Raw genomic sequence first — 60,023 nt, 5'->3', positions numbered from 1 at the left:
AGGAAACACAAAAACTACTGTTTACAAGAAAAAACACCTCTTTGGGTACAGAGTTTAAAACCATCCATGGAGCAATTGGAGCAAAGCAATTGACTTTGGCGCGTTAAAATACAAAGGCAAAAACATAAAATATGATAGTTATTTTTATGATATGAGTATGATTTTTAATGCTTAAGTGAAGGTATTTAAAATCGGCCACTGAACCGTCATGAACTTACCAAATGAATACCTATCCTAACTGATAGGAAACACAAAAACTACTGTTTACAAAAAAAATTGCCTCTTTGGGTACAGCGTTTAAAACCATCCATGGAGCAATTGGAGCAATTGGAGCAAAGCAATTTACTTTAGCGCCTTAAAATACAAAGGCAGAAACATGGAATATGATAGTTATTTTTATGATATGAGTATGATTTTCAATAGTTAAGTGAAGGTATTTAAAATCGGCCACTGAACCGTCATGAACTTACCAAATGAATACCTATCCTAACTGATAGGAAACACAAAAACTACTGTTTACAAAAAAAAAAAAAAACACCTCTCTGGGTACAGAGTTTAAAACCATCCATGGAGCAATTGGAGCAAAGCAATTGACTTTGGCGCGTTAAAATACAAAGGCAGAAATATGGAATACGATAGTTATTTTTATGATATGAGTATGATTTTCAATACTTAAGCGAAGGTATTTCAAATCGGCCACTGACCCGTCATGAACTTACCAAATGAATACCTATCCTAACTGATAGGAAACACAAAAACTACTGTTTACAGAAAAAAACACCTCTTTGGGTAAAGAGTTTAAAACCATCCATGGAGCAATTGGAGCAAAGCAATTGACTTTGGCGCGTTAAAATACAAAGGCAGAAACATTGAATATGATAGTTATTTTTATGATATGAGAATGATTTTCAATACTTAAGTGAAGGAGTTTAAAACCATCCATGGAGCAATTGGAGCAAAGCAATTGACTTTGGCGCGTTAAAATACAAAGGCAGAAACATGGAATATGATAGTTATTTTTATGATATGAGTATGATTTTCAATACTTAAGTGAAGGTATTTAAAATCGGCCACTGAACCGTCATGAACTTACCAAATGAATACCTATCCTAACTGATAGGAAATACAAAAACTACTGTTTACAAAAAAAAAACACCTCTTTGGGTACAGAGTTTAAAACCATCCATGGAGCAATTGGAGCAAAGCAATTGACTTTGGCGCGTTAAAATACAAAAGCAGAAAAATGGAATATGATAGTTATTTTTATGATATGAGTATTATTTTCAATACTTAAGTGAAGGTATTTAAAATCGGCCACTGAACCGTCATGAACCTACCAAATGAATACCTATCCTAACTGATAGGAAACACAAAAACTACTGTTTACAAAAAAAAAACACCTCTTTGGGTACAGAGTTTAAAACCATCCATGGAGCAATTGGAGCAAAGCAATTGACTTTGGCGCGTTAAAATACAAAGGCAGAAACATGGAATATGATAGTTATTTTTATGATACGAGTATGATTTTCAATACTTAAGTGAAGGTATTTAAAATCGGCCACTGAACCGTCATGAACTTACCAAATGAATACCTATCCTAACTGATAGGAAACACAAAAACTACTGTTTACAAAAAAAAAAAAAAAACACCTCTCTGGGTACAGAGTTTAAAACCATCCATGGAGCAATTGGAGCAAAGCAATTGACTTTGGCGCGTTAAAATACAAAGGCAGAAATATGGAATACGATAGTTATTTTTATGATATGAGTATGATTTTCAATACTTAAGCGAAGGCATTTAAAATCGGCCACTGACCCGTCATGAACTTACCAAATGAATACCTATCCTAACTGATAGGAAACACAAAAACTACTGTTTACAGAAAAAAACACCTCTTTGGGTAAAGAGTTTAAAACCATCCATGGAGCAATTGGAGCAAAGCAATTGACTTTGGCGCGTTAAAATACAAAGGCAGAAACATTGAATATGATAGTTATTTTTATGATATGAGAATGATTTTCAATACTTAAGTGAAGGAGTTTAAAACCATCCATGGAGCAATTGGAGCAAAGCAATTGACTTTGGCGCGTTAAAATACAAAGGCAGAAACATGGAATATGATAGTTATTTTTATGATATGAGTATGATTTTCAACACTTAAGTGAAGGTATTTAAAATCGGCCAGTGAACCGTCATGAACTTACCAAATGAATACATATCCTAACTGATAGAAAACACGAAATCTACTGTTTACAAAAAACACCTCTTTGGGTACACAGTATACAACCACCCTGACACAGTTAGAGCGTTAAAATATGACCCTGGCGAGTTAAAATAAAAAAGCGAAAACATGAAATAAGGTAGTCATTCTTTTAGTATGATTTTACAACTACAGAAGAGAGAATAATGAGGACTTTTTTCCCAAGACAGTGAACCAACAAAACCCATTTGAATATTTCGGCCCTATATCTAAGGTTCGTCTTCAGCAAAGAAAGCAATAAACAATAAAACACTTACAATAAAAGTTCTTGGTTAAAAATTCATTTTTTAAAATAGCCTAGGCTTCAGTACTTCTTAACGAAAAGCTCAGCCAAGACTGTGTGATAAAAGCTAACATTTTACAAGCTAAAAAGGTTCACTAATTGAACTAACTGTACCTATTAAAAATTGGAATAATTTCTTATTGCGATATTTACCTTCTCTGCAGCTAATCTTGTAGTTCTTTTGGGATTGGACTTGTTTTTATTCGTTCCTATTTTTGTTTTATTTTGAATTAAATAATTAATTTTGTGTACATAGGGTTGACTGTGTGTTCACCCAAGTCTCTATATAGGGATGTATTATTATTTAAGTTTGTTTGATTTCGATTGCCTCCCGGACAGTTTGTTTGATTCCTAGGTCATTACTAGTATAAGTTTTGTCATGAATGTTTACTGTTAAACAGGAGCTTAATCAAAAAAATTTAATCGGTATAAAAAAAAGAGAATTAGTTATAGCTATAATATAACCAGAAGTTTTCTTGCGATTTCTTATCGGTTTTAAATCTTTAAGTTCTCATTTTAAGTTTCAACTTAGCTCTTTAATTCCAGTAGATATATATTTTTTTAATATATTTCTTTTGCCATGCTCGTTTTTAATACAAAAAACGCTAACAACGGGGATCTATCATGGTTCCCATAATGTTCCAAATTAATATATAGGTAAACTAGCTGTTGCGCCACACCAATGGCGCTTCGCGCCACACCAATACCTAGTTGGTGGGGGTGCTTCGCGCCCCCAAGCCTCCCCCGCGCGCGTAAGTCATTACACGCCATTTTAGTTGTGTCCCTGTGTCCCACCTGTGAATATAGATATATATATATATATATATATATATATATATGTTTTTAACTACGTAAAACTTGCGAAAATACAACATTCTTCGCTGTCCCATTGTCTGTGCATATAAATAGATTGTCAGGTTTAATGAGTCTTGAACATGCAACATATAATTGTCCATGGGAAAAACAATCCGTATTCAGATGTATACCGCATTTTTCTAATGATTGCCCTTGAGCTTTGTTGATGGTGATTGCTAATCTAATATTCCCTGTGTCCCCGTCGTCATTTATATACCTCCCTTATATTATCTCTTTCAGCCCAAAGCCTGTTTTCACGTTGTTCTTGTGATTCCTCGGCATGATTTTTTTCGGTAATTTCTCTTTGAGCCGCAAGCCTGTTTTCATGTTCCTCTTGTGATTCCTCGGCACGATTTCTTTTGGTAATTTCTCTTTGAGCCGCAAGCCTGTTTTCACGTTGCTCTTGTGATTCCTCGGCACGATTTTTTTGGTAATTTCTCTTTGAGCCGCAAGCCTGTTTTCACGTTGTTCTTGTGATTCCTCGGCATGCTTTCTTTTGTTACTTTCTCTTTTAGCCACAAACCTTTTAGCATTATCTCTGAGCCGCTTCCTCGACTGTTTCTTCTGCCATTGTAGGATTTATACTAAAATTTCTCGCACGATTTGATTCGTTGCCTGTTTCTTCTGCTATTGTAGGATTGATACTAAATATTCTCTTTGAATCGCAAGCCGTATATAGGCTACTTATAATGATGTCATATACAAAGCCTTATATACGTATAATGACGTCAACTTATAATGACGTCATATACAACCATACAAAATACATACATGACGTCATAATGCTCAATCCTTATAATGACGTCAGTCGTCAAACATACATACAACTTATATATATATATATATATATTGATAGATTAAGGCCTTTGAAACTTCTGATTTTGCACCATAGGTCCCTGAGCCTTATCATCAAGAAGATAGGTGAGCCTAGTTAATGACAAAAGTGCAAAAATGTTCAATACTTCCTGTTTCGCAACGTTTGCTCGGATGATTTTTTTTTTTCTGATTCATTTACTCCCTATAATTGATCAGTTCAAGATTATATTTTCTTGTTTTAAAACTTTTAACAGCCGATATGAATACATCCTTTACATCTGCAGCAAACTGACCTGATCATCTGAACAAACTAATTATTCAATAAACAGGGCAACAACTTCTTCAAACACCTTCACACCTGACACTGATCACAAATATGATCTAGGTACGCCTGATAACTGACATCTTTATTTTACATATTAGGATTGACGCATGGAACTTCTATGTGGTCTGAACTCACCATATAGGGATCCACTAGTTAAAGCAAGTCCAAACAGAATGTTGCTACACCGTGCTCCAATTTATGGATAAATGTGATATGGGCAATGTATTATTATTAAAAAAATTTTTATACACTTCTTAAAAGATATTCTTAAAATCTTTTCTTTTTCTATTCTTCTACATATAGAGGCTCAGAAATAAAAAATTGATGGAATTAAACAATAATAATTATTGAAAAAAATACTTTTGACCTTGTTTTATTAGAAATTCGTTGACATTCCCATCTCTTTTTCCCTTTCCTTATCAGTTACAAGATATGCTACGATTTCTGGGAGCAATGTGAACCAAATAGCACTTGTGTGAGATTAACTGTAAAAAATGATACAAGCTAAAAGAATAATATGCTAGCATTTGAAACTTTGTTTTATTACTTTTCGGCATAATATAAGCTATTCTATGTAATGTATAATATATACTTAAAAATTGGATTGGCTCCGAAAGATTTGAAATGGGTAATATATGTAAGGGGGAATTTTATGCCTCCTGGAGAACGTTAACATTTAGGGAGAATTAGATTGAGGGACGGTCCTTACAGTTACCCTACGCGTAGAGAGATGGATGAGTCTACGTCATTTTTTAGGGGAATATAGGGAGTTGCGCTTGGAAATATTTGTTAGGGAGATCAAATGTTAGGGAGATCAAATGTAGGGAAATTGTTAGGGAGATGAATTTTGGAAATTTTTAGAAGTAGGTGTTACTTAAATATAAATAATATTGAAAAGTTCGTCCAGGTAGATGATTTTCTTAAATAATTAGTGTCTTTTCAGTCTATGTTTTGCTGCTGTATTTTTTTCGCTTGTTTTGAGTGTTTTACCACGGCCCAATTGGGCTTTCTTGTGAAATCTATCTATCTATCTATCTATGAAGACCCTTTTGTAATATACAATATAAATTTAACACCACTTTTTTTTGACAAAAAAAAATGAAAAAATTCAAAGGAAACAAAATAAGAATTTTTACTGGTAAAACAAAAAATTTTCAAGTATTAACCGTTATTTTTTTCGCTTGCTTTTCACTTTCGCTATTTTTTTCTGCTTTTCTTTGCTTTCTTTATTTTTTTCGATTTCGTTATTTTTTTTGCTTTGTTTTTCGCCTGTATTTTTTCGCTTGTTTTGAGTATGTCACCATGACCAAACTGAGCTTTCGTGTGAATAAATCTATCTGTCTATCTATCTACCTATATATTCAAATGATCAATAACATATATGATTGTTTTCAGTTGAAGCCATACTTATTGTGTGAAAGAGACAGTGACGGCAACAACCGGAAGAGATTTAGCAATGAAAAAATCAAATATGACGCTAGTTTAAGCTATTGACATCTATCTATCTATCTATATTACATAACATATAATCAGTGGTATTCCAGACCCACCCAACAGTCTAATTTTGAATGTCTGATTTAATTTTCGTCAGAAAATTTTTGATGCAGAAGATAATTTATTATTGAAAAATTTACAAAAATGTGTTTTTTTTACTTTTTAGGCCATTTCTTCTAATTTAAAGGTATTGTTTAAAAACATTACTATTGTTTCTTATTTATTTTGAAAATATAAAAGCTAGGAAATACAAAATTAAAGAACTCAAAGAGCAAAAATTACTAGAGATAGCGCTTACATCATTCGCTTGCAATGCACTCACTGGCTTCACATCTTTTTGTAATTTCGCTTTTACAAGCAGTTGAGAGAAATTCCACAATTGCTGGGAGTGACCAAATACAAGTTGTGTAAGAAAAACTATAAAAAAAGACTTAAAAAATGAAAAGCTGTCATTTAACGCTTCTTCTTGTTTTTCTTTTTAAGTGAAAAATTAATATATAGCCGCTGATATTCAAAATTCGTCTCATCATCACCCTAGCTCTGAAACCCTGATTCAATTTTCATCATAAAATTTTTATCCAAGGCAGTAGCCCCATTTTCCATTGCGTAATCATTTCAGATAAAGGTTTACAGCCCCAGCCAACTCTAGGTCTGGGATCTGATTAGAGTTGACTTGTCTAGATACTGAGGACCCCTGGGGTGTCCCACCCACCTTTTAAGGTTGAGACTGCCAATAAAATATGGGGCTTTTAGTTAGGGGTAAATACCCATATGCAGCGGCAGGAGGTCAGCAGACAGGGTCTGCCTTATTTCGGACGAACTCCATTCGCCTCCAAATTCACTTTCCTGGCAGAAAACCAAGGTCATGCCCATCGACTTCCAACGTCCCTCTCTTCTATTTGGTCAACATTTGGAATAACCTGATACATGTGGTTGAAGATTTCACTTACCTTGCATTTCCTCTGTCGAGGGATGGCCCGATCACAAAAGAGCTTACACCTCGAATAGCCCGAGCGTCATCAGTTTTTGAGAGGTTGAGAACCATGAAAGTCAACTGTAAGTTACCACTCTAAAATATGTATTTACAACGCGTCAATGAGCATTGAAGGAGCGGAGACTTGGTCAGTCACAAAATATGTCTTCAAGACCGCAGATGACGCTCAGACTAAACATCCTCGAAAAATCGAGGTTGTCAACTGGACTGACTTTTTCAGAAACCAGATCTTTGCGTTAGGTGCTTCGCAAACTGCTTTCTTAATACAACTTACCCAGTGCACTAATCACTGGTACATCCATCCCTTCCATATGCAACACGACACCTCAGTACGGGTTGTGTTTGACTTCAATCCCACCCTGCACGGATAGAAACCACCAAGAGGGCCCCCTCCCCTAGTTTGAGAGACAAGTTCATCGAATTTCTCCTCGAAGCCCAAATCCAAGTAATAGATGCCGCGAGCCTGGCAAGCGATCGGCCAAATTGGAGGCACATGATCCCATCATTTTTAACGCCAAAATGTCTGACAAAAGCCTAAAGTCAAGTAAGTCATAAAATTTTCGGTGAAAAATAGACCTCAATGACCTTCTAAACCAACATTTCACGTTTAATTTGACCAATACTGAAGAAGATTTCAATTTCATTTCCAATAACGACTCTTTGAACTTTTTCTGTTCTCCTTAAAGCATAAATCTTTACTGAAAAGCAACCCTTTTTTTTAACCCTTTTTATGCCAAAGTACGCTTTTGACTAAAAACCCAATAAGCGTTCACAAGGGCAACATAAAAATCGAACTGAAAAGAAAAATTAAAGAGGGGAAAACATTAGTCATTTCCTTACCTTCACCTCTGCCCCTTGCTACATACTTGATTATCACCAGAATTAAGAAAATATTATACAAAAATTTTAAACAGCAGCAAATAACGAACAATATACCAAAAACTAATAAATGAATAAATAAATTAACGTCTTAAAAGACTTAATCTGTTTTCTCCTTTTCGTCTTCTCCTGATTGACCATACTCGTTGACTCTAGCTTTATCAACAGGATATAGCCTGTAAAACAAAATTGATAATTTTCCAATCATTTAATTAACAAGGACAGAGATATACACTAAAAATCTAAATTTCTTCTTAAAAGATATATATATATATATATATATATATATATATATATATATATATATATATATATATATATATATACGGAAGCTTTCAACGACCACATGCACACCCCTTCCTTAACCCCCTTCCAATTTCATTCGGACCAGCAAGGAACAGAAAAAAGGGGAGTATAGCCTTGACAGAAACATATTTTTAAAAATTCAGAATTGCAAACATTCAGAAACAGATTATATGTCAAAATTAAACAAAAAATTATATTTTTAAAAACTTTTACAGGGTTGCCAGTGTATCTGAGATCGAAGCAAACTAAATATTCTGCCATACTCTAATCGTGCAGCATCAATTCAAAAGATCAAACCTTTATTAGACTATAAATGAAAGCATTAGGGTGGTCAGAACATCAATAAGATTTTTGAATATTTGGTAATTCGTAGGTACCTTAACACTTTTTTTAGTCTAAAAAATCCCAATTTTTCCATTATATAAAAGGGTCTTCTAATGACAAATATTCTCTTTCAGTCCTTTTTGCAAATTAGACTTTAAAATTAAAAAAATTCAAGAGAGTTATTCAGCTATCAACAAAGCGGAATAATCAAAACTTTGTCGTCTATGGGCTGCTGCAATTCATTTGCAGCACTTTTAGACATAAAGACCCTACAAATGTCGCTTTTTGTCTAAAAAATGTCGAAAATCTGTTCAAAAATATCGCTTTCGACCAAACACCAGACATAGTTCAAATAATCATGTAGGTTTTTCGTTCCGACTTTAACAAATTCCGTCAGATTTGTTAAACATATATTATACCAACTTATTATTATACCAACTCACAAATAAAATGGAACAGAGAAAAATCTTACACATTTTAAAAGCTGTAAAAAAAACCTTTGGCGGTGGAAAAAAGAGTTTTTACTAGTTAACCCCACTAAAACATTTGAAAATTAAAAGTTTTTTAAATAAAAACGGATTTCGGAAAAAAGAGACTGGTGAAAATATTACTGGTATTTTAAAAATGTTACTGGTGGAAACATACACTTCGTCGACAGCCATAGAACTTTCGTGAAACTCTGAATTTTTGAAGTCTGATCAGAAATAGAACCGAAATTAATGCTTATCATTATGAAGACCCTTTTATAAGATACAATGTAAACTAGAAATCAATTTTTTTTAGACAAAAAAAAAATAAAACACTCTAAAAAGAAACAAAATAAGAATTTTTTGCAGGCAAAAAAGAATTTTCAAGCATTAGCCGTTAGTTGCCAACTAACAATTGTAAATATAGATAATCCTGTATTCATATAAAGTATTATAAATATAAATTTATGTATATAAATTATTATAAGATTATATATATATAAATATAATATATATATAAGACAGGTAAGACAGGCCTTTATTATTGATATAAGACAGATGCAGGTAAATAAACTCGTTAACAGGGTAGACATAGTAACTAACAAGTGACATATTGAAACCCCATAGGAAGGTTATACCCAGATATGAACAAATGAAAGTATAGAGATACAGCTTTATATTGATCTGCTACTTATATACAGAGGCATTTTTTAGTGAGGGGGGACGGGCAATTGCCCCAGGGAAACTTAAGGGGCACAATACTTCAAATAAACAATTTAGCAGTTATAATCATTTTGTAATATTTGAAATTTTATTTTTATGAAAATAAAGAAGATGATGCAGTTAATAAATGAAAATAACAAAAATATAATTAATTAATTAATAAAAAATAATAGTTATTAATTCAGTAATAATGACCTAAATAACTAAATTAAACTATAATAATTAAATGATAAAAAGGTTTAAATAATAAGTTTAAAAAACTTTAAAAAAATATTAATTAATTAACCAATTGAAAATAATTTGCATAATAAATGAAAATTTTCTTAAAATTTGGCCCGAAAATGTTGTTGGAGTCGGGAAGGGGGAAGGCTAATCAAGATTTTTTTCCATGAGCAAGAGAGGCTAGAACTGCCACTGCTTATGTACTAAAAATAGAAAATACTGCTGTTTTTAGATATTATACCTATTTTCTCTATATTTTCATTTGTTGAATTCTATCAATGCAAAGGCAGTGTGGTCTAAGAAATTCATTTAAGGTATTACATTTACATTTAAGGTATTTACATTTACACAAATTACAGGGCATGTATTTCTACTGGTCTTAATTCACGACTAGAAAAGACTACAGCTTTCTTACCTTTGTTCATTCCCTTACCAGCAAATTTAAGACAATCAGAAGTAACCAAGCCTTCTTCATCCAACCAATTATTAACCCGGTAATGATGCCATACTAAGAAGAATTAGAGGCATTTCCTCAACCCTGCACTGGTTCATGGCCTTCCTTATTTTCTTGGACCTTCCTCAATCCTCTTTCTTTACAATACAATTTGACTTTTTAGTCAAAATTCTTTAAGAAAGACTGTTCAAACATAGACCCACTGAATTTGAATGAGAACCATTTTTAAAGAGCTTTAAGACCTTAGCGTAAAGAGTGAGGGTTTATGAATGGGCAGCCCAAGTCATATATGGAAGAATTTCTGTTCGTTTTAAGTTCTAATGTCGCTTCTTACTTTCAGTACAAAAAACTTACTTTTTTATTTAATAGGAAAAATGATAAAAAACTTAAATGATATAGAACGGCATTCTCCTTCATTGTTTACGCGCCATTCGCCTTATTCGTCATTCGCCTTATTCGTCATTCGCCTTATACCCGTGAAAGATATTTAACACCGTTATTGCGCAACACCAGTTAGGAGAAACCATCATTCAGGATACTGGATTAAACCCCGAGATTAGTAATTACTTTTTAATTATATTGGATTATACATAAGATTTTACCAGAAACGTCACTCAGGATATTAGATTATACCCTGAGATCAGTTCTTACAATTGAATTATATTGGATTATACCCTGGATTATACCAGAGACGTCATTCAGGGTGTTGAATTATACAGCTTAAGCAGCTTATACAGAAATAATAGAGCACGAATTTCGCTTTGTCTTAATTTTCGTATAAGACGATAAGAAGAGACACATCTTTATCACCTTTATTAGTATGCTCCATTAGTAATGCTCCAGCCTAAGAAAAAGTGACGATTTTCGAGAATTTGTGACTCCTAACTTTTTGACCTTGAGGAATAGGGAGTGAAATCGAGAATATTCTTAACCGTATCTCCTCAAAGTAAATCTTCCACAGCACCACCTGAACCAAATATATTCACCTCCACATTGGCGACTATCTCTGAGAAAGTTACTTGTGTTTGAAAAACACAATACTACATGAATGTAACTCACAGGGACCAACAATTTAAAAAGCCGTTGGGAAAAAAAACTGTAAAGGGGCAAACCCTTGTCATTTAAAGCAAAGTGATACCGTAAAAAATCACCCTGGCTTATCCAATGTAAAAAATTTTTTAGTTCATGTGGCAAAACTATAAGAATTCATTGGCCAATTTTGCCATAACCTGTAAAGCTTGGACGAGAGATCCGAATATAAACAATAAAATACAAAAGCCGACCTTTCCTGACAATCTTAGGAAACCATTTAAACCCCACATCAAAACCATTTGACTTCCCCCGTCTTTTACCCAAGATGGAGATATTGAGATTTAATAAAACTTGCATCATCAGAAAGTGTGAGTTTTGTTTCTTTGATCAAACAGAGCAGAATTTTCTTTTTAAGGTTCACGAAAGGGTAGTCCCTAAAAGTATTCTTTACCCACTGAGGAAAAATGTACAAACAGTTCTTAGTAATTAAGATTTGAGCAAATCTACCACTTAGGAAGTTCCCTGTGGTGCCACTCACTTTGATTGATAAACTCACCAACAAAAGGGTTTAAAATTCCACTTTGTTTTCAGTCAGATTTCCCAGTCAAAGCACAAATTTTCTTTAGATTTCGATGATAGCTAGTGCACTGTGAAAGTTCACTAATGGACTCTGTCTTTGAGGCGGTAAACCAACACTGAAGCTCACACTTTCTAAGGTTTATGATAACTATTACATAAGTTTATGATACTAGTATAATTAAATAATTAAAATAATTTTTGAGAAATTTGGAAAAGCCCTCCAAAATCTTCAAAATGGCGGTAAACTCTAACACAAGTCAAAACACGGTCAAAAACACGAGACCGGAGGTCTGAGTCCCCATCTCCAAAAACAAGAAAAATCACTTTTTTCCGCGAGTTTTCTTTAGTAAATTTATAACGACCAGAAGAGTACTGATAAATGTTCACGAAAGCAGCCTAGAACGAAACTGTGGAGCAACTTTAGATATTCATGGACTTGATTTTTTTTTTTTAAAACGTTACTTACCATCTTTGGTAAAGGTAGACTACGAAGACAACATCATCTCTAAAACAGGCCAGTCGATGTGAGGTTGGCATAGTTATAATGAACGAAAATATATCGTCGATAAAAGTATTGAAGGCCTAGAAGAAGAAACAAATGTTACTTTAAAAAATTCAAGGCTTTTTATTAAAAAAATAATAAAAAGTAATAATAAAACAAATATCCTAAATTATGACTATACAAAGGCTCGAAATTCACACAGCCAAACTTACAATTAGCATTATTCTCCCTAAGGGAGTGAACAAGAATTCATTCCATTTCAAAAACTTGATTTTAAGTATCTAAATAAAGCGGGGGGGGTAAGTTGGACCAGGTACAGTGGTGAGGTGTTAATCTATGTGTAGATATGTTGCGAGAAACAAAAAATCAAGAAGTGACATAATCATAAAGCTCATATCAGTTATGAGATCATAGATTCCTGAAGCTATATCTGAGGAGAAAACACAAGGGGGGAGTACCCTTATTTACTACCCCAAAAAGGCCAGTCATTCCTATGAGAGGCACTTTTAAGATGAAAAGAAAAGGAGATTCAAAGCAAAAATTTGAAACAATGATTGCATGTAGTTAGTTGGTAAAGTAGAATTGAAGTTCTACATTAAAAAAAGAAAAAAAAACATGTTTCGTTATTCTTGCATACTGAATTGATATAGCGGAAGCTAGGTATTTTAGCCAAATAAATAAAGCAACAAAAACAAGAGCCAAGAACTAAATATGGCACTTTTGAGAGCCAAGAGCTTCTTCCCGCGAAGTTTCATTACGATCTCTCCCCTCTAAGCGTTTTCCAAAATTTCAGGTTTCCCCTCCAACTCCCCCAAATATCACCGGATCTGGTCGGGATTTAAAATAAGAGCTCTGAGACACGTACTCTTCTAAATATCAAATTTCATTAAGATCCGATCACCCATCCGTAACTTAAAAATACCTCATTTTTTCTAATTTTTCCGAATTATCCGTCCCTCCACTCCCCCACCCCCCAAGATGGTCGAATCGGGGAATTTCTAATTTATTCTGTTTTGGTCTCTGATACACCTGCCAAATTTCATCGTCCTAGCTGATCTAGCAAAACTCAACTAGCAAAACCGGGACAGACAGACAGACCGATAAAATTTGCGAACGCTATGTGTCACCTGGTAAACACCAAGTGCCATAAAAACGGCGTAACGTATGCAATATGAAAAATAAGACAGTTCATTAGAATTGGAATCCCCAAAAAAAGAAGAAAAATTATGGCCTGGTATTGTACTCTTTCGTCAATCTTTTATCCTGAATTCAATTGCTATTACAGCACGCTAAGCAGCCATTCAAACTGAAAAGGTAAAGTAAGGTAAATGTACATATAATGGTGTTTTACTATCCTTAATTCCTTATTTAATAAGAAACAACCATATTAAATTTCTTTAAATTTGTGGTCCCAACAGAACTCATTATACTTTACCAAATAGTATATATAATATTGACAAAACAGATCTGAAAATCACTAGTCGATCACTAACAGTTTTTCCACGAATCACAAATTTAATTGTGGCGGTTTTATAAAGGATTTTTCTAAGTAGTTTATCGATTGTAGATTCATAAGAATTTTTGCGCAAAAAAAAAAATAAATAAAGAAAAAATTGCATGTTCAGACAATCAAGGACTTTAATTTTTCAGAAGATTTTGAAAGATATTTTGATGAAGTTCCTGGTGACATCAGATAGAAAGAAAGAAAGAAAAGTTTATTTGAGCCCTATGGCCATGCACAACATGATTTAATGATACAACACTGCATAGAACACACACTCAATATAAAAAAATACTTATTTTCATTCACTCGGGCTCGACTGAGCCTCTCCCGCCTTTTCCACATATCGTACCATTTCGCATATGGTTCCAGGCTTCCAAGATCTCAGGATATCAGAAGGTAGCACCAACCGATGGTCCCCCCAAATTTCATCCCTAAGACTTTTAAGCTCCTGGAACTCCATGAGGAACATCAAATGATATGAATGATATGAAACACCAAATATTTGACCTAATCTCTAATGATGAAGAGGGCATTGAGTAGCTTCCATATACGTCTATTAGAAGCAAAAATAACTCAAGAATGTAAACTTTTTGAATTTCAGTGTTTTAACGATGCGAACGAATCTCAATTCTTAGCCAAATTTAGCATAATATACTTTCAATATATCTATTATTCAATGATTATTTGGGGTAAGATTGTACAATGGAATTGGATTCTAAAAGAAAAATTGAATTCTAAAAGAATTTGAGTCCTCATTGAAAAAATATGATTTCAGAAAATAATCGGTAAAATTTGGCATTACCTTGGTAATGCATCTGACTACCCTCCTCCCTCTCCCCTATAAAAAATACTCTAAGAATACCCCGATGATAATGGTACAGGCTGTTGAACTTACACCTCTAATCTGTTTTCATGGGAACAGAAACAGGAAACCCCACTTACAGGAAAAAACAAGCAGAATAACAAAAAAACATCTTATTATCTTATACATGAAAGCTTTCCACGGTAGGTGAGCCATGGATTTGAGCTTATAATTGACAAATAGCTGAGGCAACATAAATAGGAAACCAAAAGCATAAACACCATTGACAAGATTTTTAAGTAAACAAATCTTATTACCTTATACATGAAAGCTTTCCACGGCAGGTGAGCCACGGACTTGAGTTTATAATTGACAAATAGCTGAGGCAACATAAACAGGAAACCAAAAGCATAAACACCATTGACAAGACTTTCAAGTGTCCAAGAGTACCAACTAAAAAATCAAACCAAATATTAATCCATTACTACCCAAAAACCTTGCCCAACTATAGGTATATATATATATATATATATATATATATATATATATATATATATATATATATATATATATATATATATATATATATATATATATATATATATATATAGGGTATATATAGGATATATCCCAACTATAGAGATAAAAAAGACATCAGCTTTTACACAAACAGTAGCGTTTCATAGCATATGGAATTCTATTTACAATTCTTTTTTAGAGGTTTTTTACTTTTTTCTCAAATATTTCAGATAATCCTTAGATTGTTTATATTTTTTACAAGTTATTAAATTTTATAAATTTATGTGTTTACATATATTTATATTCTGCTTGTATTTTATTATATGTTCTTTTATTTATGTTTTTTGTAGAAGTTATATACACATTTCTTTTTTTAATTAAAATATAAAATATAATTTTTATTCATGTAATAAAAATTTTATTTTAATAAAAAATTATTTGTTGGTATATTTCTATTCATATAAATATTTATTTTACTTAAACAAATATCTATCATAATATTTATTCATATAAATAATTTTGCATATTTATATGATTGAAACATATATATATATATATATATATATATATATATATATATATATATATATATATATATATATATATATATATATATATATATATATATATATATCTTACAAACTTGTAGAAATTATACCTATATATATGCATAAAATATATTTTTGTGCACCAGACAAGAATTTTAAAATTTTGTGTAAATGGCTTTCCAAAACGTAATATCATGTTCATCCATCAGAACAGCGAACCATACTTTCTGTAAAAAGCGCGGAGGTTAGAATTTTAACCGTTTACCGTGATAGACTCAAATTGCGCACTCTTTTGTGAGGAGTGGGGGAAAATATTTTGCTCCCCTCCAAGAGAGACACAATTATACATCCCATTGTTCCCTAACAACTCCCAAAAAAGGCAGCTTTTAATCAAAGTTTCAACACAATCCCCCTCCGGTAAGACAAAACAGGGTGTGCCATCTTATAATAATCTAAACACACTAGACGCGAATTGTGAAAGTACTCCTTAGAAATGTTTACTTAAGCTAAACGTTGTATAACTTCACGTGATTGACCAAGAATTACAGATATAAAACATTTTGATAAAGTGACACTTGTATTCTTTTCCTTCTTCCTTTTAATTCTCGCATAAGGGAACTTTTTACCAAAGATAAAACTGGTATAGCAATTTAGTAGCTACCAACTTACAATTCTTAATGTTGGTCATTCAGAAGCCAAAAAGACTAATTTTATAAAAGACAAGCCATAAACAAAGTATGATAAATTTCCATTCCAGAACATGGTTCAAACTATCTCAGAGAGAAGGGTGGACTAGATATTTTTGTTTGCTTGTTGTTTGATTATTTCATATTTTTTATTATCTAATGTTTTAGTATTTTTTTATTTCTAATTGTATCATTTCTTCCTGTGATTACAGAGTTTTCGTTATAGAGAACACTTCAGTTCGGCACTAAACAAATTGACCTCGAAAAGCCATTATTTAATATTCACATACATTTTTTTTATTTCTATAATTGCAGGGTTATTTCCTTCCATATTTCCATAAATCTCTTTATGATTTAAATTAATATTCAAAAATAAGCAAAGGATATACTATTTATAAAATTTACATAATACTTCCTTCATTTATTTCATTACTTTTCATTAACAGCTTGAATTCCCAGGCTTATTCAGCTAAACCTTCACAAGAATATAACCCAAAGATACCACAACCCCAAGCCCAGAAACAAAAAATTTTGCTGCATTTTTTATATTCATTGTAATAAACTCTCAAAAAAATTATTCTTTTTTTGTTCTTGAGCCTAACAAAAAAAGTTTTCTATATTATATCTTCCACTCCCATTTTCCAAAGCTTAAATCCCCCCCCCCTCCTGTTGATTGTTCAAAAAAGGGCAATTTTTCAGCGAAAATGGACCACAAATTTAAATCAGTGTATAAAGTGTTTGCAAAAATTTTAAGATTTTAGATTGCAGTTAAATAGGTGCCCGCAACTTATCACCCAAACGCAATACTCCAAACGCCAATTTAAAAAAGCTCCACTTGCACAAACTTGATACATTGAATTATAAATTATTTTTGGCATTCTGTACCACTGGACAATTTCTAGCTTGGGGATGTCAAACCCAATCCTTTAGTAATTCATATTCATAAAAATACTTTTGTGGTAAAAAAATCAGTAAGTGTTGAATACAGCTTCAAGCAGGCATCAGATCAAGACTGATCAGATCAAGATCAGATCAATATGATAAGCATGCCTCAAACCTAAATAAGTTATAATATGAAAACAGTGCAAGGTTTTGAAAACTCAGATACTTGATATCTTGGGGTGTGGCTGATACATTTTTTCCATCAGGGTTGAAAACTATATTATACCCTGTCATGGTCATAAAGTAACATCCCGAGTTCCAAACTTTTGTTTGAAACCAACAATTGCTCAAGGGACAACCTAGCGATCCTTCTAAACAGCTTTCAGCATTATAACAGCCCTATAACAGTATTATTATATAACAGCAATAACAGCTATTATATTATAACAGCCCTTATAACAGCATTAGAATATGGCAGCAATAACATCTGTAACAGCTGTTATAATATAACAGCCCTTATAACAGCAATAACAGCTGTTATATTATAACAGCATTATAATATAACAGTAATAACCGATGTTATATTATAGAATCATTATAATATAACAGCAATAACAGCTGTTATATTGTAGAATCATTATAATATAACAGCATTAACAGCTGTTATATTATAACAGCCCTTATAACAGCATTATAATATAACAGCAATAACAGCTGTTATATTAAAACAACCATTGTTATACCATTATTGTTATATTTGTTATACCATTATGTTATAACCATTATTGTTATATTATAATATAACAACCATTATAATATAGCAGCAATAACAGCTGTAACAGCTGTTATATTATAACAGCCCTTATAACAGCATTATAATATAACACCAATAACAGCTGTTATATTATAACAGCCATTATAACAGCATTATAGTATAACAGCAATAACAGCTGTTATATTACAGAATCATTATAATATAACAGCAATAACAGCTGTTATATTATAATAACCATTATAACAGCATTATAACTAAAACAGCAATATAACAGCTAAACAGCAATATAGCAGCCCAAGCAGTCAAAGTAAGAAAGGCCTATTAAGGCTACAATTTTTCTTCAAGTATAGCTATAGGAGATTCACTAACCGGCTTTGTGGAGTCCCAAGAGACCCAAGGCCGACACAGCTGTTAAACTCCTCCTTCTTATAAAAGAATCCAAAGCTTCATTTTTATCTCCCTACCAAGATAAGAGATAATCCCAAGATATCTTGGGATTATCTTATCCAAGATAAGAGATAAGATAATATTTATTTTCAAAAGATTATCACAAGCCCTATAGAGCCGAATTCGCTTTATATATCAGTAAAAGTTAATAAAAAAAATTTCCAATCAGTACATTAAGTCAAACACTTAAAATTAAAAAGAAATTAAAAAGGCAAAATCATCAAAAGATAAAGTTCAATTGACAATCAAATTACCAAAAACATTACAATAAATCAAAAATAAAAACGGCAATAGACAAAAAGGGGAATTTGGCAAGCACATAATCACGAATTATTATTAAGGTGTTCCAGAATAAAGGGGGTAAAACATTTACAAAACCTCTCTGTAACAGCATGGATCGGAGAGTAAGTTGGGATTGCTAAGGAGGCTAACCGGGGGAGTCGGAGTCTAATGGGATTGTGAAATTCAGGGAGTAAGTCCTCAGTACGCGGATTGGAAATGACTGATTTAGCGAAAAGCAGGCAAGAGGTTAAAGCTTCCTATAAATATTCCCTTATGACCCCCATTTAGGGACAACCTGCTTTACGTTTGGCCCTGGTGAATAGCCAAAGACCAAAATCCTTGGCAATCCGCCATACTTCATCTGTGATCTTGGCTAAAGACTCGGTTAACCTTTCTTTAACTAAGAAAGCTCCAGAACGTGGATTCGAACTAAGCTTATAGTACACCTTATTATCCGATTTGGAAAATATTTTGGAATAATATTTGTTAAACATTTTGGAATAATTTGGAAATATTTTGGAAAAATATTTTGGAGTTTGAATTATTCCAAAATATTCTGGAATGATACTTGTTAAACATTTCGAAATAATATTTTGGAAACATATTTTGGGAAATATTTGGGAAACATTTTGGAATAATATTTTGGAATTCCAAAATATTTTGGAACAATATTTGGAATTCCAAAATATTTTGGAATAATATTTGTTAAACATTTTGGAATGATATTTTGGAATTCCAAAATGGTTGAACAGTTTGGAAAAATGTCTAAGAATAATTTGGAAATATCTTGGAATAATATTTTGGAATTCTAAAATATTTTGGAATAATATTTGTTAAACATTTTGGAATAAGATTTTGGAAAAATATTTTGGAATAATATTTGTTTAACATTTTGGAATTCCAAAATATTTTGGAATAATATTTCTTAAACATTTAATAAATATAACTCAGCCTTTCGACACTTTCAGAATCATACTTGGCAACTTCCTTTACGATAGCTTCCAATATTCTAGTCTGAATTAGCAGACTTTTCTTTTTATTTCGCCAAAAGTTTTTTCAACTAAAAACACCCTGCGACTTAGCTATTCCACTTTCTACATTCGCACTGCACATGCTATCTTTACTATTTAACAATACTCAGACAAGTAAAATTATCCAATTGATAAATTGGCTCTTTGCCTAACATCGCCTCCTCACTTTTATATATCAAATCATTAATATATATTTTATATATATATAACAATAAAATATATAAATAATAAATATATAAAATATATTAATATATAATATATATTAATATATTAAATATAATATATATAAAATATATAAATTATAAAATATATATTGATATATTTTATATATCAATCATTTTATAATCAAAACAACTTAGTCTTCTTAGAATTAATTTTCAGACCCATTCTTGCACCCTGAACTATCAAAACCTATCAAAAAGTAATTTTATCTAGAATACTCGAATGGTTTGCATAATCTACTGAAAACAGTCTGAGTTTCCCAATGACAAAAAAGAAATGGTGAAAATATGTTATAAATATTAATTTATTTTTAATTAGATATTAATTTAATACTAGCCAAAGACCATGCCTAACTATAGGGATAAAAAAGACAGAAGCCTTTACACAAACCGTAGCGATATATAGTATATACAATTCTATTTACAATTCTTTTTTTAGAGGTTTTTCACTTTTTCCTCAAATACTTCAGATAACCCAAAGATTGTTTATAGTTTATACAAGTTATTAAATTTTACAAATTTATGTGTTTATAGATATTTTTATTCTGTTTATATTTTATTCTATATTCTTTTATTTATATTTTTTATAGAAACTACATAAAAATTTAATTTTTTAATTAAAATATCAAATATAATTTTTATTCATATAATAAAAATTTTATTTTTTAAAAAAAAAGTGTTTTTTTATATTTCTATTTATACAAATATTTATTTTACTTATACAAATATTTATCATAATATTTATTTATATTAATAATTTCGTATATTCATATGAATGTAAATATATATTTATATATTATATCTTACAAGCTATATCTAGTTATAAACGAAAAAAAAATAATACAAAATAAGTTATTTACAATTTCAAGAGCAAGTGGGGACTGAATTAAAAAAAAAAAAAAAAAAAAAAAAAAAAAAAAAAAAAAAAAAAAAAAAAAAAAAAACTGTCGGAAATTGTAAGTTGCAGCAGATGACTTGACACTTAATCAAAATAGGGAAATGATGGCAAAAGGAGGTGTAGGATATTCAAAAATTCGGTCATCTATATTCGGCTCTTTCTGTTTCCCCAACAAGAGTAATCTTACCTTTTATGTGGCATATAGACTAGCGAGTAGATGGCGCCACCAATAACAAGAGGGCACAACACAACTGAGAGCTTTGTTAGAAAGTCAGCATCATATTGGTCTGATTCCTTTTCTTCTTTCGTAAAACTTCCTACAGTAATTCGTGGCAGTATGCACCCAGAAAAACGAAGCTCAATCTTAAATACTTTCATCACTTTCCAAAACTAAAAAAAAAAAATAACAAATCGTAATCGTCTTACATAAGACTATTCAGAAGATAGGGGAGTAGTAGGCCAATGAAAAAGGGTACTTTGGTACTGTAGCTCGAAATAACGGTAAACATGCATATATTATTTCAGGAGAGAGGGAGAAGCTAAAATCATAATATAACCTTATGAGAAAATGCCGAAGATATCACCAGTCAGGGCAAAAGATACAACCTTAACTCCAGTATTATTGCCGAAGATTTTAATACCGTTACTTAGAAAAAAAAAATAAGAAATTATAATAAATCTATAAAACAAAACACTGATGAATGATATCTGCACCGCAGGCATTAAAACAATTTACTCGCCAGTTCGGACCTTCATCGTTTCCTTGACTCCTGACTCAACGCCACAATGTTACTAAAAGTGGAGACTCAAGGGAGTCAAATAGAGTCAAAAAGAGTCAAAGGGAGTCAAATGGAGAGTAAAGGAATGACGGCATTTAATCACACCAAGTTTGTTACATTTCCTTCTCATATCCGGGTATGTTCAGCAAATTCTCAAGTTTTGAGCTGAAATAGTTTAGCTATTTGTTCCATGTGCAGACAAAAAGTAACGTTAAGTTCTAACAGAAGGCAGTGATTGTAGTGATTACGGATCATACGTAGTGATTATGATTACGGATCGTAGTGACCGTACTTGATGATACTTATGCTGCATGAAAAGCTAAGAGATGCAGTATGGAAAGAGGATTTAAACAGGGTTGTGTCTTATACCCGTTAAAGTCATAAACTAGAAGGACGTTGTCCTAAGGCATACGACCAAAGTCATGAGCGAACATGGTAACAACAGAAAGTAAAACTCTCTTAAACTTACTTTATGTAATGATTTGAGTGTCTTAGATAAGAAAGAATCGATTTCTGAGGATTTTAAGAATTCAGCGCGCAAGAATAAGTTTAACGACTAATATTAAGACTAAGCAGCTTAGACTACGACAAAACAAGGGTAGGTGACGTTTTTAATTTAGCGTTAGTTCTAGCAAAAGGCAGCAAATTCTATTAAACAATAAAAAACAGGCAACGTAGGACTCGAAATGCCAGCTCGTATATCGGATTCAAGCCATGAAATCTTCTTAGGTAGCATTCGAGAACCTTTAAATACCTAGCCAAGAAAAAAAATTGATGATAAATATTCACTAGTGCAGAAGCACAACATATTGTCTTTGTAGATAGACAAAAATAAACATAATTCGTTAAGTTTTTATAGTTAAAATCTATTGCTGTTGATGATTCAAGCTTTTCAAGTGCTGTCCCTTACATCTGCTCACATATGTTACTCACATATCACATTTCCACTTGTTAGTTTGGATCTGTTTCCTGTTCACTAGTTCCTAATTTATTTATTCGGATTGTAAATTTATTTTTTATTTATTTATTTATTCCCTAATTTATTTCCTTATTTATTTATTTCCTAATTTATTTTTGAATGGCTGTGTGATTCTTTATATGTAAAAATTCGGTTTTTCGTAATTTTATTCGACCAGTAACGCATTGAATGTAATTTCTTTTTAATATCTTTTATGGCCTCCAATTACCATAGACTGATGGTAACCAAATTAATAGCACAAATTGATTAAACTACCGGCAAATTAAATGAATTAACCAAATAAATTTTAATTAATTAATTTAATCTAATTATTTGATTGGGGTAATTAATAATATAAAATCTGTTGATTAAATTTTTTTAATTGAACTGAACTAATATACCAAATTTATTTAATTTATTAATTTAACAAATTTAATTAATTAAATACAGGCAGAGACTGATGATAATAAGTTTGACTTTTAATCTGGACAGGTTTCCTGATCCTTTACTCGGTACCATCTTTAGTTTGCCCAATTCTATGATATTATCAATCCTTATTTTTTACGTGTTCCGTTTCCTTATCCTTTGATTCTGTACCATCTGCAGTTTCTCAACCTTTTTGCTAACTTCTATGGTGCAATCAATCCTTATTTTTTACGTCATCTGTTTCCTGATCTTTGCATTCGGTACCATTTGTAGTTTGCCAAATTCTAAGATGTCGTCAATCTTTATTTTTGACGTCATCCGTTTCTTGATCCTTTGATTCGGTACCATCTGTAGTTTCTCAACCTCTTTGCCAACTTCTATAATGCAATCAATCCTTATTCTTACCGTCATCAGCTTCCTGATCGTACTCTAATTGAGAATTATTACGAAAACAACATTTCAACTTATATTAAGGTTAATTTAAAAACTAATTACCTCTTAATATCAGTTTTAAATTTAATTTGTTTTCAGACCTTTTATTCTAAAAACGGGAACGCATTCAAATCGGGGAGCAAAGAAGGTTAGGCAGAGCAAAACCCTCTTCGCTAAATGATCGGTTGATTTAAAATGACCAAATTAAGTTTAATATTCATTAAGTAATTACAAATAAATACTAATAATATTTTTAAACTGTTAGTTGTGTTAAACCCAATTAGCTCACCCAACCATTTTAATTACATATCTTTACCTAATGTAAATTTACCTTGACTTGATCAAAAATAAACTAACCAGTTAATAAGAATATCTGCGCCATAAAGGCTCAAAAGGGCAAAAAAAACTAGCTCCTAGACTTTTTACTAGGTGAAACTGACTTTTACTATGCCATCTTTAGAACAAGCATTAACTCCAAAAAATATGAATATTAGACGGTAGCACCGACCTTTTTTGTAACGCGTAAAAGTTGAAAGGGCAAAAAAACACGTAATTTCATGCATTAGCTTCTAGAATTGTGTTGCGAGAGCAACACTTTGGTTTTGTCCCGGTTTTTTTTTTTTTTTTTTTTTTTTTCCTATGCCGCCGATCTCAGCTTATTCCTGGAAACTGGTAAGGGTCTAACCTGTGCGGTTTTTACGGAAAGTGTGGACCTCAGGCCGGATTGATGAATATGACATTACATTTTGGAAAGCTCCGTAGAACTCTTGCCTGGGGCCAAAAAGGATGGTTTTTGCTTGTCCTCGAGCCAGAGCCTATGGTGTGCGAAGTGAAGTGGAGCAGGCAAGCAGGCAGGCACCACTTTCAAATTGAAGATGGACTAAAATCTATAAGTGTTAAATATATGCGGTAGTTCCCCGGCCCCACAGCCAATATATCTTCTTTGAGTGATAAATAGAAAAATTTACAGAAACAAAAAAGTGCGATTTTCCCACGGGTCCGAAAGTGCTGCCATCTATTGTTTCTAGCCATTTCTGTTCGTGATTTTAGCTGACTTTACCATTCTTTTTTTTTCTACTTGGGATTGCAATAGAGAAATGTTATCAGATATACCTCTTAAACTTTAAAAGTTCTCTCATTGCTAAAGAAATTAGAGCTTATCCTTTGCTCCTTTCTAAGTGGTGGTGTTAGAAAGTTGGCCTCCGGCAAAAAAGTCAACTTTTGAACTAAGACAGATAGAATTTTTTTTTTCAATGACAATCGATACACCTTGATGAGCTGATCAAAGTATATGTCATCCATTTTTTGTTACAAAAATTCCTTCATGACATACACCAGTTTGAAAGTTTCAAGGGGTTGACAACTTCAGTGGTAAGCTACACACTTGAACCAAAAATAGGCCGATACCAATTGTGAGATATGTAGGGGACTTCCAAGCAACAGTCGATTATTAGCTTATAATCATCTTTGGCAATGAGGGGTTTGCAACTTTTGCTGATTGGTGTACCTATTATCTGTTTCTGGTGTAATTGATGGTAAGAACAACTTGGTTCCCGATTGTCAGACATGTAGGGGAGTTGTAAGTAATAATCGGCTGTTAGGCTACAATGACTTCAGCGACAAGGGGTTTGCAACTTTTGCTAGTTGGTGTACCCATTATTTGTTTCCGGTGAACTTGGATGTATATCACGGGAGAGGGACTTGTAAGTAAGAATCGGTTGCTAGAGGAGGTTCATCAGAGGCTAAAAATTTGTGCAAATTGGTGCACATCTATGGTATTTGATCCTGAAAAGTCACGAATAGCTTTATAATACCAACTAGATTATATAAGATAATGTTCCAAGTTTCCATCGGTCACGATGTCTACGATTGAAAAGGATAAAGTTCAACTGGCTGCAAACTCAATTTAGTCCCTTCTTCCGATATAATTTTGCTGTTGTTTTTTCAACGCTGAAGAACTTGATCATGTGATTACTGATTGTGTTCTGCTTTGAATATGCCGTTTTGAATGCTTTGATAGTTTTGACAACTTCAGAATTTAACCGATAGCGAAGAAACAAAACCAAAGTGTTGCTCTCGCAACACTTTTATCGGCGAAGCCGGACAAAGGTTGCCGCAACACTTCACGTTGCCCAGGCAACGTAGGTCTAGTTGTTTTTTATTTTATTATGAAGTCACCCTTGTCATTGTCACACCAGCTCTTTGCTAAATCAACATTGTTGAGATGACATCGATGATAATAATAAATTTAAATATGTTTTCGTTCAAGAGAGAGGTCTCCCTTCTCTCTCAAAGGAGAAAGTTTATGATAATAGGTAGCATATTATTTATTATGTAGCCTATATAAAATTTATGATAATAGGAAGCCTTCGATTCGAGCTCATTTCTCTGTTGGCTCTATTTGATTATTAAACAAAAAAAACAAGTTTTTTTCAATGAAAGTAAGGAGCGACATTAAAACTTAAAACGAACAGAAATTACTCCGTATTTGAAAGGGACTTTTCCTCCTCAACGCCCCGCTCTTTATGCTAAAGTTTTTTACTGTTTTAAAAAGTAGAGTTAAGAGACAGAGTCAAACTTTAGCGTAAAGAGCGGGGCGTTGAGGAGGAAAAGTCCCTTTCATATATGGAGTAATTTCTGTTCGTTTTAAGTTTTAATGTCGCTCCTTACTTTCATTTAAAAAAACTTGTTTTTTTGTTCAATTTCTGGACGTTTTTGAATTAATGCATGTTTTGATCTTGGCTCTCCGCACATAAATAGTTGAAACGAAGTTTCCATATCAATTAATTGCAATTAATCGGAAGATTTTGAGAAAAAGGGGGCGAGGGAGGAGGCCTAGTTGCCCTCCAATTTTTTGATTACTTAAAAAAGCAACTAGAACTTTTATTTTTTTACAAACGTTTTCATTGGAAAAAAATATACTTATCTTACGAATTAATTTACGTAACGAACTTCTATATCCGTATGTTTTTATTGCGTGTATGAGGGGGTTCAACCCTCGTCGATACCTCACTCTTTATCCTACAGCTTAAATTTTGTCCCAATTCCTTAAGAATGAGCTCTGAATCACAAAGGTCGTGGAATAAATAGTTGAAATTACTAAAAATACTTTAGCGTAAAGAGTGAGGTATAATGAGGAGGTAAACCCCTCATATGCGTAATAATTTTTTTTCGTTTTAACTTTTAATGCTGCTCCTTACTTTCAGTAGAAAAACTTTTCATATTTATTTTTTCATTGTTTTTTCAAATAATGCTAGGAAATCCTGCGCCCCCTTCATTGAAATTCTCTTCCCCCATGACAAGTTTCTCCATGGAAATATCCTTTCACGTAACCCTCCTCAAATCTCCCCCCTAAACAAAAAATCCCCCTGAAAACGTCTGTACACTTCCCAGTAACCATTACTACATGTAAACACAGGTCAAAGTTCGTAACTTGCAGCCCCTCCCACAGGGACTGCGGGGGAGTAAGTCGTCCCTAAAGACATAGTTATTAGGTTTTTCGACTATGGTGAATAAAATGGCTATCTCAGAATTTTGATCAGGTGACTTTCGGGAAAAAACGAGCATGGGAGGGGGCCTAGGTGCCCTCCAATTTTTTGGTCACTTAAAAAGGGCACTAGAACATTTAATTTCCGTTAAAATGAGCCCTCTCGCGACATTCTAGGACCACTCAGTCGATACGATCACCCCTGGAAAAAAAAAAACAAAACAAATGAACACGCATCCGTGATCTGTCGTCTGGCAAAAAATGCGAAATTCCACATTTTTGTAGATAGGAGCTTGAAACTTCTACTAAGGTTCTCTGATACGCTGAATCTGATGGTGTGATTTCCATTAAGATTGTATGACTTTTAGGGGGTGTTTCCCCCTATTTTCTGAAATGAGGCAAATTTTCTCAGGCTCGTAGCTTTTCATGGGTATAACTGATCTTGATGGAACTTATATATTTAAAATCAGCATTAAAATGCGATTCTTTTGATGTAACTATTGGTATCAAAATTCCATTTTTTTTAGTTTCGGTTACTATTGAGCCGGGTCACTCCTTACTACAGTTCGTTACCACGAACTGTTTGATTTATTCTTTATCTCTATTTTGTTTTTAATAAAAATAAATTGAGAAAAAAAGGAGATGTAAAAATAATCCTATAGAGAAGTTTCGTCTCTTCAACCATTGTACGGACTTTTACGGCATTAATTATGAAATTATATGGCCTTGATCAGAACCAGAGAAGTATAGAGCCGTCTGTTCAACCACTATACAGCCTTTTACGACTTTATATGGCTCTGATTATTAAACTAGACCTAGGTTGCCTGAGCAACGTGAAGTGTTGCGGCAACCTTTGTCCGGCTTCGCCGAATAAAGTGCTGCGAGAGCAACACTTTGGTTTTGTTTCTTTGCTATCGGTTAAACGCTGAAATTGTCAGCCTATCGAAGCTTCTAAAACGTTATGTTCAAAGAAGAACCCAATCAGTAATCACATGATCAAAGGCTATTCCTCAGCGTTGAAAAAACAACAATAACAAAAGAATATCGAAATAAGGGACTAAATTGACTTTGCAGCCAGTTGAACTTTATCCTTTTCAATCGTAGACATCGTGACCGATCAAGACCTGGAACAGTATCTTATATAATCTATTTGGTATTATAAAGCTATCACTAACTTTTCAGGATCAAAATACCATAGATGGCACTCTATTAATTATTACGAAACCGCCTCGTTGTTTTACGTTATCGTTTGTACCAGTTGCGTAAACACTCAATTCTAGGTTACAGTGAGTATGGGTAGGCTCACCAGCTAGCAAAAGCTACAAACCCCTCTTCACTAAAGATGATTGTAGCCTAACAGACGATTATTAATTACAAGTCCACTACATGTCTTATCACTGGAACCAACTCGATCTTACCATCAAATACACTGGAAACAAATAATAGGAACACCAAATAGCAAAATTTGCAAATCCCTCACTGCCGAAGATGATTATGAGCTAACAAATGACCTTTCCTTCCAAGTCCCCTACATGTCTCACAATTGGTATCGGCTTATTTTTGGTTTCAGTGTGTACCCTACTACTAAAGTAGTCAACCCCTTGAAAAGTTCAAACTATTATATCTCACCAAGGAATTTTTGTATCAAAAAAATGGATGTCATATACTTTAATCAGCTCATCAAGAGCTATCGATTGCCGTCGAAAAAAAAAATTCTATCTGTCTTAGTTCAAAAGTTGATTTTTTGCCGCAGGCCAACTTTCTAACATCACCACTTAGAAAGGAGCAAAGGATAAGCTCCAATTATTTTAGCAATGACAGAACTTTTAAAGTTTAAGAGGTACAACTGATAACAGTTCTCTACCTCAATCCCAAGTCCGAAAAAACAAATGATAAACCCAGCCAAAATCACGGCAGCACTTTCGGACCCGTGGGAAAATGCCGCTTTTTTGCTTCTGTAAATTTTTCTATTTATCGCTCAAAGAAGATATATTGGCTGTGGGGCCAGGTAATTGCCGCATATATTTAACACTTATAGATTTTAGTCCATCTTCAATTTGAAAGTGGTGCCTGCCTGCCTGCCTGCTAGAACGGAGCTTTCCACTCGAAAGCAGAAACATGGTTCGATGAAACGAAAGCTTGGCTGCACAACTTCAGATACTCCTCTCTAACATAGGCTACATAACTCCACTTCACTTCGCACACCATAGTCTCTGGCTCGTGGACAAGCAAAAACCTTCCTTTTTGGCCTCAGGCAAGAGTTCTGCGGAGCTTTCCAAAATGTAATGTCATATTCATCAATCCGGCCTGAGGTCCACACTTTCCGCAAAAACCGCACAGGTTAGACCCTTACCAGTATCCAGGAATAAGCCGACATCGGCGGCATAGGAAAAAAAACGGGACAAAACGAAAGTGTTGGTCTCGCAACACAATTATATGCCTCTGATCGGGACCAGAAGTTTCGCATGTGTCCTTGCTTGTTTCGCTTCCTTGACAGTGAAATCCACAACAATAAATTAATTTCTGCAAATTGGGGATTCCAACCTCTGTAACATGGACCTCTAGTATGCTGAATTTGATGGTATGCTTTGAACCGAGATCATTCCCTAACTTGGGAGTGTTTTCTCTCTTTTTCTGAAACAATGCAGACTACCTCAAGGTCTTTACTTTTTGCCTTTTTCTAAAATTAGGCAAACTATTTTAAGGTCTTATCATTTTCCCTTTTTCTAAAATACGCAAATTATCTCAAGGTCTTAACATTTTCCCTTATTCTAAAATTAGGCAAACTATTTCAAGGTCTTAACTTATTGCCTTTTTTAAAATTAGGCGAATTATCTCAAGGTCTTAACTTCCGATAAGTACATCAAATCATCTTCTTTGATTGAGCGTCAATACGACAAAGCCCAATGCTAATTTCTCTTTTAGATATTTGTTAAATGATTGCATATCGGCCACAGCTGTATTACGGACACGAGTCCGACCATTACATAATATGCTTAAAATTGATTCTATGAAGACATTGGCAAATGATACAACGACATCTCCAAAAATGGCGGGAACGCGTTTCGGACGTAGTGTAGGACTTTTTTCAATGGCATTGATACGATACAATTCAATATCGATGTTTTCAGTATCGTATCGAGCATCGTAGTACTACAAAAGCTGTATAACGAGTATCGAGATGCACTATATACTAAAGTGTACATAAATCTTTTTAAATTTGTATTTTTTTAAATTTGTATTAGTAAATTTGTAAACTAGTTATATTTTCATTTGTAGCTTATTCAGGAATGGCAACTATTATTTCGTCTAATCTTAAGAAAAGAAATATTATTTAGACAGCAAATTTATGGTTATGGGAATTTCATTGAATGGTCTGAAACTCCTCAAAAACAGCCTAAGAAAAAAAAAATTAAAAGTCCACCGTTTGAATTTTCATTGTCAAAAAATCAATACAGGAAACTTACAGCCCCCCATCTTGGAAAAAAGGGAAATTCCTTTTGTGAATGGGTAGCACTGAGGTATCCTCTTGTTTTCTTCTTCACCACTAGCGGGGCCCCGGAAAATCACAGAAAGCTATTTGGGGTTCCATTTTAACATATTAAAAAAGGGCCAACCTCAATAATACAGCCTAAGCCGGACGGCACAGTAACAAGAAGACTTGTATCTTCCTCAAGCAGATAAAAAAAAATGACAGTTTGACTGAAAGCTCTCCAGACAACAGTTCGAGTTGAAAGGCCAACCATCGACTTTTTATGTCGCCAAAACGATATGTCATTCTTGAAAGCTAATATGTCGAATAAGATCTGAAAAAGATATAAATCTATAGTTTAGTTCGCAGCAAAGTAATGTGAACAATAGACATAACAAAGAAAAAACTATAAAGTATGATCTTTGTGAATACCAGAAACCAACTGACTGTGTAATGGTAAACAATAAGAGTGTAAATAATAAGAGAGTAAAAAAAAAAAAAAAGGTAAACTGCGTAACTGTAAAAAATAATGGTATACAATAAGATTTATGCATTCAATGCAGTCTTTCTACGTGATTAAATAAAAAGAAACTAGTTTTTTTTTAACTGAAAGTAAGGAGCGACATTGAAACTTAAAACGAACAGAAATTACTCCGTATATGAAATGAGTTGTCCCCTCCGCAATCCCTCGCTCTTTACGGTAAAGTTTTTAATTGTTTTAAATAGTAAAATTGTGGCAAAGAGTCAAACTTTAGCGTAAAGAGCGAGGGACTGCGGAGGGAACAACTCATTTCATATACGGAGTAATTTCTGTTCGTTTTAAGTTTCAATGTCGCTCCTTACTTTCAGTTAAAAGAACTAGTTTTTTTTTATTTAATTTCTGAACATTTTTGAATTAATGCATGTTTGATTTTGGCTCTCCGCACATAAATTATTAAAATGAAATTTGCATATTAATTCTTTTTTGGCTAAATGGCTTTTTCTTAGTTTTGATCAGACGATTTTGAGAAATAAGAGGTGGGGAAGGAGGCCTAGTTGCCCTCCAATTTTTCGGCTACTTAAAAAGGCAACTAGAACTTTTAATTTTTAACGCACGTTTTTGTTAGTAAAAAAAAAGTAACTTAAGAATTAACTTACGTAACAAACTTTTATATTCTTATATTTTTACTATGTATATGAGGGGGTTTATACCCTCGTCAATACCTCGCTCTTTACACTAAATCTTAAGTTTTGTCCCAATTCTTTAAGAATGACCCCTGAATCAGAGAGGCCATAGAATAAATAGTTAAAATTACTAAAAATACTTTAGCATAAAGAGCGAGATATTTATCTCCTCCTAAATACCTCGCTCTTTATGCTAAAGTATTTTCAGAATGTGCGTAATATCTGTTCGTTTTAAGTTTTAATGTTACTCCTTACTTTCAACTGAAAAACTATTTCATGTTGATTTTTTCATTGTTTTTTTTTATAGTAATGCTAGAAAATCCTGCGCCATTTTCATTGAATTTCTCTTCCCCCATGACATATTTGTCCAAGGAAAGATCCTCCCACATAGCCTCCTCCCCTCAACCCCACCCCCAAACCAAAAAATCCCCCTGAAAACGTATGTACACTTCCCAATAACCATTACTGTACGTAAACAATGGTCAAAATTTGTAACTTGCAGCCCCTACCCCAGGGACTGTGGGGGAGAAAGTCATCCCCAAAGACATAGTTTTATGGTTTTCGACTATGTGGAACAGAATGGCTATCTCAAAATTCTGATCCGTTGACTTTGGGAAAAAACTGAGCGTGGGAGGGGGCCTAGGTGCCCTCGAATTTTTTTGGTCATTTAAAAAGGGCACTAGAACTTTTCATTTCCGTTAGAATGAGCCCTCTTGCGACATTCTAGAACCACTTGGTCGATACGATGACCCCTGGGAAAAAAAAAGAGAAAAAAAAACACGCACCCATGATGTGTCTTCTGGCAAAAAATACGAAATCCCATATTTTTGTAGATAGGAGCTTGAAAATTTTTTTATGGGGTTCTCTGATACGCTGAATGTGATGGTGTGATTTTCTTTAAGATTCTATGACTTTTAGGGGGTGTTTCCACTTATTTTCCAAAATAAGGCAAATTTTCTCTGGCTCTTAACTTTTGATGACAAAGACTAAATTTGATGGAACTTATATATTTGAAATCAGCATGAAAATCCAATTCTTTTGATGTATCTTTTAGCATCTAAATTCCGTTTTTTAGAGTTTCGTTTACTATTGAGCCGGGTCGCTCCTTACCACGAACTGTTTGAAAATGATTTTTTTGTTAATTTAAAAACAAAGAAGGAAAAAGTATCTGCTAGCTCTGTAGCACTTCGATATTTCTAATGCTTCAAAAGGCATTTTTTTTTAATAGTAAAACACAATAGCTAAATAAAGATATTCATAATTTTTTTGTTTTTATTCCTTAGACCTCTTTGAGGTGTGCACCTAAGCCTTGTAGTTTACACGTATTAAATCAATGTTAAAAGGGGAATTTTGTCCAAAACAGGGCCTAAGCCTCGTAGTTTACAATTATTTTTAATCAAGGTAAAAGGGGAAATTTTGTCCAAAAAGGAGGCCAAAGATTTCCTGTGTATTTTTAAGCCTTGTAGTTTAATCAATGTAAATGTAAGTAATATTGTAAAAGTAAAAAATGTAAAAGTAAGCCTTGTAGTTTAATCATTTAATCACTGTAAAAAGAGAAATTTTGTCCAAAAAAGGGGGCCAAAATAAAAAGAAAGATTTCCTGTGCATTTTTATGCTCCTGGAAGCAAACACTCCTTATACTTAAAGCATTAATTTTTGTTTTCAGACCGAAAAGCCACACAGACAGCATAACTAGTCAAATAAAAATTCTAAAAGGTTCTAAATTACCTCTGTTGTATTAACCTGCATAATTAGAAATAATAATTGAAAATTTGCCGAATTTCTAGCTAGTAGGTCAAAGTATTTTATTTTTTCTTAACTCTAATCAGTACACCAGTCTAGAAAGATACCTCAATAACACATTATAGCCGTTAAAGTAAAAGATGTGAATATATATATATATATATATATATATATATATATATATATATATATATATATATATATATATATATATATACATAATTTCAAGTACTCTGTACATTGGAAGAATACTTTGACTCGATCACAAACAGACAAACTAACAGAGTTATTAAGAATATAATCCTAATTAGAGACTTATTAAACCTCTCTAATTAAGTATATTAAAATATACTTATATTTAAGTCTCATTTTTAGATTATTAAAGTCTTATGTACGTGTATTTAAGTCTCTTTATAGTACACTAAATAGAGTTACTAAGCAGAAAAGAAAATGAAACAAATGTGGCTCCTAGAATTTTTACTACCTGAGACTCACTTTTACTTAGCCATCTTTAGGAAAAGCACTGACTCTAGCAAATACGAATATTAGATGGCAGCAAAAGCATTTTTTTTGTACTGCAGAATAAGTTGAAAGGTAGAAGAAAAACACTTGATTTGAGGTACTAGCTTTTAGAGCCATTTTTATTTTATTATTAAGCCAAACTTGCCCACACTACGCTCTTAACTAAATCAACGTCACTGGGTCGGCTTCCATAATAAGATCAAATCTTGGACAACACCAGAACTGTGTTTCAAAACACAAATTTACAGAGCATTTAATAAGAAGTTAGAGAATTTCTTTCTTTAAGTGTATTTTTTTTTTTTCGTTCATCATTTTTTTTCCTGAATCTAAAAAAAAATGGTAATATTGGAAAAATATACATATCCATACCCTGTAATTACATTGTTCTGTATATTACTTTGAATATACTCTGTATATTGAAAAAATACCCAAAAGATGAACAAATATATTATAACACTGATATTATGATGCCGGGTAGATAGCAATCTGGTCAGTCAAAGGTCCATCAACATAATACCATTCGATTCCCCATTACTGAATATTAACTTTTTAAACTTTTTTATACAAAAGCAGTTATTCAAAGAAAAGCAAAGAACTTCATTAAACCCAAGATGAGCACAAACAAAAGTCAAGTAATAACTCAAGCGTGAAACTACCATTAATCACCATAAATAAGTAAATAAAACCCAAAACAAATAGAGATTATAATAAATAACCGAGTCAAACTCAAAACGATCAAAAACTAAGAGGCATAGGGGGTGACATACCCCCGTAGTTTCTAAAGACAGAAAGTCTAAAGATTTGCACTTTACTGAAAACAATCCTTGTTTCAAGCTAGTGCTTTAATTTCTCATAATGTTAAAAGAAAACGAAACATCGCCAGGATTCTTGAAAAAAAATTAATGCGGATTGGTAGTTCAGTTTAATACATTTAGTGATATTCATTCCTTATTCCTAAAAGTGTAAATAATTTTGAATTTATTGGAGTTAAAAAAGAGAAAATTTCTAAATGTATTTTGTTTTGAGTAACTCGCGTGAGATAAAATAGTAAAATAATCAGAAATATTATTGGACTCTATTTGTGTACATCTTGGTTTAATGAAGCTCTTTACTTTTCTTTGAAAAACTTCTTCTGTGGAAAGAGTCTTTCAAAATTAACTTCTGTTCTTTTTTAATTGACAAAGTATTTTTCATAGGTTAAAAAAAAGTGCTTCAAGTATTTTTGGGTCTTCTCAAAAAAAATTCAGACTTGACTTACTGCGTATACAATGGACAAAATTTGTCAACAATCTTTAATAATATATGGCCTTTTGAAAATCGGGATAAACAGAGTATATTTTGATTTAACTGTACATCTGAGCTTTCCCTGAAAAATAGAAGTTAATACCGTATACTGTTCCTAAATCATTGTATCTATATAAAATTGAAAACCTGGATGTATTTACACCCTTATGATTTTGTTCAATAGTAAGAGCAGCAGTAGTAATAATAGTAGCCCTGAAAGTAGTTGAAGGATTCCACCAACTAAGTCTCTATTGCGTGTTCTTTAATAGATAGCACCGGCAGCTTTGTACGAAAAAAACTGTACGAAAAAAAAATTGTGCAAATAAAATCCAAATATTTTGGCTTCAAATCCGAAAGCGTTTAGCAGCAAGAAACAAACGAAAGAAGAAAAAAAATTTTGATTAAACAAATCTAAATGAAAGAAGAGAAGAAATATTAACCAACAAAATTATTAACCAGATGCTTGAATTAGGATAGCATAAACCACAATAGAAAAAACTTATAAAATCTGGTGCAAATGGGCAAAATGTTACACTGGGGGTTCAGTTTCAAGGGGGTTCAGGTACATGGGGATTCAATTACACGGGGGTTCAGTTAAATGGGATTGAGTTGCACGGGGGTTCATTTGCTTGGACTTCAACTACATGGGGGTTCAGTTACACGCACACCTTAATTATAACACAAAAGCATCAACTACAAAAGAAAGAATGGGCAAATGTACCAGTTTTCAAGCAAATTTACGCTGGTGAATACACTATTCAAACAAGTCGGATTTCCAAAAAATTGGGTGATTTCAACAGTTGAATAAGCAGCCTCCTCAAATGGTGCAAACGCACCGCATCTGACGACACTGTTTTATACAGTTGCAAAGATATTCCGTAAAAACAAGGATACATACTTAAAAAGACAAAACCTTCTTGCTATTAAAAAAAAATATATTTCCGAGCCCATTTATTCTCAAGATGTGGTTCGACATTAACTGATTATATTGAACGGGAACGGAAAGCAAGAGACACCAGTTCTGGGGTGGAAGATGTGGCTGACTTTGAAAAATATATTCTTTTTGGTATTTTAATCGAAAAAAAAGAAAATAAATTACAAGTGATAGGCGAACGCATAATACTCAGTTACGATAATGAATATTGCACTTATTGATATCACTACAGTTATTTTTCTTTTTAGGGTGGAAATTTGAAATTGAATTCGTCACTGAATTTTATAAGTCTCTTTCTTGATTCACCAAGAAACTATAAATATTGTATTGACTGTGCATATATTAATAAATAGAGAAAAACTAGGTTTTGTTCATTCATACTTAGCCAATATACGTAGTCTATACTGATTAATATCTATTTGAAATTGAAAAAAATAAATGAGAACTAAATAAAATGAAATAATAAATATTGAAAAACGAATAAAACTTTTAATAAGACAAAAAGAAATTTTTGTAAAAATAACTATTACAGTTGGAATATATTAGGCAAATATCTGGAAACTTTACCAACAGAAAAATAGGAAGGAAAATTAGCTCAAGCGAATCAACAAAAATAAATAAAAAAGATGAAATATACAAACATTACACAATAAAAAAAAATGTGAAAAAAGAAAATCCTTCCATCGTATGTAAACCCCGCGTTTTCTAATTAATCTTAAAAGCGACCTAACAGAGCTTGTTAGGTCAGACTTTATTCATGCAGGGCCACTGTAAAGGCTGTATCTAGGAGGGAAGGGGGTTGAACCCTCTATCCCCTCGAAATTTTTGTCCGACTCATAAAAACGTAACAAAATACATATAAACAAACTTTGATGTGTTTTTAAAGGTTTTTCTACCCCCCCCCCCCAAAAAAAGGGAGGAGGTTGTTCTCCTCCCTCGACCGACAATCCTAGCTACGGCCTTGGTCAGTGAATTTCTATAGCTGCGCAGAAAACCAAAAGAAAAAAGTTTTAAAACCAGTGCCAGTGATAAAACAAATATCAAATTACCGATATTCGAAAAATAGATTCCGGGAAACCCAGAGAACCAAAAAAAAGTTTTAAAACCAGTGTCAGTGATAAAACAAATATCAAATTACCAAAATTCGAAAAATAGATTCCGGGAAACCCAGAGAACCAAAAAAAAAAACTTTTAAAACCAGTGTCAGTGATGAAACAAATATCAAGTTATCGAAATTCGAAAAATAGAAATCCGGCGCTTTATCACCAAGCTCTTGAAGCTTTTTAAGTAAGCAGTTTTGATTGCTCAGTCAAGAAGCTTTGACTTTCACTATCATATAGCGGTTATTTTTATGAGGATTATTTTTATAATCATTACTCTTTACGCGCAGTGGTTTTATTACTTGTATTATCGATTGAATGTTTTGTGACAACATCAGAGCTGTGTAACTTCAGTGTGCTTTTTAGTTTAAGTCCGGCGGCTAGATATCCGAGCTACATGGAAAATCAAAAGAAAAAAGTGATAAGACCGTTGACAAAAAAAATATCGAATTATTACCCGGTGCCGAGTTATCTCGACACCGGGTAATCGGTGTGATTTTGCCTTAGCCCTTCAACGGGTTATCGTTATGATTTTGCCTTAGCCCTTCAACGAATAAAATTTAAAATTTTTCTACCCCAATTTCTTGCTGAGTTTTTTTGCGAAAATTTTATGATGTTACTGCATCCATTATTTATTAGTATATCCCATAGTGCTGGAGTGTCAAAATTGGAAATGAGGAAATTATAACTAATTAATGGTAGGGAAAAGCCAGTAAAGATTATATTACTAGGAAATCAGTTTACACGAAACAGTATTTATTCCTCCTTGCTAAAATCTGCTTAAATCTAAAAGCTGAACATTTCCAGGCACATTATACCAATATCAAACTCTTTCTTAGTGTTCATTCCAGGGGATAGTTATCATAAATGATAATTATACTTTTAATCATATCAACTATGATTTTCATTAGATTATTTTAACAACAGACAATTAATTATAATTGATGATAATTCACAATTGGCTTCTGGAACACATTCTTACTTTTTTTCATAAAAAGTGAAATATATGTGAGTTTTGAAAGGTGCTTAGATACTAAGAATCGGTTGAACCTATTTCCTCTCTCTTTAAATCCATTCCTAAGGCCAGGGGGTTACTTCTCTCTCCTTGTCTATCTGAGTCACCTGTTATGAGAAGTTCGGATATTTCAACCTAAAAATTCACTTTTCAGACTTCAGTGCCATCTGTCTCATAATAAGACTTACTATCCCTTCTCTAACAGCTTGTAAACAATTACACAATAACCTATAGCCGTTAAAGGGCCGTTGAATAATATATAGCTATTAAGACAAAAATACATAGCCGGTAAAAAAAAAATTGTCCCTGAGCCCCCTTGTCCCTGAAGTCTTTTCATATCTGAAAACCAAGATTTTCTAAGATTTTTATTTTGGTTGTTGTTATGAAGAATTTGGGGCAGCATCAACCTTTTGTCAGTGTTGCCAAGTAGAATCGTGAAAATAAATAAGAAAACTATTTTGCTAAGTCTGACAATACTTCTCTACATAAACACTCAGACATTGACGATTTGCAGATTCCTAAAGATATCTAAACCGTCCAAGGGAAGCTAGACATTCTTAGTCTATTTGGTGTCACATATTTATATCATATTTATGCTGATTTTTCTGAGATATATCTAAAAATACCTGAGATATCTGAGATACCTAAAGATATCTAGACCTTTAAAGGGAAGCTATACATTCTTAATCTATTTAGTGTCAAAAGGCTTATACCATATTTATGCTGATTTTTCTGAGATATATCTAAAGATACCTAAGATATCTGAGATACCTAAAGATATCTAAACCTTCCGAGGGAAGCTAGACATTCTTAATCTATTTGGTGTCACATGCTTATACCATATTTACGCAGATTTTTCTGAGATATATCTAAAGATACCTGAGATACCTAAAGATATCTAGACCTTCCAAGAGAAGCTAGACATTCTCAATCTATTTGGTGTCACATGCTTATGCCATATTTATGCAGATTTTTCTGAGATATATCTAAAGATACCTGAGATACCTAAAGATATCTAGACCTTCCAAGGGAAGCTAGACATTCTCAATCTATTTGGTCTCACATGCTTATACAATATTTATGCTGATTTTTCTGAGATATATCTAAAGATACCTGAGATATCTGAGATACCTAAAGATATCTAGACCTTTCGAGGGAAGCTAGACACTCTTAATCTATTTAGTGTCAAAAGGCTTATACCATATTTATGCTGATTTTTCTGAGATATATCTAAAGATACCTAAGATATCTGAGATACCTAAAGATATCTAAACCTTCCGAGGGAAGCTAGACATTCTTAATCTATTTGGTGTCACATGCTTATACCATATTTATGCTGATTTTTCTAAGAAATATCTAAAAATACTTAAGATATCTGAGATACCTAAAGATATCTAAACCTTCCAAGAGAAGCTAGACATTCTCAATCTATTTGGTGCCACATGCTTATGCCATATTTATGCAGATTTTTCTGAGATATACCTAAGATACCTGAGATACCTAAAGATATCTAGACCTTCCAAGGGAAGCTAGACATTCTCAATCTATTTGGTGTCACATGCTTATACCATATTTATGCTGATTTTTCTGAGATATATCTAAAGATACCTGAGATATCTGAGATACCTAAAGATATCTAGACCTTTCGAGGGAAGCTGGACACTCTTAATCTATTTAGTGTCAAAAGGCTTATACCATATTTATGCTGATTTTTCTGAGATATATCTAAAGATACCTAAGATATCTGAGATACCTAAAGATATCTAAACCTTCCGAGGGAAGCTAGACATTCTTAATCTATTTGGTGTCACATGCTTATACCATATTTATGCAGATTTTTCTGAGATATATCTAAAGATACCTGAGATACCTAAAGATATCTAGACCTTCCAAGAGAAGCTAGACATTCTCAATCTATTTGGTGTCACATGCTTATACTATATTTATGCTGATTTTATAGAGATATATCTAAAGATACCTGAGATATCTGAGATACCTAAAGATATCTAGACCTTTCGAGGGAAGCTAGACATTCTTAATCTATTTGGTGTCACATGCTTATGCCATATTTATGCAGATTTTTCTGAGATATATCTAAAGATACCTGAGATACCTAAAGATATCTAGACCTTCCAAGGGAAGCTAGACATTCTTAATCTATTTGATGTCACATGCTTATACCATATTTACGCTGATTTATCATCCACGTTTTTTTTTATATTGTGCACCCGCCACTGTCAGAAAGTACATGTCTGCCTATAAAGGTCTTTCTCATTAAAAATGGCTTTCCCAATCCTTTCTAATTTTTCAGTCTTCAATAATTTTATCGTAATATATTTATAATTTAATTTAATAAAATAATAATTTAATTAAATAAAAATTTAATGTATGTGAATTTACAAGTTTCTGCTTAACCAATTCAATCAGTCATATATCATTCTTAATGTCCTTGGAACTTTAAAAAAAAATTACTACCCTTTTAAATGTTTATAATAGTCCCCCCTTCTCATTTTAACGTACACAATGAGCCAATTTTATACATTTATGTATTTTTAATGCCATACTGTAGGCCTATATTCTGCAGTAATGTCGCGCAATACCGCGTTACATTTCATTTCACTGTTTTTGATACTTAAACGTAACGATTCATAATAGCTGCTCCTCTTTTATTGGTAATATAGATTTTTGATTGAGATAAACCTTTGTACGAGTCGTTCTGATTTAGAAAAGCTGTAAAAGCGGAGGTATAAAAACAAATAGAATAGATATAAATTCTTACATGAAAGCCGGCTACAAAAAATGTCAGACAAAGAAAATAGATACTGGTGTCAGTGAAGATTCCTTTTACATCGTCCAGATCTTTGTCCGTGAAGCCGAAATTCTTCATCTGCTCTAAAGAAGAAGAAAACTGAACCCAAACACTGAAAATATTCAAAAATTTCAAAAGGCATAAAGAAATTTTCCGAAAAGACATACTGAAATTTCCATAATAACTTTTTCTTTGTTGCTTATAATATTTAACACCAATCAAGGATTTAAAAAAATTATCGTCACTTTACTGAAAACTAAAACTGAAGTATGCACTATGCTAAAAACATAATAGAGTTGTAATAATATAATACACCTAGCCTAAAAAATTATTAGAACTTTAAGGAACAAATATAAGTATATGCATATTTGACGACAATCCATGGTCATTTGGTTTTTTTTTCAGTAAAGTACAAATTATACTCTGGTCTTCAAAAGGCACGGGGATTTTCAGCCCTACCCATGTTACCTTTTGCTCGTTTTGTGTTTGACTGGCTTATTTGTTGTAATTTCTTTTAGTTTTGAGTTCCATTCATTTATTGATGGTAATTTGTGGTAGTTTTATGCTTGGAAGATTATTTGACTCTAACTTTTAACTTTTAAATAGCTCTTAACTTTTCATTGAAAAACTTGTATTGTGGAAAGAGTTTTATCAATTAAAATACTGAATGCCAATTATAGAGTGGCTAAAGACATAGTTAAAGGCAAAAAAGAGATGCTAAAGTGTCCATAATAACCGTTCTCCAGTCGTCAAACTCTAGTTGGTCAAGCAACAGGAGATACGCATAGTCAAAAACCCCAGAGGAATTATTTTATGGGAGGAGCTGGTAAGCACAGCCTAGGTACATACATATAAACAGTCACGCCCATATTTATAATCTCCATTGAAGAGTTCAGGGACACATCATGTGTAGCAGGTTTCTCCTTGGCTCCTCCCTCACGTGTGCGCAATGACAAATTTACATACCTTTGCTGTGCTTTGATACGCTATCCGGAATCAGTCCACTGACCACGGTCAAACCGTGGCGCTGTGATGTGTCCCATTTCTGAAACAAACGTACATGACTGTATATACAAATATAACTAGCACGTACGCCAAATGATATATAAATAAACGTACATGAATATTTTGGTAATCAACCAGATGAACCAGACAGAGAGAAGTTGGTAAATCAGCTTCATTACCACAAATTCTTGTGCCAAAAACCAAATTTTGCGACATAGACATTCTCCAGCCATAAACCCCTTGTCTGCTTTATTTTAGGGAAAGAAGTTGGGAAGCCAGCGTGCAAAGTATATCCATGCTACATGGCAGTTTTCATGGCCTAGTAAAATTTTGACGGAAGGTTTTATCAGAAAATGCCAGTGTTTCCACTATCCCCGACTTTGTCAGCAGCTTTGGGAATTTTGTCGATTTCTGCTACTGGCCGATTGGAAACTTTTTGAACACATGTTGGTAAGTAAGTAGAAATATTAAAAAGAGGGTTGTTTTTTAGTGACTGATTAGACCAGGATCGTCTTACTCACAGTAAAGATTTTGAAAATTATATATATTTTTTTATATATCATCTATTATTTATTATTTATTATATTTTATTATATTTGATTAGATTAGTGATTGATGTGATTGATGAGATGTTAGAGATTGAATTAGACCAGGATGGTCTTACTCAGAGTAAAGATTTTATCCCAAATTTTGAAAATTATATATATATATTTTATATATATTATCTATTATTCATTATTTATTATACTTTATTATATTTGATTGATGTGATTGATGATGCATTAGTGATCGATTAGACCGGGATCGTCTTACTCAAAGTAAAGATTTTATTCTAAATTTTGAAAAGTATATATTATTTTATATTATCTATTATTAATTATTTATTATATTTTATATATTGTTTATTATATATTATTTATTATTACTTTTTATAGTTTATATTTGTTATGTTTGGTTGTATGGTGTGCGTTTGTTTCTGTGTTTCTGCTGTTGCAGTAGTGATTTTCTTTTTCATTATATTAGCGTAGAATTCAAAAACCTTTACCATAAGGGGAATTGTTTTAGAAAGAGTAGCTTGTAAGTAACTAGAGAGAGCGGTTGGTCAAGCAAGCACGTTAAAAATCGTACAGGGGTAGTTTTTTTAAAAGAGTACTTGGTAAGAAAGGTATCAGCTACACCACAAGGAATTCAAACGTCCAAAACCGGAAGAGGTATATTATCAGAGAACAACCATTGGTGATCAATAAAAATGTATTTTAGACATAAATTGAAAGTAATTCCAAACAACCTCTTCAAAACAACTGGTCGCCCCCTAACCATAAATTGTAGATTAAAGAACAGAGTAAGGATTAGAAACTAATGTAAAAACAAATCAAAATCAGTCTCTTTACAACGAATTGACGTGCTCTAAACCAAAAAATGTATATTAGAGATTAAGTGAAAGTAATATTCATCAACCTCTCCAAAACAAATTGTCATACCCAAAACCATAAATTGTAGATTAGAAAGCAGAGTAAGCATTAGAGATCAAAAAAAAAAAAAAAAAAAAAAAAAAAAAAAAAAAAAAAAATCTAAATTTACATTGAATTGACGTGCTCTAAACTAGAAGATGTATATTAAAGATTAATTGAAAGTAACTCTAATCAACCTCTTCAAAACAAATTGTCGTCCAAAACCCTAAAATATACATTAGAGTGCTGGTTATTAGAGCAATAGAAAAAAATGGATAACAAACTGACATTGATTAAACAAACAAAAAAATGTCAGATTAATTTCAGATTAATTGAAAATAATGGAAACCAATGTCTTTACAACAAACCGGAATCTGTGTAATTGTAATTTTGTATTTTTTAATTCTGAATTTTTTTTCCGTTTTTGTACTATTTTTCTTCCCTTGCTTTGCTTTTCCTTCATATTGTTTTCTTCATTAATAATGACTGGACTTGATACGAAAGAGATCTCTAACATAGGAGAAAATTCACATGCATTTTTAAAAGGAAGTCTTAATGTTCCATAATTTGTTTATTTATTACTAGCACAATACAATAAAAATGACGGAGTAACAATCTAAAAGATATATATATATATATATATATATATATATATATATATATATATATATATATATATATATATATATATATATATATATATATATATATATATATATCAACCAAAGAAGAAAAGTTACTGCGAGTCATGGGCTGGACGTCCACCCTTTGACTGAAAATATTCTAGAGCCTTAATTGAAGAAAAAACAAAACAACAACAACATTTTTCGGTGTAAATGAAGTCACATTCATATGCATTTAAAAAGCAAAAGAAATAAATACATGATAATATTGCAGTGACGCCGTGTATTGTATGATAGGTTTTGTGCAGACCAAAATTTTCATTTCCATAAAATACACCTAGAGGACAACTTGAAGAAAGATATCAAGTTGATGGCCTGTTAAGCTTCCTTTAGGTGAATACGCCTAAGATTTTGAGTAACAGAATCTAAATACCACGAAGGTGAGGGGACGAATTTTCTCTTTGGGTTTTTTTCATGGGGGGATTTTCCGTAGGGGGGGGGGAAGTTTCCAGGGGGTCAAACTTGTCAGGGGAAATTTGCAAGACTTCCTATACAAAATCCTCCCAACCAGTTAAGAAAATAGTGGAATAAATGCTTATGAGGCATACCTAGGACTTTCCAATATTATATCTTTAACTTAGAAATTATATAAGAAAAACCAATTTACTCATAAGAATCCAGTTTTCACCTAAGAAAGAAAAAGAGACAATTTGCAAAATTTCCTAAAAACTAGAATTTCCTAAATTTATTAGAATTTTTAAAATATCCGGATTCTGTTTAAGTTTACATTCTTAAAACTAGAGCACATACCTGAAGAATGAAAAAAAGAATGCTCAGACGAAGCGCAGAAAATTAGGCCAAAGTTAAAAATCTATAAACCTCGATTGAGAGAATCTTTGCATAATCAATCTGGATAGTTTAATAAATATGATTAATTTTTCTGCTGAAATGATGGGTTCCTGCATGTTTAATCAAATGTGCTGCAACTACCAGGCAATGGTTCTATTATCCCAAAATTTTACGGGGTTCCCCCAAATTTCTTGGAAAGAAAATGAGGATATCTCCTAAAAATTAACGTTAAAAAAAAATAAAAGGTTTGAAATGAAAGAATATTTTGCTTTTAAAATCCTTTGTAACGATATTTTTTAGACTTAGAGATGCTAAAGATAAAGTTTTAGGAAAAGAACAGAATTATTGTAATAGAAAGCTTCGCGGCCACTCCTATTGTAATGTATATACCACCTCTCGTACCACAATTATATCTGGGGCCAACTCTGGTGGTTTCATTAGGCATGGTAATGTGATCAAACAATCAAAAGGGCCAAACTCTGGGCCAAGGGTGCCAACAGCTTGGTCACCACTAATACCTCTAGCTATCTCTTTGGATACTAAAGAGACCACCCCCCCTTCTGTCGATATACTAATGACGATATTTCTCACGAGCTCTTTTCCTACCCAGCCTGGGTTCGGGGAAAATACAATCTTACACGGTTGTATTCACTTGTATTCTTCCGACGTCACCTTAGCAAAACAAGTATCTATCAACTCCGAAACTAAACTAAAATAAATTCAATACTTCTGTAAAAAAAAAAACTTTGTGTAGGGGTGGAACTTAGATTTGCCCTGGCACGGCCCTTACATAATAGTGGAAAATAACACACTTGTATTCTTCCAACGTCACTTTAGCAAAACATATATCTATCAACTCCGAAACTAAACTAAAACAAACTCACCACTTCTGTAAAAAAGAACTTTGTTTAGGGGTGGAACTTAGATTGGCCCTGGCCAATCTTATAAATGACAGCTTTAAAACCAAACAATTTTTTAATCCCAATGGCCAATAGCCAACTTTCAATGGCCAAGTCCAGGAAGATGGGAATAAATTTTAACATGAAATTTTACTTATTACAAAACTACTAGCTTAGCAACGGGGCTTTGACTTGTACTTGAAAATTATATAATAGGCAAATCTAAGCAAATGTAATTACGAAAAGAAAAACTGGTCATTTATCAGAAAAAAGAAAGGAAACAGGGGGGATCCCAACGCCTCCCCCGCAAGATAAATGAACACCCATGCGCTCCGTGTCATGAAGAAAAAGAGTGTGGTTTTGGTAGGGGAGAGGATGCACGGCCAAATTTTCACTCTTAGACTAATAGTCAAAAAGTAGCTGAGTCCTCAGAACCCTTTAGTCCTTAGTTCGTAAATTATGAGCCAGTTTTTGATTGAACTGATAGAAGAGCTTTAGCAAAGGTATACCCAATATGGTATATCCAAATGAGAAAGTAAAGCTCTCTTAGAATCAGATTATGCTGATGATCTAAGTCTTATATGAAAATGTTAGAAAAATGAACAATATACTGGAGATTTTAAGAGAGCAAGGTGCAAGAACAGGTTTAAAAATTAATGTTAAAATAGCTAATTCACATAAGGGTACAAGAAAAGAGCTTTTAAAAAAAGCTAAAAACTTTCCCTAGATTTTGGACTTTTTTAGTCGGGGGTAGCCTGATATTTAGAATAATACTTTTTTGGGTGATTTCCATTGAAAATACTCTTTTGGGGGAAATTTCATTGATTAACTTTAAAGATTAAAAATTAATTTGTTTTTATTTTTATTTTTTTTAGTCACCGTACTAAAGTTTGTCAAAATAGATGCATGAAAAAATGAATAATTATAGTTTGATTTATTTTTAGTATTTTAAGACAGAAACGTTCTATGGAGGGAAGAGATTACCTGCAGATTTGTACAAATCCGTAATAGGGATTACGTTACTTTCAGATTGAATTCGAGAAATCATTCATTGAATTCGATTGAATTCAGTGAATTCGAGAAAAACAAAATTTTAAAACATAGGTTTGAAGTTCCCCTTCAGTAATAAAGAACAATTTGAAATATTAAAATCCTCATGTAAAATTTTGGATTAAGATTTTCCTACTCCAACAGTGCAGAAACTGACCTTTCACTCTTTGTTTTCTTTTTGTTTTAACGAAAGCATCAATAGTTTGTTTTGAGTTACAATACCTAAGTGTAAGCAATAAATTACAACTAGAAACAATAGGGAATTTTTTCAAGACAATGGAAATTCAAACTTTAAATGAATATTTAAGCCCTTTGTCCAAGGGTCGTCCTCAGCACCGCACAAACGAAAATATAGAAGAGAATCTTGAATGAAACTGTTTTAGAATTTTGTTTTTCTCGAATTCACTGAAGTTTCAGATTTTTTATCTTTATTAATGTTGCCAAATTCTTTTGTCAAATCTGGAAAATTAGTTTCTAATTGTTTATGGCGCATATTGTATTGTTTTATGTTTTTAGTTTTTTTTAGCTGATTTGAGTTTTCACCACTTTTTGACATAAACTATTTTTCTTTCACTTTTGATTGTGTATTGTCAGTTATAGTCAGTGTCATTTTTTCTTTGGGGTGGAAAAGAAAATGAGTTGAAATTCAATTTTTTGTGAAACAAACTTATGTCCACTGGCTTATTGCCGAGATAGTAAATCCAGGGAAATACGGAGGAAGAAAGGATTTTTAACTCCTTTTATAAAGGTATATACTAAAGAGATAATTTTAAGAATGTAGAAGCTAGTGTCCATTGCTAAACTATATCGCGCTAAATCAACTGCAAAATATTAGCCAAAAGTTAGTTTATTGAAATTAGAAGAATAGAATAAGCCAAACAGCACATCAGAAATTAATGAAATAATCCATGCAAGTAGAGTTTGAAAACTTTAACAAAGATTCGCTACAAATATCAATGATATTTTCGATATGCGGCGTCCTTGTTTGCTTCTTGTTTTTTCTTTATTTAAACCCCGCATATTCGGAATAATCGAAAGCTTCAGGTGATGGCTTAGCCAATACTGCCGAAACAAACACCAATGCGGAAATAATTGCGAATACCTGCAACAAAATATTCACTTAACAGTCTGTTAAATGATTTAAACAAAAGGAAAAACCCGGTTTTTTAACTAAAAGTAGGGAGCGACATTAAATCTGTCCGTTCCTCAACGCTAATCAAAATTTATATAACTATTTTCTTCAGTGTTTAGATTCTTTAATAATGATGTGCATTTATTTAAGCAAAAATAATGTAACAAAGTGAAACATGAAAAGATTGTTCTGATAAATTAGTAAGTTAAGATATTTATATGCACAAGGATATAGAAAGGTGGAGAGCCAGGGTAGCTTTAATCCAATAGAAGATGAAACCCAGATTTCAATCCGTATAAATATAAGTCCCCTTCCCCTTCCCAAAAGCTCTGTTGCAAAAATACTTATAACAAACTCGTACACAAAACATCAAAAAATATATGTATATGTATGTAAACATCAAAAGTATATGTATATGTATAAGGATATATAAAGGTGGAGATCCAGAGTAGCTACAATCCAATAGAAGATGAAACCCAGATTTCAATCCATAAAAAAAAGTCTCATTCTCCTTCCTCAATGCTCTGTAGCAAAAATATTATTAAACATTACGGCTCAAAACTGCTGTTGATTTGATATTTTGACTGAATACTCCAATTTTGCCTAGTGATTAAATCGTAACCTAATTATTTACCCCAAAACAAAATCAAGAGATATCTTTGGGCCATATAGATCATGTGCAGTTGATTATACGTTGGCGTGGGGTTATTACGAAACATGAATACTGATAAATCGCATAGAAAAAAAAAATGTAGAAAACTCTATTTAGGCGAATTCTATTTTGATATTTGAGGGTTGTAAAGTTATATGAACCCTTTAGGATTTCCTCCACTCGACCCAAAAATTCTATTACCTAGGCGTATTACATTGGCACAATCTATTTAGATACTTAAGATAACGATGAAACTTTCAGTATTCTTTCCAGAGTTTTCTTCCGTAATCTTCCTTCTAAAAAAAAATGTGTTTTCAAATTATTATTGACAGGATTTGACACCTCTTCAATAGTGTTTTCTGATATGCTGAATTCGATCGGGGTGATTTTCATCAAAAACTCTTGCTTTTTTGGTAGGGTTTAAGCTTTTTTTGTAAATAGGAATCCTACAAATGTAAATCTTTTTCTTGCTTGTAAATTTTGTTGGGTATTCTCTTTGTACCTTCAGAAAAATATAGTCGATTTTGGGAGCGGGTGTTCACATTAGCATGCACATACAAATGTACAAACATGGACATGTTTGTGCATATGTACTGCATGCACATGCATCTGTATGTGCTCCAGGTATTCTGGTGACCCTGGGTACGCATTGTATTGAGAACCAGCAGAATTTAAAGAAGAAAAAATAGGTTTTTTTTCAAATTAATGCAAAGAACGATATTAAAACCTCAAATGAAGAGAAACTATTCCGTATGTGAAAGCGCTGCCCCCTTCTCAATCCCTCACTCTTTATTTTATATTTTGACTTTTTGTCAAAATCTTTTAAGAATGACTGCTCAAACACAAGGGCCGTTTCAATGGAAAAATTAGCTTTTTTTTAAATCACAAAAAGTCCTTAGTGCAAAGAGCAAGGTGTTGAAAAGAAAGGAGCAAGAAACCCTCTCACACATCCCTCTCACACAGGGAATATTTTTTGTCCGTTAAAAGCCCTAATTGTCAGTCCTTACTTTCATTTGAATTTTTTTTAAAATTTAAATATACATCTATATTTATAGATGTCTAGGTTGTACTAGGTGATACAGCAGGAAATTTTAGGGAATAAAAAGGGAAGAAAAATAGAGAGATTATATTTGAGATATTTTGGGAGACTTTAAGGACTAAGTGGGGAATTAAATAGCTTGGCAATAAAGAATTGCTTTTACTAAGGGTAAAAAGACTTTAGAATGATAGGACACTGGGAAAAGGCCATTGGCTTACCAAATAATAGGTTAGTAAAGGTGTTATCTGGAGAAGCAGAAAAGAAGAAAATTCTTGTTTCAGGATAGAAGAGAAAATTCTTGGGCTCCCAAGGGAGATCAATTTTAAATAGCTCTGGGTTACCATGGGTTTTGAATGAAGGGAAGGGGATAGGCTAATCGAAGAAAGCTTAGTAAATTTAGTAAAGGGTGTTGGGAAGACCAGGAGATTCAGAAATGGCAGTGTGAAGTTGCAGCTTCAGTGTTCCTTGGAGTTTACTACCGGTGGAAGAAGGCTTGGGGACATGGTATTTATTTTAAAGTGGGTTTAAATAGTGAAGAAATTAAGTGATATTTGTCAGGGAGAGGTATTTTCCTAGCAGTTGAAGAAAGGAAGAAGAACCTAGGGAGAGTAAAGGTAATAGATGCTCCTTACTGTATCTCGTGTCTGGAGATAAGGGTGAGGATCTGCTTCACTTCTTGGGGGCTTGCCTTAGATTGCAGAATTTAAGGAAAGGATTATTTTCTAGTAGTTTTGGTCAAGTGGATGGGTATTCTCAGTAATGGGATAAAAATATTATGGAATAATTAAAGAGATCCGTTTGAACTAAAAATCAGTATAACACTAGCGAAATATATATATATTTTTTTTTTTTATCTGTCAGGTCCCATTAAATACATTAGTAAAAAAAGGGGTGGCTTTTATCGTGCAATTTATTTAGTATGTAATTTCGGTCACAACTAAGAACTTTCATATAAGGGATAGACAAGCGTTTTTACCCAGGCTCCATGCTCAAAAGGTTCATAAGCCATATGGAACTCTGCTTACGAGAAAAGGAATGCTTTTTAGCAGTTTACGTTGGATCCTAATTTGACTGAACAGGATTATCTGTAACAGGGATTAACTTTAACCATCCTTAAATTGAAACCGGCACAAATATCACCACCAGGAAAAGGGATCAATGGAAATCTGTTTTAAACTCCAATACTGAGCCACTGAGCTAAACTACCACAGGTGCGTTTTGAATAAAGAGTAGCTATGCCACACTAATGTTTAGGTGCCCGTTGTTCAAAAATACGGACCAAAATCAAGGGTATTGAACGATATGGATTTCCTTTTATTTCCGAATGAAAGTTTATAATTATTCCTTAAGTAGGCTGACCTAGCAAAACTAAACTGAATTATCTTGAATCAGAGTAAGAAAACAAACAAAAGGTACAGGTTTGTCAAAGACATTTTTAGGCCTAATTCATATTTTGTATTTTCATGAAAGTTTCTTGCAACAAGCCTCAGTCAATGAACTTACTATTGGAACAATTTCATTTTGTAACATTGTATTTTTCAGAAGAGTTACTGATAAATAATCAGTAAAATTAGTTAGTCCTCAAAATCATAACTCGAATTTATACATGAGTTTATACCCGACTGCTTAAGAAAACAGGGGAAAGGGTGTAATTATTTGACTTTTGTTTCAAAATTGATCCTAGAATAATTTTGCCTACTTTGCCTTTAAAGAAATAGAATTATTGTCTGAAACCTAATTTATTTTCGGGGGAGAAGTTGTTGATACCTCTGACTTCTGCAAGATTTTATCTTCAACAACCCCAAAAAATCAACCAGACTCTTAACAGGAAGAAAAATTAAAGAAAGGCCAATTACAAACCCCACGTTATTCCTGCCATTATTTGTATTAATGAATAAAAGATTGGGCTGGAAAATATGTTTAAGGGGTCAGGAGTGGGAAGATGTAAGCCGTTGGTTTTTTTCTTTAAATACACCATCTTGAATATACATTTTTATATTTTGCAATAAAATTTTGCAAATTTTAAAATAGTGGAGTTGAATTGGAAGTCAGCAATGCAATTATTCTTAGAAATAGTTATGATAACAAGTGTCTTTTTAAATGGTAACGTTATATAGAAAGTACGAAATGTGAAAGGCATCAAACTTGGGCACCCTTGATCTTTCTTCTGGGAAAAAAAGGAAACGAAATTCCACCTAGCCTTTCATAGATCAATTTTTTCTAATAATTTAAGCCTTTGGACTTATATCCCAAAAAAATAATTTTTGTATCGTATCTTTAAAAATGTATAATTATTGTCAAAAACCCAATCATATGTTCCGTGTTACTAATACTATCAAATTTGACTAGATATAACCTTGAACAAACCCAAGAGAGCTTAAAAGAGAGAAAGATTAAACAAAGGTCACTCACAAACTTCATAGTATTCCAGTTACTAATCTGATTTACAATTGAAGAAAGTTGCAATCGAATATCAATATATACCTTTAAAAAACCACAGCGGGTTTTGAAATAATTTTATCTGTATTTTCTAGTTGGGTAACAGGTTTTATCTTACATTTAAGTACGTTATTTTGTAAAAAGAAATAAACTTAGTTTAGAGAAGTAATGATAAAATATACTGCCCGCATTGTAAGATATAAAAAAGTTTTCAATTTGACTTTCTGTATCTTAGAAAATGGAACGGAAGCCAAAAAATAATTAGATTTGAAAACAGATGAGGCAAAAACTTGAATGCAAAGATTCAATATTAGAACAAACGAAAGTCTGAGTGATTTAGCGTCATGGCTGACAAGTTTTAGGAGAGACATGAGGGTGGGGTGCCGGTCCTACCCATGAAATAGAAGACCTTATAAAGAAATTACATGTTTTGTTACACAGTGGCTGCACCCTAAAATGGCTGCACCATTCATTTCAGGCTGCACCCTAAAATGAACAGAAATAGGCAGAAGTTTTGATTAACCAAGTAAACGCCGAAAAAACTTTTATCAAAAACACTAGCAAATATTCAAATATTTTGGTTTTGTATCCGAAAACCTTTATCAGTCGTGAAAAAAGTAGAATATATTGATTAAATTACTCTAATCGATCATACTGATCAAATATATTGATCACAACTAGAAAATAAGAGGAGAACCCCTGGTATTGCCTATTGGAAAGAACCTTGTACCTTCAATGTATTTTCTTTTCGGACACTTCTTACGGAGTGGGTAGTCTGACAAGCTCGAGAGATGGCTCATTCGATTGGAAATGTTAAAGATTCTGTACCCTTTTGAAGAGTTACAAGTTATTGGAAGTGACCAGTTACCTTCCCCAAACTTTAAACTTACCCGGAGCCTATTAGCCGCTCCCTATGTTATAAGGTCACATATTTATTAGAACGCTTCTGCTCAAAATAACCAAGCGTTCCAATAAATGTGCATATATTGATGACCTAGCCCCTGGAGCACCTAGGAAAGAGCGTCAAATTATGGAAATTACCAATCGTTTATTAGTAGATTTTAAAGAGGAAAATAAGAGGGGGGCATCTTTGATCTTAGTTGTCCGATAAGCTCAAAAATTAAAACACATAATTTCTTGGGAGGTTGAAGGTGTTAGGGGTACAGAAAGGGGCCGATTTTTTTTTATCCCGATCACTGTCGAACTGTTCGAACTGTTAGTTCATTGTCCAAGAAGAAAATAATATATATATATATATATATATATATATATATATATATATATATATATATATATATATATATATATATATATATATATATATATATATATATATATAAATTTTCTGTTTGACTCGAAACTTAGATTCTTAAGTCATTGAGATAAGGCAATTCCAACGCAAAAGGAAGAATACCAAATTATTTGTTCAGGGGCCCGAGTATGCCCCAAAAGGGCAAAATCCATCTTTTTCCCATACCACTTGATTTTTATAGCTGTACGTTTCAACCGACAATGGCGTTTGGACCAAAAAGATCTTAATACAGGGTGAAAAAGTGAAAAAAGGCTTGAAAAAGTGCCAATTTTTTTATGGCTTCAAACCTGAAACTGTTAGGCACTGGGTCGACAAAACCCTGATATACAAAAATAATTTAGTTTTTGGTGTATTATACCCCTCCCCCCGCACATAAAAATAGGGCCAAAAGTAGGGTCAAACATATTTTTATCGACATGACAGTTAAGCCCTTATTGTTATTAAATAAAAAAATAAGTTTTTTTTTTAACTGAAAGTAAGGAGCAACATTAAAACTTAAAACGAAAAAAATTTACTCCGCATATGAAAGCTCCTTTTCTTATGAAAATATATGTATCTTATATATGAAATCTTATTTATCTTATATATGAAATCTTATGTATCTTATATATGAAATCTTATGTATCTTACATATGAAATCTTATGTATCTTATATATGAAATCTTATGTATCTTATATATGAAATCTTATGTATCTTATATTTGAAATCTTATGTATCTTATATATGACATCTTATGTATCTTATATATGAAAACTTATACATCTTATATATGAAATCTTATGTATCTTATATATGAAATCTTATGTATCATATATATTTCTTATGAAGTCTTAAATATGAAAGCTGGGCGTTGAGGAGGAAAAGCCCCTTCCATATACGGAGTAACTTGTGTTCGTTTTAAGTTTTAATGTCGCTCCTTACTTTCAGCTAAGAAAACTTGTTTTTTTATTTAATTTCTGAACGTTTTTGAATTAATGCATATTTTGATTTTGGCTCTCCGCAAATAATTAATTAAATCAAAATTTCCATATTATTTTTTTTGACTAAATGGCTTTGTCATAATTTTAATCGTAAGATTTTGAGAAAAATGGAGCGGGGGAGGAGGCCTAGTTGCCATCCAATTTTTTGATTACTTAAAAGGCAACTAGAACCTTAAATTTTTTACGAACGTTTTCATTCGTAAGAAATATACGTAGCTCACGAATTAACTTATGCAACGAACTTCTATTTTCATATGTTTTTATTACGTATATGAAGGGGTTCACCCCCTCGTCTCAATAGCTCGCTCTTTACAGTAAAGCTTAAATTCTGTCCAAATTCCTTTAGAATGACCCCTGAATTACAAAGGCCGTAAAATAAATAGTTGAAACTACTAACAAATACTTTGGCGTAAAGAGCGAGGTATTACGAGGAGGTGAACCCCCACATATGCGTAATAATTTCTGTAAGTTTTAAGTTTTAATACTTTCAGTTCCATACTTTCAGTTTTCCATGACAAATTACTCCATGGAAAGATCCTCCCAGGTAACCCCCCATCAACTTCACACCCCCCCCCCAAACCAAAAAATCCCCCTAAAAACGTCTGTACACTTCCCAATAACCATTACTATGTGTAAACACTGGTCAAAGTTTGTAACTTGTAGCTCCTCCCACAGGGACTGTGGTCGTCACCGTGTAGGTCATCCCCAAAGACATTCCTCTCCAAAGATGTGGGTGATATGTTGTCCCTGATAGCAGAGTTATTTGAGTTTTAGGCTAGTTTGAACGCATTGGCTATTTCAAAATTTTGATGAAACCATTTTTGAGTGAGGACAGCTAAAAAGGGTCCAAGAGAGGGCTGGCAACCTTTCTAATATCTTTAAACCCCGCTCTCCCTCAAAATGTTCTAGAACTTTCTACTTGATTCAGTCAGCCCTTTTTAAGATATTGCAGATCCATATTTTCGAAAACTAAATGTACATAGTGCGTTTTGATGTAGTTTAAGTTATCCCTCAACATTCTCCAAATTTTCACCTTAATACCTTTGGCGTTTTTGGATACACCCAGATACAAAACTTTCCTCATTTCTTAATGATAAACCCTGTATGTAAACAATGAACAAATCCCATATTCCACAATCCTAGTCCCGGACTATGGGGGGCATGGCATCCTTGGAAGCATAGCCATTAGACCTTTTGACTAGTTTGAATGAAATGACTATTAAAAAAATTTTGACTGTTAATGAGGAGACAGGACAAACAAAAAGAGCAAGGAGGGTGGTGAGGGGGCTAGTTTTCTTCCAATCTTTTTCAACGTCCCCTCAACACGCCCCAATAAGTTTCAGCCTAATTCCATCAGCCGTTCTTTAGATATTGCTCATATTCCTTTTACACAATCAGCAAGGACAGTGTGTTTTAATAGTTTGACCTCTCTCTCAACATTTCTTTAAAGTTTCACCTTAGGAATTTAATGTTTTTTTTTTAGATCCAGATAAATTCAGTTGCTATCCGCCATTCATAGTGAAAACACCTAAACTCGTTTAACCAGCGTTATAATTTGTTCGTGTCATATCGGATGCAGGAAATTGATTTGGATTAGCCTGCTGCAAACCTAATTGGATAATATCTGGTGCTATTTGAAGCTGGGGGGTCGTAAAAAATCCCCCCTTGCGTGTAAGTGTTTGTCTCATGTTAATTAGAGTTTCTAATTAGTGGTTTACAATGTCGTCTTGGAAAATCGGAGATGTTGCGGTTGCTAAGTTTCAGGGTTATCCCTTGTGGCCAGTTAAAATTGTTGGTGAAGTCAAGCAAGCGTCAGGTCCAGCAAAATTCACCGTTTTCTGCTACGGGTCGCATGATTTTCAAACAGTCTCTTCCCAAAGCCTCCATGACGTCAAATTAAAGAGAACAGAGGCACTGCAAAAAACTACAAACAAGGCCAAGTTCGCTTTCTACGAAATGGACAATGACCCAGAAATCTACCAGCTATACTTGGAAAAATATCGTGCTAAGTGCAAGGGCACTGTTTCTAACAGCACCGACCAACCAGGACATCTTTCAAAAAATCATCCGTCAAATCTAAGCCCTGATATAGGCAACCAATCTTCTGACCTGAGCATGAGACTAACTCAGACCAAACAAGAATTGGAAGCTGTAAAAGCGAATCTCAGGGAAGAAATCTCACGTAAACTTTCTGATCGCATAAACAATCAACTCCCGCACTTGACTGACTCTTTTATATCCGACGTATATGATTCTTTGATGGTCGAGTACTCGCCAAAATTTGATTTTATCGAAAAGCAACTAAAATCGCTAAGAAAAGCTTTATGATCCTCGAAGAGCGAGTGAAAAAGATTGAAAGTAGACTAGACGAAGATAGGCTGGATTCACATATTTTCAGTGATGTCAAACAAGCTCCGGGTGCTGATGTAAAATCGTGTATTAATAGTATTATCTCGGACAAGATGGGCGTACAGGTTACTGTTTCGGAACTAACTAAAGTGTATAGATTTACCCTTCCAGCAAATCCTACACGGTCTGATATAATTGCCCCGGCACTCGCCCAGTTTTCGTCTAAGGATGTGGCTAGAAAGGTATTTGTTGCTAAGAGCAAACTGGCCAAATCTGGTATATTTGTGTCAGAAAGTTTAACTAAGAAGCGACGAGAAATACTACAACTGGCTCGTGATAGGTTAGGTAACCACAACGTATGGTCCGATCACGGCCGTATTTTCGCTCGATCTGGAACTGACACTCGGCCACGCCGACTGTGGAGTTGTGACGACATCTAATCTGAATGTTTTTTTTCGTTATAGTAGTTACAAATTTGCACTTCAGTATTTACATTCTTTCCTAGTAATAGTTCTTTAATAGGAAGTAGGGTAATTTATTTATGAATGTTTTCGTGATTACTACGGTTAGAAAATAATCGCTTTTCGTTGGATAATATTTTGTCGAGTGATGTTGGTAGCCGGTCGGAATTTTTGGATAAACAGCCTGCAAGGCTTAGTAAATATGTTGCAGTAGATGATGTGAGTGCACTCGTTATGCTGTCCGGATTCCAGATTCTCCACTGGAATTGTCATTTAACTACTTCACAGGAAGATGTAGTTGATATAATTAACAAACTTGACAGTGAGTTGCAAGTGTAAAGTGGTTTTCATCGTATTTGCATGGCCGGACTATCAAAGTTGCTTTATCAGATATATTAAGGAGAAAGTTCGGTGTTAAGTGTGGAGTGCCTCAAGGTTCCGTGCTGGGACCTCTAGTTTATCTTATTTATGTTATTTCGTTGGCCTCCTATGTTGGAGTTAAAGTGCTGACCTCTTTCGCGGACGAAACTGCGATAACAGTAATTGGTAGTTGTTTGGTGCAGGTTGCACATAAGGCTAATTTAGCACTTGAACGTTTGCGCAGTTTTACAGTAGGTACTTCCATAGCAGTTAACGCATCTAAGCCAAATTACATTATCTTTAGTAGAGCAGGTAGGTTACTTAATAATAATAATAACATTTTTTTGGACATTTATCCATTAAACAAGTTTTTAAAATTAGGACTTTGGGTTTTTATTTAGATAATAATAATAGTTGGAAAAAGCATTGTAGTATTATTAGTTATTGTGTGCGAAAATGGCTATTGGTGCAATTGGTGAGTGTTATTGGTGCGAAAATGGCTAGGGGTCTAGGAATTTTGAGACGTGTAAAAAAAAAAATCCATTCAAGATTTTAAAAATCATTTATTTTTCCCTTGTTCATCCTTATATAGATTATGGCTGTGTTCATTGGGCTAGCAATTTCTTTTCTAATTATAAAAGGATCCAGATTTTACAAAATAAAAGTATTCGATTGATTTCGGACATAAAAGAGCAGATTTAATCCAAAACTATTGCTAGCTTTTCCCAGTGTAATGTTTTAAATGTTGGTCAGATTCGTGACTACCAGGCATCAATTTTTGTGTTCCAGAGCATGAAACATATATGCCCTGAGTATTTTCATGATTATTTTTCCATGAATCAGGAGTACCATAATTATGATACAAGAAATTCACAACTTTTAAGCCATGAAAAAAGTAAAACATTCAGATCATCATATGTGGTTCGTAATCTGGGGCCTTCTGCTTGGAATAGTCTGCCGTCTGACATCAGGGAGTCTGTCATTTTATATGGGTTTAAAAATAAATTGAAAACATTTTATTTAAGTAATAGATTTAGAAAGCAGGAGGTTTTTGATGTCTTTTTTTGCAGTTTCTTGGTGTGGGGTTGGGGTTGAATACCGGTAAATAATATTTAATAGGATTATTTTGTTGCATTTTGTTCATGTGTATGTGTTGTTGTTTTTTATATATAAGATAGGCGAGGTGGTTAATCATCAGATGTTATGTTTAGATATTTATTTATAAGATACAAATTATAATATGAAATTGCAGCACAAGTCTTTAGGACTTTCTTTTTTCTGCAATAATTTATTAGAGTTGTCATTTTTATTGATGTTTGTATTGTGGATAAAATAAAACTTACCTACCTACCTACCTACCTAGAATCAAACATGCCCTTTCTTCTTAATATAAAATCTTATATGTCTGCAATGGGCAACTTGCATACCTTACAGCCCCTGATCCAAGGAACGGGGTTTGTCAACCCAGGAGGTTTTGTTATTTGACTTTTGGACTATTTCGAAAAAAATAGGTATCTAAAAATTTTGATAGGATACATTTGGGGAAAAGGGTGAGGAGGAAGGGTGGTTGCCCCCCAATCACTTTTAACTCTAAAAAGGTACTTAAGCTTTAGTTTCCAATCGAATTAGCCCCCTCAAAACTTTATACGACCACACTTTACATGAGAACCTTATGCTTTCACAGTGGGCAACAAGTGTATTATACAGCACAGACCCCGGAGATTAGGGAAGGAAGATTGGCAACCCCAGAGGCATGGTTATTTAAGGTTTGGACTGTTTTGAGCAAAATGGGTATCTCAAGATCTTGATCGATACATTTAGGGGAAAATGGGGCTAGCAAGATCCTTAAAAAGGAGAGCCGGAGTTAACCCGCAGGAAATTCCCCTTGGAAAATTCCTCCTCAGAAACTCCCCCCCGGAAACTTCCTCTGTAGAAAATTACCCAACGGGTAATTTCCAGAAAGTTGCTGAAGGGGGACATCTCCTTTCTTAATGCAGTAAAATGTTTCTGGAGTTGATTTTAATGTTTTGCATAGCTAAAGTGATTTGCTTAATAATACAATGATGTATTATTAATGAGGACCGGTAAGTCTTTGTCGAGGGGGGGGGGTAAGATATCTAAAGCAGTAAATTTCAATGGCCTTTTTTTCAAAGCCACTTTAAGCCATGAGATAAAAATTGAATGG

At 33.0% G+C, this 60,023-nt stretch overlaps 1 protein-coding gene and 1 long non-coding RNA gene across 2 annotated transcripts; both read right to left on the bottom strand.

Moving 5' to 3' along the window:
* Positions 1–7,919: 7,919 nt before the first annotated feature.
* On the bottom strand, positions 7,920–41,416 carry LOC136027956 (lipid scramblase CLPTM1L-like). Its single transcript, XM_065705432.1, has 6 exons — positions 41,207–41,416; positions 30,811–30,999; positions 21,299–21,501; positions 15,140–15,275; positions 12,481–12,596; positions 7,920–8,083 (listed from the first exon to the last, which is right to left on the bottom strand). Exons 1-6 carry the CDS (start codon positions 41,399–41,401, stop codon positions 8,008–8,010), a joined length of 915 nt encoding a protein of 304 aa, XP_065561504.1. The 5' UTR covers positions 41,402–41,416; the 3' UTR covers positions 7,920–8,007.
* Positions 41,417–47,944: 6,528 nt separating this feature from the next.
* Positions 47,945–52,553, bottom strand: LOC136027957 (uncharacterized). The gene is made up of 2 exons (XR_010617706.1): positions 52,349–52,553; positions 47,945–48,215 (listed from the first exon to the last, which is right to left on the bottom strand). It is a non-coding gene; the product is annotated as an uncharacterized LOC136027957 (long non-coding RNA).
* Between the last annotated feature and the right edge of the window lie 7,470 nt (positions 52,554–60,023).

Source organism: Artemia franciscana, chromosome 6 (genome assembly GCF_032884065.1).
Source record: "Artemia franciscana chromosome 6, ASM3288406v1, whole genome shotgun sequence".
Lineage (NCBI taxonomy): Eukaryota > Metazoa > Arthropoda > Branchiopoda > Anostraca > Artemiidae > Artemia > Artemia franciscana.
This window is presented reverse-complemented; position numbering and strand designations above follow the sequence as displayed.

Coding starts and splice junctions, on each gene's coding strand:
- LOC136027956 (XM_065705432.1), bottom strand. CDS start 41,401: ATGTCTTTTCGGAAAATTTCTTTATGCCTTTTGAAATTTTTGAATATT. Junction 12,597..15,139: donor GGAAAGCTTTCATGTATAAG/GTAATAAGATTT, acceptor TTCTTCTTCTAG/GCCTTCAATACTTTTATCGA. Junction 8,084..12,480: donor GTCTACCTTTACCAAAGATG/GTAAGTAACGTT, acceptor TTTGTTTTACAG/GCTATATCCTGTTGATAAAG.